We start from the raw sequence: 72,089 nt of genomic DNA on the forward strand, positions 1-72,089 counted from the left end.
CCTCAATTTTGGATAGTATTTTCTCAAATGTTCCTTTGTTCATTCTGAAATAGCTGTGGAATTTACTCTCATCATCAATAAGACGAGGATATAGAGTATGAAATTCTCCTTCAGTCTTCCTATCTTGCAACATAGGATGAACCCACAATCTCTTTCTTTTCCTATTTTTTTTCCCCTTCTTCTTCGTCATCAAGTGCAATAGCGATTATTGCCAACTCGGCGTCAGAAAAGTCACACATCCTTCGTAACTGATGGTAAGACTTCTACTGGTGTCGAGGGAGGGGGGATGACGGGAACGAGAGCGGACCGATAGTGTGAATACCTCAGAACCGAGAGCGGAGCGCGACCGGACCGATAGTGTGAATCAACCCTGAATACCTCAGAACCGGAGCGGAGCGAGAGTGGAGCGCGACCGGACCGATAGTGTGAATCAACCCTTAAGGTTCCGTTAACCGATAAGCTATACCATAACACTCAGCAGCAGCAGCAAGCGGTAAGCGCGTCTCGGCTTGGTGGTACTGACGGTAGGCCTACCTGTGTCCCGCTAATTTACCGGCAAACGTTCACCATTAAGCGAGTATGTAACGCTAAGGTTTCGGTAAATTTTTACCATTAAGCGTTGCCAGTAAAATATTTACCGTTAAGACTAGTAGCCGGAGGCTTTCACCATTAACTGTACCGGCAAATACTTCACCGCTCTCGCTGTCCCGACACCGACAGTCACATATACGCAGCTTACACTTGGATTTTTTTTTTATATATCTTTTTGTCTTACCTATGGCGCCAGGAAGCACCAGTTATTGTTCAGTTTTAAATATGTGAAGCCATGCGCCATGTTAACTAGTTCCCATTCAAAACAGTTGTTTCGGCATTTTCTTTTATTTCTCAAAAAAAAAAAAAAAAATCTGTAATTAGCATACAAAACTATATTGTGACAGTTTCATCGAAAAATTCCTCGTATCGACAAACTGAAAAGACCCACCCACACACAATATATATATATATATATATATATATATATTTTTTTTTTTCTTTTTTTTTTTTTTTTTTACATTTTGCCTACAGCACCAGTAGGCATATGAGGTAGGTTGGTGCTTCCCTCGCCCGTTCGTGGTGCAGGCAGGACTTTTAGTGACAACGTTACAAAACTTGAGTTGTGATTTCACACCATAGTAGGATGAAATTTCTTTAAAGATTTAAGTCATAAAGGGACTCGAACTTGGGACGTCACTACTGCCTCACGAGTCTTTTACCGGTAATCCCGGTAACGGCATTGTTTTTTACCGGTAAATCCGGTACTGAAATTAAAGGTATTTGTTCAGCACTATTGGCAACACTGGGTGAGATTGTTATACGTTTGACAGTACTGTGAAGTGTTAGTGTGAGGTTGTGTAGTGCATACGTGTGGCAATAAGTTTGAGACATTGTACAGTAGCGTACCCGCCGTTCAACTTCACAATGCCAAGAAACTGTATAAACCACCCAGACATTTTTTGCTTTCTTCGCAGTGTATTGACATTCAAGTCACAAAGACGGTGTTTTAGCCCATTAATTACAGTGTTATGAACATTATTTTGACTGCAAAGTGTGGGACCAGGATAAAAGCTGGAGCCCCTCATGTGTGTTGTGTAACTTGTGTCATACTTCTCACTACATGGGCGAAAGATTCACGCCATATGCTTTTTGCCATCCCTATGGTTTGGAGAGAACCAAAAGACCATACTTCAGATTGCTACTTCTGCATTATATATAAAAAAGGTATAACATCAACATCCAAGAATACTGCAAAATATCCTAAATTATCATCTGCTATGAGACCTCACAGTCAAGACTTTCCTGTACCTGTCCCTTCAAAACATATGGAACTAAGTGATGATGAGTTAATTGAGGTTATGGAAAAAGAAACCGAAGACATGGACATTCAACCAATCTGTTCTTCAAGTAAACAGCATTTATTGAGTCAGGGAGATCTGAAAGATCTTGTGCGGTATTTAAGCTATTCAAAAAAGCAATCTGAACTTCTTGCTTCCAGGTTAAAGGGCTGGAATCTTCTCCTGGAATAATCCAAAGTTGGTTGTTATTGTAAGTGGCATTATGATTCTGAACAGTTTTTCTCACTAGAGGATGGTGTGGTGTTTAGCAATGATGTATATTCTGTTATGGAGGAACTTAACCATAAATATGGCAGGAATGAGTGAAGTTTGTTTATTGACTCTTTCAAGCCTGAAAGCTGTTTTGCTCCACAATGGAAATAAGTTTCCTTCTGTTCCTTTGGTCCATGCAGCTAACCTGAAGGAAATATATGAGAGTATGAAGCTTCCATTGCAAAAAATTAAGCACGAAGAACATGAATAAAATATCTGTGGTGACCTAAAGTTGTGTCACTTTTACTTGGAATGCAACTGGATTACACAGAGTTTTGTTGTTTTCTCTGTGAGTGGAACATTTGGGATAAGAAAAATCATTATGAAAAGAATGTGTGGCCAATACAATCTCTGACCCCAAGAGAGAAGAATGTTGTCAATCCTCCTCTTGTTAATTCAGAGAAAATTTATCTACCTCCTTTGTATATTAAGCCAGGGTTGATGAAAATTTTTGATAAAGGTATGGATAGAACTGGAAAGGGATTCACATATTTGAAAAATAAGTTTCCAAGAGTAAGTGATGCAAAAATCAAAAATATTTTTTTTTTTTTTTTTTTTTTGCCCACAGATTAGGGAGCTGTTGAGAGACCAGACTTTTGATGGAAGAGCTGAATGATCTTAAAAAAGCTACATGGCTGTCACTTAAGATAGTTTGCGCAGAGTTTTTGGGGAATCACAAAGCAAATAACTACCGTATTCCGAAATCATAAAAGAGCTCCCGACATCCTACAAGGCCTTGGGATGTAATATGAGCCTAAAAATCCACTTCCTAGAATCTCACTTGGAAATCTTGGCACCATCAGTGACGAGCATGGTGAGAGGTTTCACTAGGACATTCTGAAGATGGAAACCCAGTATCAAGGAAAGTGCAGTTCTTCAGTGTTGGTTGATTTGTGATGGACACTAAAAAGGGATCTCCCAGAAGCAAAATACACTCAAAAATCATACATTTCTACATTTTAAAGATAAGTTTAATTGAAATATCAGCCTCATTTATTAGTTATAATTGTTCAAATTTTAATACATCACAGAAAAACTATGCCTGATAGAAAAAATCTGAAAACATAATTGAAATCAGCAGAAAAGATTCTATCAAGTTCACCAGATTTTGTTTGTGAGACAGGTATTTTAATAAATTTTGTTGACCACTAATTTTCCTTATAAAGTACCTGTATTGTTTCTGAGTATGTATTTGAAGATGCTTGAATGTGTAAAATGGATGACATATGTTTCAGTGTAGTTAGACTCATCAGTAAATGCCTGGTGCATGGTTGGGCAACTTTTTCAAGTGCATGTGCCAAAACCACCTAATCTTTTATGCTAAAAGTTTCTTGTGTATCAACCGAATTTGCTGGGAACATATTATTATCTAATATATTATAAGTATTGGGGGAATCTTTCTAAGTGTAGAAAAAAAAAAAAAATGGAAAGGCTAGTGCAGTGGTAGCGCACTGGCCTTGTAGTCACGGAGTCAGCAGATCAAGACCCATCCAGGCCGGTGAGCTTAAGCTGTTTACTGGGAACGTTACTGCTGAGGCTGGACAATACAGTGGGGGGTTGAGGCTTGCCTTGGGTGATGTTCTGAGGAGAGTCTTTGAGACTGATATCGGAACTGAAATCCAGCAACTTTAACTTTAAAATCAAAGAATATTGTAAGTGTGATTTGTACGTCATGGCAGACTGAATGATGTAAAATTTAGTAATTTTTACTTATATGCAATTCTAGCTGTTATATAGTCACTCAATTCAGACTCCTTTTCAACCTCAGCAAATACAGTCAATAATTCTTAATTTCCCAAAATTTTAACAAACTTATGTTTATTGTGAATATGCTAAACAGTAACATTCAATTTGTTTATATATATATATATATATATATTAAATAAAACTTAAACCCACTCTCGGAGAAAGATAAGTTGAGATACAGAGTAAAACCGTATATTTCGACCACTGACTGTGGTCCTCTCTAGCAGTTACAATTATAGGGTACATAGACAAGAGGTTATATACAGAGGAGGAAGGAGCATCGGGGGACTCAGTAAGCCTCAGGTCACTTACCCCGAGTGAGGTTGGACGTTACGTCCTGTAGAGATGAACTTGTCAACCGCCATACTAGTTATAGCATCAGGTGACCATTGACCTTTGGATGTATTATAATTAGGAAACTTTTTTATTAGTGAGGACTCAATAATTTTTCTTTTGAAACTACAATTTGAATTGTACACTGTAGCTGCATTCCTCCAATCTATTCTGTGATCTAAAAGGCTAGAATGGAGGAATACAGCTGAGTTTTCTTGGCCGTATCGTATAGAATTTTTATGTTCTTTGATCCTAGTGGATAGATCACGTCCCGTTTGTCCCCAGTACACTTTATCACAGTCGAGACATGGTATCTTGTATACTCCAGATATGTCCTTATTGGATGTTCTATGATGGACATTTACTACTTTTTTAAAAATATTATTTGGGTAACTAAAAGTGACCTTGATTTGGTTCCTAGGTAATAATTTAGATGCGTCATGCATGGATTCGTTATAAGGGAGTTTGATATTTGATTTTTCCCAGACAAATTTTGTGTTGGAATTGTTTGTTCTAAAATAACTGGTTTTGGCTTTGCTGAGGGCTTTTGTCAGAAACCAGTCTGGGTAGCCTATTTTTAATAATTGAGTGCGCACTGATTCAATTTCTGAGTTGAGAAATTCCGGGCTGCAAATCCGAAGAGCTCTTAAGTAAAGGCCCGAGGCAACACTATATTTTATATTATCCGGATGATTACTGAAAAAATGTAAATAACTGCCCGTATGAGTAGGCTTCCTATATACTGTAAAGGACAAATTATCTGGACATCTGATCACTAAAATATCAAGAAAAGGTATTCTTCCTTCAATTTCCCATTCTACTTTAAATCTAATATTATGTGCTAAATTGTTAAGACTATCAAGAAAAACATTGAAAGAGCCCCATTTGTCATCCCAGATAGTGAAAACATCATCTACATATCTGAACCAGAACATGTCGGCTGGTTTGATACTAGGTAAAAGTAGGCACTCGAAGTATTCCATGTAGGTTTTCCAACACCGGGGAAAGGTTAGAACCCATGCTAAAGTGTACAATGCAATTTGTAGTTTCAAAAGAAATATTATTGAGTCCGCACTAATAAAAAAGTTTCCTAATTATAATACATCCAAAGGTCAATGGTCACCTGATGCTATAACTAGTATGGTGGTTGACAAGTTCATCTCTACAGGACGTAACGTCCGACCTCACTCGGGGCAAGTGACCTGAGGCTTACTGAGTCCCCCAATGCTCCTTCCTCCTCTGTATATAACCTCTTGTCTATGTACCCTATAATTGTAACTGCTGAAGAGGACCACAGTCAGTGGTCGAAATATACGGTTTTACTCTGTATCTCAGCTTATCTTTCTCCGAGAGTGGGTTTAAGTTTTATTTTATTCGTGTGTTACGACACCTACGTTACTTGATATATATATATATTTCTAATGCAGATAATTATTTCAAATAACTAGAGTTTTTTGTGCTGTGGTGTGACAATTATATTCTATTTAGCATAAGTTTGAACATTTGTGTAGCTGAATGTGGATTTTAATTACCAATTATTCTATTATGAGACACAAAATATATGAAATTATGATATAGAAGTCACCCAACATCTAGCCACCTGGCAAATGATGCAACAACTAATCAGGAAAACACTAATGTTCCCATGAGCTTTTAACAAAACTGTTGTAAGCCGGGCTTCAAAGTTTTTGTGAATATTTATATACATGTGTAATTGATCAAATATTCTGTTGAAATACAAATCTCAGTAAACAAGTTGGCAGTTTATCTATTTCATTGTTTTCCCAAGTGAGCTTTGGTTTCGCATGCTGGTGAGAAGCCATTGGCATGTCACATTTGGCACAGGTTTAAGAGGTTGCCCACCCATGGCCAAGGGTGTGGTTGGAGACCCCTTCAGAACCAAACCATATTGTGTTGCATTCATAAACAAATCTAACAACAATTTTGATCAATGGAGACAGAAAAAGGACCCCACAAGTATATCTCTTTTCTTTAATTTTACAATTAGGTAAATACATACACACACATCCTCCCCTTGAGCAACTGGACCATGTCCCCAAACTATTGCTCACTTCAGCTCTAAAGAAACTGAGGTATGAATTTATCCCATATCTCCTTCCACTAATACAAAATTAAATATACCTGAGTTCTGGCAGAGTTAGAATATATACAGTGTTAACAGGGAAGGCCTTATGAAAATGTATAAATCTCATCCTTCCATTATACACATTAGATAATTGAACAAAATGTGAAATGCTTAGCTAAAGCCAAAAATATTACCCTGTCTTATGTGCATATATTAGGTGAAATATCATACATAATTATCCATTAAAAAGTAAACCCTAGCCTATGGAGTAACAAGATAGAGAGTTGTTTTAATGGCATAATCAAATAAGAGCAAGATCTATGGAAACCTGCACAACATCCATGAAGATTAATGGCCTATGTAAGAATAATGCACATAGGAATACCTCATATGAGATATGAAGATGTACTGTGCCAACCTCACCTGTGAAGCTGATGATAAGGGTGTGCGAACAATTATTCTGTCAGCCTACCATGGGGATCATGAGCACAAGGATTGTATGAAAATAATGACAGTTATGCGGTTATAGCCTCCTACACCTATGCTAACCATCTTGATTCAGCTATCATCTAACCCAATCTAGTTCCAACGATAAGGCACCGGATTCAATATCATGATAAAAATTCCATACAATACAGGTAAAGTCCTACTTTTGCCTTTTAAACAATGCTTGATCCTGAAGAATTTTCTTCTAGTGATAATTCACAAGCTAATACCACCTAACTATTGGTAACCTATTTCTTATCTGCCTCCCAGATACCAATTAAGATTGGAATTTACTCATCCCTCTCAGAGATAAAACCAGTGACATAGAACAAATTTCTGGGTCTCCTCCCACTATATAATCATGGCATATCAAGAAATCATTCTGACAAGCCTTGGTAAGTCTGATTTCAAAGTATAGTACACATGTTGAATTCATTACATTAATTGGAGCGATGTTCTCCCCTTTTGTCCGTTAAGTTGAGGGATGGATGTATTCGCATATGCTTTTTCAGAGAACTAGATTGGGTAAAGGAAGCTACACAAAGGCTACATTCGTAAGGCCTCTTGCCAGTGTGGGTCCGAATGTGTTTTTTCAGAGAATCAGTCACTGGAAATGAAGCTTCACAAAGAAAACATTGAAAGGGTTTATCCTTAGTGTGAGTATAAATATGGCTCTTAAGAAGGCCACTTTGATTAAATGAAGCTTCACAAAGGATGCATTTGTAAGGCTGCTCCATTTTATGAGTTAGCATATGCAGTGCTAGATGATGAGGAGCAGAGAATGAAGCGACACATAACGTACATTTATACGGTTTTTGACCTGTGTGTCTCCGTATATGCTTTGCCAGACCACTTGACTGTGAAAATGAAGCTTGACATAGAGTGCATTGATACGGCTTCTTGCCAGTGTGAGTGCGTACGTGACATTTAAGAAGACCCGCTCGAGAAAATGAAGCTTCACAGAGGCTACACTCATACGGCTTTTCCCCTGTGTGAGTCAGCATATGTTGTGTCAGATGGTGAGAATCGGAAAATGTCGCAACGCACAATATGCATTTATGAGGCCTCTCTCCGGTGTGTATCCGCATGTGTCTTTTTAGATTACCCGATTGGGAAAATGATGCCTCGCAATGACCACACTTATGCGGTTTCTCTCCTGTGTGGGTTAACATATGCCGCTTAAAGTGATAGAAATGACTAAATGAAGCAGTACATATAGTGCATTTGTAACCCTTCTCTCCTGTGTGAATTTGCATATGTTTTTTTAAGTCAATAGCTTCAGAAAAGGATGAATCACAACCATTACATTTATGAGGCTCACCATTGTGAATGAAAATATGCTGACTCATATTTCCAGCATAAAAAATGGAGATCCTACAAATTCACGTGATTTTTCATGAGTACTAATCTGAATGTGTGAAATTAAGTAAGAGGGTCAGAAAAAGGCACATAAAATTGAGATTTGTCATCTAGATGAATCAAACTACATTGTAGCAAACTATGGCTGAGAAAATGATACCTCAAACTGGATGTATTATATGAGTTTTTTTCACCTATACTTGTATATGAGCATTCACCTATTGAGTAGGGAAAAACAAGTTTTACAATTAGGTGCTTCTTTTTACATTTTTTCTTGCATATAATGCCTGGAGACAAGATTTTGAATCAGAACTTAAGATTCATACATCGAACTCTTCTATTTTGCTTCCCTTCAAGAACAGTTTATTCCTACTGAATGGCATTGCTGTGCAACTCTTGTAGCCTGAGGAAGACAATAAAATTTATAAGTCCAATTCACTCTTGCTTTAGCCTGACAGTGAAACAAAGTTCTACAATCCATAAAGTTTCCACATCTTAAACAGATTATATAACCTAGCTTCTTAAAGAAACTGTTGTCAGTTATGAAGAACTGAACACCAGTTTCTAATAATTTTCCTCTATGAACTTCATTATCTAAAGAAACTTCTATATATATTTGTCTCTAATTTCAAATTTGGAATCTTAATTAGGCTGTAGGTGCATGGTATGAGCTGGTTGTATATTAAGCTGAAATGTTCTTCCTGACACCCAAAATGTGTGTCTGCAGTCATCCCTGCTTCCTTTATTAAAATGTTCCTCATGTGAATTGTGAACATTATATGTGTGTTGATTATTTGCCTAATATGTATGTTGACTAATAGCCTGACATTTTCATTTAATGGCAGGTTTTTATTATTAAAAATGCCCAGTGGCTCCTGTGTGCTCTGAGGATTTATGGTTATCTTTAATGAGAAACAAGAAACAATATAAAGAAGTGTATGGAGAGAAAAGGGGATTGAAAAAAAAAGTGGCCAGATCAGGAAGTGAAAATTTCTCCTTTGGATGTAAGAAAAATGGTCTCATTCTTCCCTTCTGACAGTTTCAAAAATATGTATCCAGCGAAGTACAATTAACTTGCTATATATGAGAATTATGCTATTTCAACTGTATTTCGGGAAGCATGTTGTTGTAATCTTGTTGCTTGTAGCAATATCACTACACCAGACATAAACCACACCTTACAACAACTCAACAAACATCCCAAAATACAATTCACCATATAGCTGGGACAAAACAATTCTCTTCTTTTCCCAAACACCATGTGACTTAAAATTCCTACAATAATTCAACCACATCAGGGAAACCATGCAGATTGGAATACCCAAGTGAACTCCTGCTCTATCTACAGAACAAAGCTCATGAAATCAGATGGACACCACATATGTCATTCTATCCCAGGACATTCCCATCAATAATGACATATTAAGAGAGTCCAATACAAGACAGACTGGCACTTGTGGTATGAAAATGCACACTTTGCTTAAACTGAACAGGCCAACACTCACCAACCCAGCTGGTATGGTGTACTATGTCCCATGTGAAACATGCTACAAGGTCTATGTGGATGAAACAGGCAGAGAGCAAGACATTACCTGAGGGAACATAGGGTAGACTTAAGACACCACTGAATGTCTAATGTGATGGTGGCTCATGTGGACCACATGGGACACATACCAGACTGGAAATGGTCCAGTACACTGGCATAAAATAAGGACAAAAGAACAAAGAGACTCTTACAGGTGGGTTGAAAAAAAAAAGCATCACAGGTTATGGAATTAATCACCAATGGAGTCTACCAACTACAGCCACACCACAGGAACAGGCTACAACATGACAGAGGAACCAACCAATCATAGCCTGATGATCCCTCCAACTTGAAGAAATACTACAACCAACCAATGGTGTGACACCAACTCACAAGTAATGGCAGTGGCTTCCAATAAGATGACAAACTTAGCAAAGAGGGAGAGGGGCCAGATACCACACACTGTCACAATGCAAAATTGACAACTAGTGAACTTGAGGGCCAGTCAAACCGACAGAAACTCATGGCACTAACTCTTATGAAATACATAAATCAAAACCAATTGAAAAGCTCTCCCAGAGGTCTATATTTACCTTTCCCCATATTCCCACACTTGTCAATTCAAAATATATATATAATTTACATTATGAATTATGTAATTTTAATTTATATCCCCATCCTATTAATATTCTTTGCTTATTCTTCTCTTGAAAGGTGGAATAGGATATAAAGTGATGGATTTCTGGCAATAGGTGTAATAAAGGTTAGTTTAATATATATAAGTGGATACTTCACTTTGGCTGAATAAAACTGCCCTAAAGCAAACATTTTCTTAGAACAATTATCCCATTCTATAGATTAATTAAAACAACATTTAACTCTCAAGTAGTGGATAGTCTAATAAATTCACTTGTGGTAGCCAGAAAAATATCTAAGAATGATATTTGCCATCATCTACTGGTTAAATATCATGCACCACACATGCAGTGCTCTGCCCAGCCTCAAGAAATATCTGTTTGGTAAGTGAAACATTATGCTGTGGATTTACAGGGCTAGGATAAGAATTCCTGGCATCAGTAAGATTATGTCTAAAGAACATACCACAGGGTATAGAAATTATGGATTAGGATAAGATATACAAGAGATCTATCACCTGTGACTAATAATGCATGTTAGGTTAGCCAGAGATTTCAGATAGGCCGGGGTGGGTTTAGGGGGCAAAGCTTTCTCTGTAAGACTTGGTCAGGTAGGTCTTGTTAGGATAGGTTAACTATCTGAATTAGTTGGGATGTATAAGGAGTTTAGTTTTAATGCTCTACAGGCTACACCAAGGCTACACCAGACCTGCCATCATTACAGGACTGAAATGAGAGAGACGATCTGTTTGCAGTGTACAGATTTTTGACTGGGGTGGACAAAACTGGCACAGATGGGAAGGCATCATGGAAACATATTGAATCAGACCACAAGTTTGAAGGATGTGAAATGGTTTCTCCATTCAGATTCATCAATTCCTGGTATAACTTTGGAGATAAGATAGCTAAAACTAAAACTGTACATGAATCTATAGTAAAGGAAAGTACAATAGATGGAAAAAAGACTTATGGGAGTACCTCTTTCCTGTGCATGAAAAGAACTAATAGATGGTTAAAAAACATTTAAAAAAATATTTTTTTGATAAAAATGCATAATTCTACATTTAATTCATGTTCAGCTATCACATGCTTGACTAAAATACTTTAAATTGCTATTACAATATTAGCAGGTACTATTCCAAAATTACTGTGGTTACCATATAGTGAATTCATTACACTCATTCAAGTATCTTTCTACATTAAATTCAGAAAAGGTGCATATGGTATATTCTATGACTAGCCTAACATTTCACTTATCTCTACAAAGAAATCAGAAAATCCATGAATGTCCTGAATATTCAAATTTTAATCAATGTAGAAATAATTCTGTGGCATACAAATATCTAACACCTTCACTTACCTTTGTTCTTCTTCTTTGATTCTAAGGGTTTTGTGGAAATTTATCCAATTAATCCTGCCATTGAAAACGCATTGGGAGATAGGTTTCAAAGTCGTTTGGGTTGGCTTGTCCGATGAACTGGTAATAGTATGCCTTAGTACTCTTTTCCGTCTTGTTGTTTTCTCCTCGTCAAGTGATAAGAATGAGGCATCGGATGCCAAGGTACATAAGGCTAGATCGTAATTTGGCTCGATAAGGATGGAATTTGGAGGATCAGAGGACGAATTGATCTATGGTTTCTTGTACGGCGCCACGTCACAAGAGCTCAGGGCTCGATGAGAAGGAAGTGTAAGTTTTGAACAAATGTAAGACCAGGCATCTATGGCCTATATGGAGACAGGTTATGGCACTGTCCAGGGTCCTATTGGAAAGGGTGGGACCGGGGCCATGGGCGTGTGTGTGTCGGAGGTGGGGGGGGTCTGTTCTAGATAGACTTAGGGTACTGTGGAAAATATATCTTTATAGAGGTGAGTTCCATTTAATTTTGCAATGTGAAAATATATTTGGGTGCCTGGGTGGATGAGGGAGGGACGGTGATTTCTTCCCGAAGAGTGTGCTGTGAATATAACTACACTGGGATTTTTTCATGCCTATCTATGAAGAAATCCATTGAAACTTAATGGAGTGGCTGTGTATGTGAATAGGGTGTTCGTGTGCTTGGACCATAAGAAGACAGAAGGATGCAGAGGTGAAAGAACTGAGTACAGTAGTGGTAAGATTTTGTAGTCGGAAGTTTGCTTTTTGATTGTGAGGGTACGCATTATTAGACAAATAGTAAGGATTATTAGATTGTGAATAATTCTGGTGTTCTCACGGTATGTATTTTGTATATTTAGCAACTTCGGTATTGGGAGTATGAGTCTATGTAAATGGCGACGGAAGAGGGAAGGGTGTGTATTTTGATATAGATGCAATAGTCAATAATTGGAGGGATGCAGTGGTTGTTATTGGGTTCATTAAATGAAATATGTGGTGTAAGGTGGGTAGATGGAGCCTGATATTAAACCTAGATGGTAGAAGGGATAAATAGGGGAGCAGAGGAAAAGAGACCCTTTTAGTCCATAACTAGGTCAGATACGAAAAATTATAACAATGATAAACAAATCAATAGAAAAGTAATAATATAAATAATAATAAAAGTAAATAGGTAAATTTGAATAATAAACAGGTTAGTAGTAAATGATAATAAATGGACAAGTAACTAACAACAGATAATAATCAAATAACTAATAATAATAAACAACCAGACAAATAATAATAAACAAATAAACAATATAAATTAAATGGAAGACAATACAGCATCTTGCTTAGGTGTTTATCTAAACGAATCTTAAAGCTTCGAACTGAAACACATTGCACTGCCTAGACAGAAAGTTTATTCCAATTAACTACACGGTTGGCGAAGTTGTTTCTACCCACTCCCAAATTTAATATAGTTCCTGATAGTTTGAGACCATTATTTCTTGTCGGATTCTCATTCAGTGTGAATTTTTTGTCACTTATGATGTAAATTCCCCTTAGAATCTTAAAGACCTGTATCGAATTACCTCTGAGTCTACGCTCTTTTAGGGAAAATGGATTCATATGTTTTAGTCAATTTTCGTATGATTTATTGTTTATATTTGAAGTCAGTTTTATGGTTTGCCGTTGTACTTTTTCCAATATGTCAATTCCTTTAATGAAATTCGGTGACCATGCGGAAACAGCATATTCTAAATATGGACGAACTAACGATTTATATAGCGTCTTGATAATAAATGGGCTTTTGAAGTCAAAAGATCGCGCAATCAGTCCTAGAATTTTGTGTGCCCCGTTGCTTGTAGTTCGCAAGATCTAAGAATATAAGGTCTAACCACTTCCGACCGAATTTCGAGGGAGTTAGCGCAGCGGGCCCGTGAACGTCACCTGGCTGTTCAAAGTGGGGTTAGCGGGTCCTATAGCTGTCAGTTGAAGCTGGTCCGCCGTTCGAAAATGACGTTGCCTTCGCTCGCACCGCTCCACGCAATTAGTTATATTCTGACAAATATTATATAAAATATATATATAAATATATATAAAATATTATAGTTCCTGTCTATATATATGAATATATAATATATATATATATATAATATATAAAATATTATAGTTCCTGTCTTCCTTGGCGTTTCACAGTTTTCTTCAGTGTATCACAAAGAGAAAATGGACTCAGCCAAATGACGTCAGAAGCTGCGCAGTAGAATTCAAACGGTCTGACCTGTATATTTAGACCTTGGTAGTTCGTACCCTCATTCAGCATGAACAGCATAACTAGGATGTGCACTACGTAGTTCTGTAATTCGATGCACCAGTCTTGTAACCGTATCTTGCAGTAAGTCCTTTAGATGAAGTATCTTGCACTAATTACAAAGGCGGAGCATACCGACAGGAGACCTTTTGGTCCATATCTAGGTCGGATGCAAAAAAAAAAAATAATAATAATAATTATAATAAATGAATAGATTCAAACTATAATAATGTAATTAATAAATAATTCTAATCACCAGTCTCTTCGTTAGTAACGTTGCTTTTCGTACCTAGCTTGCCACTGTCTATGTGCCTTGTCTGTCGCACATAATTTCAGTCCTCAGGCCCCATGCCTCCGAAGAGATAACTTTGCATATTGCAGTCAAACTTCTACTTCTTACGACAATTTATTTTGCTTCAGTTATGATTTTCTTTCTATGTGAATAGAATATCTCTCTCTTTTCTTCTATATCTGTCGTCTGTTAATCTTAGTACACAGCACTGTACAAAGCTCTTACAAGGAATCGCGTCGAGTCCCGCTCAAGGCTGCAAAGGTTTCAGCATCGCTGCACTGCGAACCGGCACTCAAACTCTGGTGGGCAAGGAGTTGCATATCTGTGTGTGTGTGTGTGTGTGTGTGTGTGTGTGTGTGTGTGTGTGATTCAGAATTATCTTGGATCATGTGTTGGACTCGTGATCGACAGTTATTAACCTCCCGGATGAGAGCTCAGAGCTCGTAGGACCGATCTATGGGTAATACTGTGGCATTACACGCACACACACACACACCCAGCTCCCCGCCCACGAGAGTTGGAGTAACACCCCGCAGTGCAGCGATACTGAAATTATTTCAGCCCTGGGCGGGAGACGAACCCGGACCGCCCTAGTGGCAGGCGAGATCTCTAACCACAGCACCACGAGGTGTGTGTATTCACTTGGTCTTTGGATCACGTGTTGGACTCGTGATCGACAGCTATTTCCCTCCTGGAAGAGAGCTCAGAGCTCGTAGGTCCGATCTATGGGTAATGCTATGACCTTGCACACACACACACACCCAACTCCCCGCCCACGAGTCAGAGTAACGACCCGAAGCGCAACGGTACCGAAATAATTTCGGCCCTGGGCAGGATTCGAACCAAGAACTGCGGGCCACTATGGTGGCAGTTCAGCGCTCTACCAACTACGCCACCGAGTGTGTGTGTGTGTGTGTGTGTGTGTGTGTGTGTGTAAGGTGACATCAGTATCCATAGATCGGGACATACATGGGCTTTGAGCTCTTATCCAGGAAAGTAATAGTAGTTGTTCTTCGAGTCGTTACTCTGACTCTCGTGGGCGGGGAGTTGGGTGTGTGTGTGTGTGTGAAAGGTCAGCATTACCCATAGATCGGACCTACGAGCTCTGAGCTCTCTTCCAGGAGGGAAATAGCTGTCGATCACGAGTACAACACGTGATCCAAAGACCAAGTGAATACGCACACACATGTGACGTAACGTCATGTGACCAAACGTCCTACCTGATTTTATATATATACATATATATATATACATATATATGTATGAATATATATATATATATATATATAGATAGATAGATAGATAGATAGATAGATAGATATTGTGCATGGGTTCCTTGAGACATGCAATTTATTTCAAACGTTACGCAATAAACACTCACAGACACTACCCATATTACTGTTATGTTTATGTGTCATTACCAGACAAATTTCGCAATGCCTAATCAAAACGTCGAGGAATTTCTCCTCTCTTTCGTGCCTTTGAACTAGTTGCTTGTGGTACTGAAAGAACTCTACTAGAAATATATTTATTTTCTTAGTGTAAGCATAATCAGGGGTGCTTGCAAGATTTTTTATTTCATTTTTCATTTATTTATTTATTTATTTATTTATTGTCGGGGGGACGGTGGCGGCAAAATTAAAGATATTATACCTATGGCTAAAAGTATAGGGTTATATCAATATACACATTTCAAATAGGCCGCAAAAGCATATATTTATATTATCTACACGAATTACATTTTGATTTTCATCAATTATGCAATGATAAACTATTAAACGATAATCTAACGAAATTATACATGTCGACCGGCAAATTCTCAAGCATACTCTAGATTTCTAGGGAAGGGGGACTACCCACCCACCCACACCCCCGACGTCCATGAAAATAGGGCCTCACGGATTAGTCTATTTACTGGTCTTGGAATCAAATTATCTAATATGCCAAATTGATCAGAAAAGGGTCACTATAATATAATCGAAATAATTTCTGCACAGACAAATGCTTCTGAACTGCGAATGAAACATTTTGGAATTAAATGTAGTCTATAATTCATAACCGTGAGCCATCCGTTACGATATGCCAGTCGCTAGAATTATGTTTGGTATAAAGTACGATACTGTGAGTAATTAGGACAATATCGCTTAATCCATTTGTTACGATAATAAACACTGAAATAATATCTCAGCTTATACCAGACAAGTTTATTCGGCTAAAGGAATGTCACAAGCAGATAGGTTGAAAAAAGTAAGACTCGTGGTAGGAATAACACGATTTTAGAACATTCGTCAAAACCGGTAACTCTGCCATTTGTAGGACAGTACTGTTGGACACAGTCCTTGTATACGCGCTTAATCTGTTTTCCCTATATGTCCTATTGTATACTAGTTATTATAGTTATAAGTGGAATTGATAGTATCCGTATAAAACCCTAGATGGCATAATATTAAGAGAATCGTAAGATTGAACAATTTAAGTGTTCAATTATGACCTTTACCAGAAAGGCATAGACTAAAATTCAATGGATGGAATACACGTCCAATATTCTTACTGTGATGTATTCCTAGGAGAGTTAATTGTTTCCTAACACCTGATCAGTATATCAGGTTCAGAGGACGCTAAAATACAAGGAGACCATGTAAATATTGTCGAGTTTGGCATGATCTGACTGGGATACTGGAGGCAGAGAATGACAGTGCACGCATATTTTGAGACCATGTGAACACAATTCGTCCAGAATTATTCACATAGGCTATCTACGGAAAAATTACAACGTGTGAACACACTGCAATCATTGTGCTGGTGTCAATAGATAAAGTATGCCCTGGTAAAAATCGATATTAATTTGAAACTAAGAATTAACAAAATATTAAATCAGATACGACACAGCAGATGAAAATGTAACCAAACTGAAACAGTGCAAGGTAACCTGTCATTGGATGGTGGTCATGATTTTCACTACAGTATTTCCTGTTTCCATCGTTTTAATTGGTTATTGGTATTGGATGGTAAGTATTGTGGTTCATTTCAATGCCGTTTGTTAGGCAGGGAATAATGTACTGGGACCTGGGTACCATATTTCAATAAAGACTTTATAGAATATCAAATACTAGGCATTAGTAAGGGCCTGGGTGACCCAATGGAATTAGATATTGTACCACATGTGGAGGTTTGGTGCTGTGTACCATTATAATCTATGAGTTGGAGTGGGTGAAAGTATGGGTGAAAAATATAAAATAGCATGTTAAAATTATTTTGGTTTGTAATAAATTCATCCATCTGTTTCTGTTCATAAACCCAAAGAAGCAAATAGAATGTCAGGAAACCATGGTTGTTATGTATGAGTGTACTCTTGTGAATTGAATAGATGATTCATGAAAGGTGAAGAGGAAAAGACTGCACTAAGAGACGGATAAACATATTAAGATGAATGTCGTCAGAGTATCAGTGAATTAGTAGCCCCCCTTCATATTTTTGTCAAGTTAGGAACCCAGATTTTTTTTTTATCGAGTCCACTCATATACCCTGTGCATATGCTTCCAAGGTGAAAACATAGACAAATGAGATTATGTCAAGTTGGCATTTATAAGATAGGGTATTTTCTAAGGAGGTGGGTATTAATTATATCAAACTACAGTTTCCTGAAATAAAAAATTGTTGCTAGAATTCTAACCCACAGCTCCACATTGCTTGACACTGGTCTTTGCCCTTACATTAATCTTTAGGTATGCATATGCTTTAATGGGGAGGTTTTGGCGCATCCTGCTATAATTCTTTACTCTGTATAGTTTGTAGGGTATTGACATATCTATATTCAGTGTTTGATACTGACCTTAGATCTCCATTTCACATCCAACATCATTCTTAGGAGCATGTGCTTTCAGTAATGAGTAGATTCTAAGTTCTAGAAATTTATGAGATCTATCAACTGATTGTCCCAGATCTCCCTTTCAAGAGATGTAACTGCCAGGAGATTAAAGTATATATTCTTGTACTATACTACTGAATGAAAGACCCGCAATAATAACAGCCTTTTGCATTAGTTCTCAGATTAGTGAATAGTACTTAAATGTTGATACTAGATTGTTAATGTTCATTTACCTTATGGTAATTTACAGGAAAAATGCTACACTCATCTCTCCATCTATCAGACTTAGATTCAGATTTTTTTTCAGTATATACTATTCTTGTACATTATTTCAAGAGATGATGTGTCCACATGAAAATGAATGTTTTGATATCCATGATGTATCTTTTTATCTAATTTTTTAATCTACTTTTATTATTTTCATCTTTTGTTGCTTTCCCATCCCAAATATGCATAAACACAGCAAAGGAAACATGGACTGGAAGTGAAGCGTTTATTCCTGATATTTCGTCTATTGAGTTTCTCAAAGGAAATAGACGAAACATCAGGAATAAATGCTTCTCTTCCAGTCCATGTTTCCTTTGCTGTCTTTTCCAACTTGTTCACATGGATTTTCATCTCAAATATCTTCCATCTTTTCATTATGAACCAGTGTTATCTTTCAATGAAGGGAGATCCAGTTTTTCTAACCTTTCTTCGTACAGTTTGTCTACTAGGCTGTGGGAACTCTTTGGTTGCTGTTCTTTGTATTCCCTTGATCTTGCCCTTTTTGTGTGGGGATCCACAAAATTGCTTTATATTCTAATCCGAGTTGGATCAGGTTCTCTTTAAAAAATTTCAGTCATCTTTGTTCATGATGTGAAAAGACTCTCTTATGTGTGTCAGCAGTTTATATAATTGACCAAACTTCATGATAACTTGCTTATTAGGAGATAAATTTGTGTGAAGATATTGAAGAATGTGACGACATCTTGACAGGTTGTGAGAGAGGCAGAGGGGAAAACACACAAATAGAACGAGAGTCTATTCTTTAACTAGTTTCGCACTATGGTCCTTCTTCAGAAAGAATGTTACACTACAGAAAATACATACAGACATATACCAAGGCTTTTTCCCCCTTACAAGGAAGGTAGCCAAAAAGGAAAAGGCATAAAATCATTCCCACCCATTCCATCCCTGAATACACTCCACACCCCTCCACCCTCCCTCTCATCTTAGCACCTCCTGGATGATGGGTCATCCCTGCACCTTGTCCACTGCCCTGGACAATAAATACAGAAAATGTGTGGGTAATGAACTAGGATAGGTCTGAGTTGAAGAATGGTAATAATAATTTCATTAACCTATTTATCCATTACTTTCTTATTTTGTTGTTTGGCACCTGTCAAAGATATGAAATAGAGCCATGAGACAGCGAGCATTGCCTTTTTGTCACTACACCTAGAACAGCAAGACAATTACCATGTATATTCATATATTTTTTTGTTTTTTTAACACCCAAAGGTTCAGAGTATATTGCAGAATTGGAATTATCTGTAGTTTGGTTGGGATAGCAAGCAGTATAAAGGAGTTGAAACATCTTGAGAAGATTTATCAATAGTATTAGACCTAACTACATTTTGCCCCAAGGCCTAATAAGGTAGTAGATCTTCAAAAGCAGTGATAAATTACTACATCTTACGTGAACAACCATATTTTGAATTTGGTAAGCCACAAATTATTCCCAGTGAGATTTCTGTGTCATTTAGCTTGAAATATTACACAAAGACTTGCTCTTATGAATGAGACCTCATGTTGTGAGCCTAGCAATATTATTAGGGATTAATGTACAGTGAGAAAATAATGCTTTTTCTTTTTACAGTGTTGTTCAGATGACCACATGGAGGCTGTTGCAAGTAGGAGTAATCTTTCATATTTAGGGTGTAACAGTATGGATAATAAGTGCAGTTTGCATGAAAAATTACTTGCTCTACCATTTAGTCCAAATGCTTCTGTGGGATCTGTCAAAGAAATAAGTAAAGCATGTTCAGATGAGGATAAATATACTCTGCAAGAAAAAATATTTGTAGTACCATTTAGCGTAGATGCTCATATGAATACTACCACAAGCACGAATGAGGCATTGCGTTCAGAGTCTGAAAGTGTCAGTGAAAATAAATGTACTCTTCGCAAAAATGTATATGAAGTACCATTTAGATTAGATGCCCATATGGAGACTCTAACTGGTATGAGCAAAGATTCATGTGCCGACTTTAGTAGTATGAATAACGATAAATACGCTCTTCCTGATTCCTTTTCAGTGCCATTTACTTTAGATACCCATACAGAAACTGTCGCAGCTATGAATAAGGCTCCATATTCTGAGAGTAGTCATATAAATGAGATGAAGAGGATGCAGAGGGTAGAGAAGTCTCATAGATGCGGCCTTTGCCAGGCTTCGTTTTCTCAGTCCACAACTCTAAAAAGGCATATTTTGACACACACAGGCGAAAAACCTCACCAATGTTCTCTTTGTAAAGTTTCATATTCTCAGTCTGGTCACTTGAAGAGACACCTCAGGACCCACACAGGCGAGAAGCCGTACGGGTGCACTTTTTGTAAAGCTTCGTTTTACGACTCTGATAGTCTGAAAAAACATACGAGAACACATACAGGCGAGAGGCCTCACAGATGTACTATTTGCGAGGCTTCGTTTTCTTCTTTAAGTAATATGAAAATGCACATTCGTACTCACACAGGCGTAAAGCCTCACAAGTGCACTCATTGTGATGCCTCGTTTTCTTTGTTATTTAATTTGAAGATGCATATTAGGACTCACACAGGAGAGAAGCCGTACGAGTGTTCTCTGTGTCGGGCTACGTTCTCCCGGTCCGATGGCTTGACTTCTCATCTCAGGGTCCATACAGGCAAGAAGCCCTACAAATGCCATTTTTGTCAAGTTTCATTCTCAGACTCGGGGGGTCTCAACAAGCACATTCGTATCCATACAGGCGAAAGACCATATCAATGCAGTCAGTGTGTAGCTTCATTTCCCCATTTAAGTAGCTTGAATGGGCATATGATGACTCATAAAAATGAACAAGCACATAACTCTCAAGTGTGAAAGTCTTCATATGTAGATTCAGTGAGTCTCTCAATCGTCTTTCCAGACTCATGTCAAAACACAAAGTGAAAGATGTAGTGTGAGCCATTAAATGTGATACTGAAGTTTTTGAAAACCTTATATTGGAAATACTCTAAAATTTCATCCTCATTATCAGTAGTCAGTGCATCATTTTGAGTTCATGTGTTTAGACATTACCCTTAAGCAGTAGATTATTTACCCAAATGTAAAGGAACAGATAAACTAGTGAGACTAAATAAAAGTTAACTTAATCTACAGTGTCTCACGAAAAGATAATGAAAAAAAGGAGCCAAAAATGTCATGTTTTTGCAGAATTAGTCATAGTTACGTGGTTGTGCTTTTAAATGTACGAGGGTATTTGTTATGGAAGCTCATGTTTTTGAGAACAAATGTATACTATAGCATTTGTAGTGCTATGGCAGTTCATCACAAAAAAGAATATTTCTATTGAGTGCAAGGGACAGGAGGCAATATATAATTTAAGTTTCATGGTTGGGAATATCCATTAGTTAAACAAACAGATGGAACTTGTTACCAATTGATAATGATGGCGATAAGATGGTAAGACTGTGCTTACACCATGCCATGAATTTTGAAGAATTGCATAGAATGATTCCCAAGATCACTGATGAAATGTGTTTTTCCAGAGTACTCATTCTTAAATGTATAGAGAATATTTATGTGAGCCTGAATAAACTCTAAGATATCTGGGGATTTTCTTTTAATTGCCTAGGAACTATAGAAATTTATTCCTTTTGATAGTGATTTTATATTTTGGAGACAAATCTTGAAGAATTGCATAGAATGATTTCCAAGATCACTGATGAAATGTGAGTTTTTCCAGAGTACTCATTCTTAAATGTATAGAGAATATTTATGTGAGCCTGAATAAACTCTAAGATATCTGGGGATTTTCTTTTAATTGCCTAGGAACTATAGAAATTTATTCCTTTTGATAGTGATTTTATATTTTGGAGACAAATTTAAATCTTGTAATAGAATGATGGAAGAGGCCATATTTTGTTGTGTTACTGAATTATGAGGAATATGTAGCATATGAAACTTTTTAGAAAGAAAGCAGTCATTTCTGAGAGCTTGTAGGTAAGAGGATAAGGGATACCTATACTCTATACTGTTGTTTAAGGTCATTCACTTCAAAAACAACCATCTCCAACTTGGGTGGCACCAAGACTGAATTCAGAAAAGACTGATGAACTATGCCAATGCCACATGACCAGTGCAAAATTTGAGTTTGCATTTTGCCACTTTATCACACTTAACTTCAATATCTCAAACTATCCTTTCATATTAACTTCTAGCATTCTTCTTCTTCATCTGCATTCCAGTTTTTTGTTTCATCAGTTGGTTCCTCATCATCCCCTATCCATCTCTCATATCACATAAATCCTGTACCATTTCATTGTCACTGATTTCTCCCAATCATCTTCAAACTCTCCCATTCCCATGCCTTTCCATTCATTTCTCATATTAGAATTTTATTTCTTCCTTGGTTTCCCAATACATTGTTTCTCCTAATACCTGAAGGACTAATGATAGGTAATGGCATCCAAACTTTGTAGCTGCCAGAATATGCAGATTGTTCCAGGACCAGAACAACCATCAGGACTTACCAGGATGAGGGAGACCCAAACATGCAATCATGCTACAGTGTGTTAGGTGATTTATGAGAGGATAAATACAAAACATATTGTGAAAAGTGTGTTTTAAGCATTTGGCACATTGCCAATGGTGTATGAATATTCATAATGTCACCCAAGTGTATAACCTTTTAAATCTGGAAAGAGTCATGTCAACACAATCAAAGATGGTAAGGTTATAGGTTTTTCAAATGTAAATGACTGATTGAAGGAGAGAGAAAAGATAAAAAACAGTATGAATACAGGAATGAACTATTTTGAGAATGTGTCCCTGTATCCTAGCATCCAACACTGACAGATAGATGATTGACCACTGAATATTTTCCATATCTTGATCAGGTTGGATCTGAGTAATCTACACACATAATGAATACAACTCTATGCCAGGAAGCCACTCATGTTGTAAAATCTAGAGATTTGCTTAGTTCAACAATGTTGAACCCCTTTCAACAATGTGATGTCTCCTTTATATCTGGTATGCTAAATAACTGAAGTGAACTTAATTATCAGATAGATGTGTGTGATGGAAAGAGGATAGGTGAGGAGCCTCAGTTGAATACTCTTCAACTGGTTCAAAGTAATGTTTGAAGCCTTGTTGGCAGCTCTATGTATATGTAGGTGAAGTTTCAAAGTGCTGTCAACTAATGGTCCCATGTCTGATGCTAAATCTATAGAAATAATAGAGCACCTATTCACACGATGATATGGTCCTTCAGGGTGCAATACTATTGTTATTCATCCTTTTCATAAATTACCCCTCTACTCACAATAGCTCATCAAGCCATTCATATATAAGGACAACTTAACAATTGTTCATTACTACTACAAAACAACATTCAAAGACATGCAAACATATTAGCCTTCCTTCAAAAGCTCAGTGACACTGCGTATTGTAGACCTTCATGAATCCAATAAAAATCCAAGTCTGACTTTGAGAAAACCCTTCCATTGTCCAAAAATCTGAAAATACTGTGCATTAAATTTGACATCCACATGACCTTCACTTCACACATAAGCTGAAACTCACAATGAAGGCAAACATGAAACTGAATATACTCGCATTTTTCACAGGCACAAAATTTGGACAATAAAAAGAAACTAACAACAACATTTAGACAACTCATATGAACAACATTTAACATACATCCACAGCATGAATAAATAACAGTTTACATACACTACAAAATATGGCCTTAAGTAATAACAAGCTACATCACAACACCACTAGAACATATTCAAAAACCAAAATCTCTCCTATAAAGAAGGGCATGAGAATGATAGGTATTCAGTTTTACATAAGAGCTCTCCAACACATAAGACATAGCCCACCACATGCAACAAAATCCCTTCAGCAGTATTCTCCTCATATACAACCTACCTTCACACTCCACAATACATCTTTGTGCATGATCCCACAAAGGCCATAGAACACCTGTCCCTCAGCCCCTAAAGACAACTTCAAAGGATCTTTTCACTGAGTGACTTCTGAGCTGAACCAGTGGCCACAGCTACCCGAGGTCCTGCAGGTGTCTGGATGAAAAAAGCCCAACAGATTCACTTTGTTTTTTCCATTTATGACTAAACTTCTCTACTTTCATATTTGGCTGTAAAAGATCATTTTCCATTATATTCTCTTTTGCCTCTCTCAACACTCACATACATTGCCTTTCTCATCATCTTGCAATCCATGACCAAATTATCAATCGCATATTCAACCGCATGTCTCTACTACTGTTTCCATGTATTGAGAATAAATTTCTTAAAAAAATGAATGAAAAAATAAAATATAGATAAATGAATGAAGACACTGCATTTAGTATGCAAATCAGATACCCCATTCACATTCATCCTAAATATATACATATATATAGATATGAGTAGGAAACACAGGAGTCTTAGTCTTGAGTTTATTCTTGACTAATTTCATAGGTATGCTTTGAAAAAGCATATCTGCAAAACTAGTCAGGAATAAACTCAAGACTTAGACTCCTGTGTTGCCTACTCCACCTACGTCAACCTGTCAGAATGTCTCATCAATATATATAATTTATATATACACATATACAATAACTGAAAATTCTAATAATCCACTGCACCTTGCTTAGATTATGTCACTGTAGTATGAAGTCCCACACTAAACAATATTGATACAACAAAAAACCATGAGACAAATTCTGAATCATAACAACTGTTCTTCCCACTAGTGATACAGATGTAAATACTACTGGTACCTGTTATCATAGAGCTAATATTTCTAAAAAGTCTCCATTCAACATTAACTATAAGTCACAGTTGCCATTCCAAATCAATTCTAATCTGGATGTACAAATTTCATAATCTTACCAGAGAAATATGGTGTATTCTATGCAGTCACGGATGTTGGATACATTTTATAGCAAAAACCATCACTCATTCTGTGCACAGAACAAGTCTTCTGGAATGTTTTTACAGTAGAAAACAAAGCCCCCACTGATCTATGTACTAAATATGACTGCTATTACAGTAATCATATGATCTTGATTACCATTACAATAATTGGAGACTATTTGTGTATCTAACAACCTATGGACCTGAAACTCCTTATTTTATAAACAACTTATATAATCTTGACATTATTGGAATAGCTAAATGAGTAAGTGACTGCAAACTTCAGTAACCAAGTTATACTTGTGAATGAATTCACAGTGACAAAAAGGTAATGGAGGATACTTAAACTATTCAAGTTTTACTCAAGTATTTACTAAATCACATATGTATACAGAGAGTTGAAATTAGATGAAAAAAGTCCATTCAGAATTCTTAGGATTTAATAGTTTCTCCAAAGCTACCCAAATTTAAGAACCTAAAAGCAAATCCTATCAGCTCTCCTATCATTCCAAGCAAAATGAGAATTTTGGTCATCTTTAAAACTTCAATTGTACAAAGTTATTAGTCTGCCTAAGAAATAATGCAATGATTAGGAATTTCCTCATTATGCTGCACTCCTAAGCTCTGTAGTTAACAAAATACTGCCTGGACCTTCAAAGATAAGCAAATATTCATCATGAAAGAATAAACAACTAATAGTCTAAGACTTGGTCCTTCTCCACTTTAACCTTAATATGACTGTAGTCTTTAGAATCTAAAATTCTATTTGTGGAAGAAATGTCCTTCTCTAAGACCCCACCTTTTTCTTCTTTAATTATTACTTCTTCTATCTTTGGCCTTTTGTTTTTCTGGTCATGTGTGTTCAGGTGGTGCTCGAGAGTTACTGCTTGAGGGAAGGCAGCACCACAGTGTGTACACCTATGCAGTTCTTCATCAGCATGTCTCTTCATATGAGACTTTAGGTGTCCAATGCGGGAAAAGCTAGCAGTACACTCTTGACATTTGTGGGGATTTTCCTCTGTGTGACATTTCAAGTGAGATTTCAAGTGATCCGAACGTGTGAAAGCAGCACTGCAATGTGAACATTGATGGGGTTTTTCCCCTGAGTGTACCCTCATCAGGTGGGTCTTGAGCGATTGAGGTCGAGCATAATTTAAACCACACTCTTGACACTTGTAAGGTAACTCGCCTGTATGGTTGCTGAGATGGTACCTCAGATAATCGGAGCGGGAGAAGTCAACTCCGCAGAAGGAACATTTGTAAGGCTTCTCTCCTGTGTGGGTCCTTAAATGGGACTTGAGACTTCCTGAGGTGGTGAATGCAGCATCACAATGATCACATTTGTACGGTCTTTCACCTGAGTGAGACATGATGTGAGTCTTGAGGTGACCTACTTGGCTGAATGACCTCAAGCAAAGCTGACATTTAAATGGTTTCTCCCCTGTGTGGATTCTGATGTGCTTCTTGAGGTCACTGAGGCGAGAAAAGGCTGCCTCACAACGCAAGCAACTGTGAGGCTTGTCTCCTGTGTGAATCCTCGTGTGATATCGAAGCTGCTCCACTTCATAAAATGCTGCTTCACACTCGGAGCATTTATGTGGTTTCAGGCCTTCATGCCTCTTGATATGCTTGTTCAAGGATGCTCTATTGCCAAATGCTGCATCGCAAAGTTTACATTCATACGGCTTCTCCCCTGTATGTGTTCTCATGTGGTCCTTCAAACTACTTAACAAAGTGAAATTTCCATCACAAAGGGTACATGAGTGAGGTTTTTCTTTTGTGTGTGTTCTTTGATGTGACCTAAGCTCTGCAGCAGTGTAAAATTCACTTTCACATATAAAACACTTATGAAGCTTGTCTCCCTTGTGTCTCAGCATGTGGCCTCTCAGACCTGAGGAATAAGGGAAGGAAGACCCACAAATGTTGCAATTGTATGGTTTTTCCCCAGTGTGAGATCTCATGTGAGTTTTTAGATCTTGGTTTGTCAAAAATGCAGAGCTGCACACTGTGCATTGATGTGACTTTTCTCCCGTGTGTATTAACAAATGACGCTTCAGATTAGATGGATGGGCAAAGGCAGCACAGCATAGTAAACACTTGTGCCGTTTCTCTGAGGTATGTGTCCTTATATGCCTGGTTAGATGACCCTTCCAAACAAATGAAGCACCACAGTGGGAACATTTGTGTGGCTTGTTATCTTCATGTATCTTCATGTGCAGTATGAGGCTACTTGTATCATCAAAATTTATGTCACACAGTGAACAGTACCGAGTTTTCTCATTCAAGTGTGTGTTCATGTGTTCCTCAAGATCCTTTGCATGTGAAAATGAAGTTGTGCAGATCAAACACTTTTCAGTTTGATCCCTTATGTTGGTCTCTACCAGAAGCTTCTCATGAATTGTTTTAGACAAAGGCACCTCTCCCGGAATGTTTTCATCTTTCCTTTCCTCAGGAAAGGCATTACTGCACTTATCGATGGTCTTGGCAGGATTTGACCACATGGTGGAATAAGAAACTTGGAATAATAACTCAATAATTACTGATATCATGAATCACTCCATTTGATGGACCTTTACCTTATCTAATGAATCAGGCAGAACAAAGGACATTCATGGAGATGGCCTCATCACTCAAGATTTGCACGAAAGTATAAACTTTTTTTTTTAGGATCACCATCTTATTTCCGAATATTTCTTCATACAGTAGCTGTTAATGACATCCTCTACTATATTTTCAGTAATGTGGACCTCTTCCATCTGCAACAGAGGAAGAAAGTATTAGAAATATCTAATGGACACTGCACAAGAATTATTTTTGCTTGTTTTCATTCCCTACATCTGTGGCTACCTCCCTTGTAAGGGGGAAAAAGCCTTGGTATATGTACCAGTATGTACATCTGTGGGGCAGTCTTACAGTAAGACATAATCATCTGGGGCATGTGATGTTCAGAATCATACAAATTTTATGTTGCCAGTAATAATATTTTGGCACTGAAAGGTGACTCAAATTGTGGTTGGCAACAATGACTCATATTTCTTGATATGATTTCTTCTGGATTTATATCTATGGGTGCAAGGTTTAGCTTTGGATATTTGATTTTGTAGTATTTGTCTAATGATCTGTTTCTGTATGTGCTTTTGTTAGCCCATGTGCAGGCCTAGGGATATGTGTGAGAAGAATGATGCACAATTCTTTTTTATAATTCTGCTGGGTGATGCTGAATTATGAAGTGTGATGTATGCAAAGACTGGCATAAATTAGTGTACATATAATTGTAAAGCGTTGTTTTATGAGTATTTCAGTTTCTGCATAAAAATAGCTGATGGGTTTAGCTAGGTAAACACTTAAATTTCTACTCTGCTGCCATACATTTTGATCAGCTGTATGTAGTATCTTTCATTGTGAAAAGTTTAAACTTATTTCATGTATATATTTTCATATTGGGGGCACCTATCATTTTACTCTAGCTGCTGGCATCCTATTTTCATTTCTGTCAAAAACATTTATTACAATATCTTTGACAAATGATGGTTACCTTCGTGTAGTGGTCCTTCAAGATGGATATAAGAATCTATTTGTCTGTATGTGATTTATGGTGGAATACCCATGTCCTGTCTGTTCTCTTGGTTCAATTTCAAACAAATCTTTCCCTAGTCTATATTTGAATCTTCAAAAGTTAAGAGTAAACACATGATAACTGTTACTTCAACTTTTTACTGAGCTACACAGAAGCTGGTACTGGTTCTTGGGACCTCATATAGAACTCTTTGGGAGGAAAATTTGGACTTATCTGTATTGTATTAGTGTTTTTTCTTCTATATCATTGGCTTAGATTAATAGGAAGAGGGGACAAATATTCAGTTGTTATCTCTCCTCATGTGAAAAAGAAAAAGTACAGAGAAATGTTCTGCATCCAGTTGGGAGGGTGGTGAAATTAACAGGTTTTGAAGACAGGTAGCAAGATGATTTTTCTGACATTTTTTTTTAGAGGTACCTACCTTTGGTTCCTATACATAGGTCTAATATTGATTGATAATTACTAAAGCCTTTCTGGTATCCATGTGAAGTAGAATCAGTAGAGCATAGCACTATGAGAGACAAATCCTTTCTGTTAAATATACACGGAGTATATAGAGATCAATGCTAAGCAAGCAATGAAGGGCAAGATGGTGAGTTGGATAAGTGAGCAGATTTGAGTGAAAGGTATTGTGGAGTGATACAGGAGCGGAAAAAGCTTGACAGGATAGCAGATGAAACAAGTGTTACTGATTAGGTGTCACAAGATGGCAGGCATGGAAAAAGACCAGATAGGTGGAGATTTGAGATTGAAAACTTTGCAGGACTAATAAAGGTGAGGTTAGCACATTACTTGGAAGAGGATGGGCGAGGCCTTTGTTCGGCAATGGATTCATAATGACTAAATAAACCTTCTTTTTTTTTCTGCCAGATAAACTGTCTGAAATATTGAAGCCATCCCCAAACTGAAAATATTAGGCTATCTGGTGGTTTGTGGTGGAAATGATTACATAAATCATTGCAAAGTGTACAGCATCAGTTTTATGTTCACATGGTAAAAATTTAATTGACTATTATCATGCATAAACACAAACATTTCAGAAGTTTGATATAACCCAAAGTTTTATGAACATAAGACCCTCTACTAAATAAATCCAACAGATATTGTACAAAATATAATGTATGGGGACACAAGAATAAACAGGTTATTTTGATTCTTTCCAACCACTATTCCTGGGGTTCCTTTGCTCAATAAACCATTTTGACGTTATTCAAAAAAGTATGTAAATGGACACTGGCATAGGTGTAGATTATGAGGGATAAAGTGGGTATATTGCTCTAACATTTCAGTTGGATAGAGACTTATTTAGATAGATAGATAGAAAGACTTTATTTGGCAAAGAATCAATATACATGAAGTGCAGATGATGATGAGAACACATAGTTCGAAATAATAATTGCAAATTGCCGAGGATAACACAAAAAGCATTTAATCAACCCCACTCCCACCCATCTTAAGAATGAGTACCTCAGTCATGACCACAGTCCTCCCACACACAAATCTATCATTTAGTACAATCAAACTTCCTTGCATATCTTATTAACAACGAAAAATAAAAAAATAAAAAAATAAAATCAGAACGACACACTAATTACACTGCACTGACCTAGGTGGGAAGGAAACCCCTTTTGCCAAAGACAAAACTCTTCCATGGTTCTCTCCAGTCTGATTGAAACCAGTTCATACACGAAGTCGCTAGTTTGTTTCAGTTACTTCAGTGGTTCTTTTATTTGTCATTACTATTTATTTATGATAACATCCAACCACATCAGGACGCATTTCTATATTATTTACAAGGTAAATAATCGGTAGGGGTTTCTACGAGCATAATCAAGACAAAGATATTGTTTACGGGATCACACAATCAAGTTTTCGATTAAACTTTTGAACATTATGCCGATGTTTTGATTTTACGGTGCAAATATGTTTTAATACCTTTCCTTGATTGTCTACGTGTGATAGAATCGAACCAAACTTAAACGTAAAACTGCGATTCAAATTTATATTTGGATAGCTTTGGTGATTCTCTTTTGTTTTTATATGTGGTGGAAGCAATGTTTGTTAGACCGGTTTCTTTAAAAGTCGTCCATCATCAATTTTTCTGTTGATAAACAAATCTTTTCATAAAGCATGTGAATGTATAGATTTTTGAAGAATTCTCTAGCTCGTCTCTTCCACTCCTACAATCACATTTCATTACATTTACTTATTTCCATCGAAACATTTTAATTTCTTACTGTACAATGTTTTCAACAATATACCCAGGAACCCGCTTTTGACAATGAGGCAGTCATGCTATAATTTATTATTTTAAGTTTGGGTTGGTGGTACACGGAGACCTTTGTAACTCAGTTCCTCATATATATATATATATATATATATATATATATATATATATATATATATATATATATATATATATATATATATATATATATATATATATATATATATATTCTCGGCAATTGTAATTGTTATTTCGAACTATGGGTTCTTTTCATTATCTGCACTTCATGTATATTGATTCAATGCCAAATAAAATTATTATTATTATTATTATTATTATTATTATTATTATTATTATTATTATTATTATTATTATTATTATTATTATTATTATTATTATTTCCTCTTGCATCAAATGTAGATAGAATCAGTGACCTCACACACACGTAAAGCCTACCGAGATTTGGGCTAATCAGAATGCTCCGTTCCAATAATGAAAACACTACTGCAAACTCAAAGTCTTGATGTACCAAGGGAATTCTACTGATACAAATATATTCTATTATGAGACGACCAGTACAAAGGAAAATATAATGAACAAAGTTGTATTTGTATATTAAATTTTAAGAGAGGATTAAAGTTTTTGAGTAGTGTCTGGTTTAGATCATACGAAACCCTTAAGTTATATATATATATATATAATTTGGATGCCCTTTGTTAAACTAAACACGTAGAAAACGTAGGCTTAACATATTACTTTGATTAGTTTCAATTCAATCCTACGCATAATTAGTTCATTTTCAAAACCATCTGTTCTTTTCTCATTTTTTTTCTTAGCTTCTAGTTTTTTTGTTTTCTCATCCTCTCTTTCCACTTTATTTCTCTTTTTATCCATATCTGTTTATATTGATCACTGTCTGCGAGTTAACCTGTTTTTGCTAAGATATTCTCTGCTGTCGTTTGTGACCTAATTTTGATCTTAATTAGTCTGATCTTATCTGTATTGCATTTCCCTATTCTATTTATTTCTTCAATTTCTTTCCCTGTTTCTTGTCCATCCTCTTGAACTACTTCTAATATCTTGTTTACCTTTTCCTTCTCTTTTAGTCTTGTGGTCCTATTTGGATTATGCTTCTCTTCCATCCCTAATATAATTATACATTTATTTTTGTCTGCTAAGTCTCCTACTATATTCTCCTTTTCTCTCATCACTTTAATAACTGTGTCCTTAGTTTCTTTCACCTGTTGTGTCACTATATCTCTAAATACAAATTTGTTGTTCTGTTGGACTTTTCTCCAACCCTGTGCTTCTTCTGCTATGAACTTTATTATATTTATTATTATTCTTCAATTCCTCATTCTCATCTTTTACTTCTTTTAACTGTCTTTTTAATTCTTCTGTTTCTTTAATTAGGTTTTGATTCTCCTTCTTTAGTTCTTCCAGTTTATCAACTCTTTGGGTAACTAGTGTTGATTAGTCAAACCTAACCTCCCATGCTTCGTTCATATTTTTAGTTTCTCTAGATTTATTAGTCGGGGGAGGTTGTCACCTCCTCCCTCATTAAATCCATAAAAGCAGTTATCATATCTTTCCATTGAGCTGCTACTATCTATATTTCTGCTTTTGAAACTTCTGCTTCCTCGTTCTTCCTCGTCTGTGTTCTGCGCCACTTTTGTTTACGCCCCTTCTAACATCCGGGGCCCGTTCGTCCCTTTCCTCATTTCCTTCCATTTTCCTCAGTAATCCCTCTCTTTCTCTTTTATCTTTACCTTCCCCCTACACCACGAGCTTTCCCCTTCCCTATTAATACAACAAAGTTACTCCCTCGTTGTTGAGATCGATGTAACTTGAAGTTTTCCTGGAGTTCCAAACTTCGCTGTCACTTCGACCGACGTGTGTGTGTGCATGTGTATTATTTACCTAGTTGTATTTTGCGAGAAGGGGAGCTACGCTCGTGGTGTCCCGCCTTTGTATCTCGCAGTGTCTATTCTGCTCTTAAACTAATAAATGGCTTTTGTGCACACTATTTCATCGTCCAGTTTGTTCCAAGTGTCCACCACTCTATGTGGAAAACTGTTTTTCTTCATATTTCTTCTATAGCCGTGTGTGTGTGTGTGTGTGTGTGTGTGTGTGTGTGTGTGTGTGTGTGTGTGTGTGTGTGTGTGTGTGTGTGTGTGTGTGTGTGTGTGTGTGCGCACGCGCGTTTACCTAGTTGTATTTTACGAGACGAGAGCTATGCTCGTAGTGACCCGTTTTCGTATCTCTCTGCATCTAGTTTGTTCTTAAAATCTTGTATAGTTTTGGCACTCACCCCATTTAGTTTGTTCCAGACATCAATCACTCTGTGTGGGAAGCTATTCTTTTTCAAATCTCTCCTGTGACTGTCTTTCTTTAGCTTCTTCTCATGTCCTCTTGTTCCTCTTCTGTCCCATTTTAATAAGTTGTCTCTATCAAGAACTTCCATCCCTTTCATAATTCTGGAAATGGTCAACAAATCACCTCTTTCTCTTCTCTGTAATTTATCCAGTATTTGTTTGTATGTCCAACTTGACAGTGTAGGTGCCATTTTGTTACTGCTCTTCGAATTCTTTCTAATTTCTTTATTTTATTTTATTTTATTTTGTACTATGTGCCCATAGTGTCATAGCACACTATAATTTAGGTCTTATCACTGCAACCACTATTTTCTTTACCATTTCTTCATCCATGTAGTCGAAGGCCACTTCCATTGATCTTAATAAGTTAAAAGTCTCTCCAACTAATTTATTGACATATTTATCAGGTGTCAAGTCACTTGAGATAATCACTCCCAGATCCCTTTTTGAGTCAACTCTTTTTTACTTCTTTGGTACCAATTTCTTAGGACCCGATATTCTATTTTTGCTTTTTCCAAATTCCATTATACTACATTTCTTAATGTTAAAGTTCACTTCACACCTCTGACTCCATTCCCATATTTTGTCTACGTCTTCTTGTAGAGATCTGCAGTCTTCTTCTCTGCTTACTCTCTTGAGTAATTTGGTATCATCAGCAAAGAAGTTCATGTAACACTTCACTCCCTCATCCATATCATTTATGTATATGGCAAACATTAAAGGAGCCAAATTGGAGCCTTGCGGGACATCACTTATCACATCTTCCCAGTTTGAGTTTTTGTCTTTAAGTACCACTCTCATTTTTCTCTCACTTAAGAAATCTTTCATCCATTCCAGTAGCTTACCTTGTATTACTCCTATTATTTCAATTTTTCTTATTAGCTTTTTAATGTGGTGCTTTGTCAAAAACCTTCTGCAAGTCCAAGAAGGCGCAATCTGCTCAGCCATCTCTTTCTTGTATTATCTCTATTAATCTTGAGTAAAAACATATTGAGTTTGTGGTACATGATCTTCCACTTCTAAAGCCAAATTGTTTAGGGTTTAATATTTTATTCTCTACCAAGTGTTTGATCTGTTTGCTTCTGATAACCTTCTCGCACATTTTTGCTACTGTGCTTGTAAGGGATACTGGTCTGAAGTTTGTAGGATCTTCTTTGTTTCCTCCTTTATATATTGGTACAATGTTTGCATCTTTCCAATCTTGTGGTACCTTTCCTTCTTTGAGTGAAAAGTCTATCATCTTGTATAGTTTATCTGTTAGTTCATCTATACACTCTTTCAATATCCAATTTGCAATTTCATCCGGTCCATGTGATTTCCTTACATATAGGTTTTTTATTTGGTCTCTTGTTCATTTCTGCATTATCTTTATTTCTTTCATTTTAGGGGATCTTTCTCATTGTCAATTTTCCCAAATTTGTGAGCTCTCAATTATAAAAACAGTCCTGAAATGTCTGATCATAGCTTCAGCCATTTCTTTGTCATCTTTATATTCTTTATCTCCTTCACGCAGTTTTACAATTTCATGTTTGTCTTTTGATTTATCATTTACATATCTGTAAAAGAGTTTAGGTTGATCCTTACATTTGTCTATAATATCTTTTTCATAGTTTCTTTTTTCTTTCCTGCGTATATTCATATATTCGTTCCTATGTTTTATATATATTTGCCATTTGGATGTTTTTGTGTGTGTGTATTTACCTAGTTGTATTTTATGGGAAGGGGAGTTATGCTCATGGTGTCCCGTCTTCATATCTCATTTTACCTAAACTATTCTTAAATTCATGTATTGTTTTTACACACACCACTTTCTCATCTAACTTGTTCCAACTGTCTATTACTCTGTGAGGAAAGCTGTTCTTTTTCAGATCTTTTCTGTAGCTGTCTTTCTTGATTTTTTTTCCGTGTCCTCTTGTATTTCTATCATCCCATTTTATCAGATTCTCTATATCAATAATTTCTATGCCTTTCATGATTCTGTAAATAGCTATCAAATCTCCTCTCTCTCTTCTTTGCTCTAGTGTCTGTAGTTCAAGTTTTGCTAGTCTCTCTTCATATGATAGTTTTGAGGCTGTTGGTGCCAATTTTGTAATTGCTCTTTGTATTCTTTCAAGTTTTTTTATACATTTTTTTTTGTACTTGGTGACTACATCGTTGCAGCATATTCCAATCTTGGTCTTATCAGAGTGATTAGAATTTTCTTCACCATTTCTTCATCCAGGTATGTAAATGCCACTTTAATTGTTCTTATTAAATTGTAAGTTTCTCCAAAAATCTTATTTACCGGGTATATGTTTCTCAGGTGACATATTCATAACTATGACTCCCAGGTCCTTCTCATTTTCTACTTTTTTTTTTATTCCTTCTTCTCCCAATTTATATGATCCTGTTATTCTGTTTTTGCTTTCTCCAAATTCCATTATACTACACTTTTTAGTGTTGAACTCCATCTCCCACTTCCTACTCCATTCCCATACTTTATTTAGATCACTCTGTAGTGACTCACAATCTTCTTCCGTGTTCACTTTTTTTTAATAGTTTTGCATCATCTGCAAAGAAGCTCATATAACTTTCAATTTCTTCATCCATATCATTAATATATATAGCAAACATTATTGGGGCCAGAACTGTTCCTTGTGGAACACCGCTTATTACGTCATCCCATTTTGAGTGTTTCTCTTATCACTACTCTCATTTTTCTTTCTTGCAAAAAGTCTTCCATCCATTTAAGCAGTTTGCCCTGTATTCCTCCTTCAGTTTCTAATTTCTTAAGCAACTTCTTATGTGGTACTTTGTCAAAAGCTTTTTTTAGGTCTAGAAATGCACAATCAGCCCATCCATCTCTTTCTTGTATTATATCTATTAGCCTTGAATAGAAACATATTAAATTAGTGACGCATGATTGTCCTTGTCTGAATCCAAATTGCCTTGGATTTAGCACGCTGTTTTTTTTTTTTGTTTTTTTTTTTCTAAACATTTTACCCATTTACTTTTGATAATTCTTTCACAAATTTTTGCTATTGTACTTGTTAGAGAGACTGGTCTATAGTTGGTAGGGTCTTCTTTATTACCTCCTTTATATATAGGTACTATATTTGCTTTTTTCCAATCTTCTGGAGCTTTTCCTTTCTTTCAAGGAACTGTTTATTATGCTATGTATTTTGTCTGCCGGTTCATTTCTGCATTCTTTCAAAATCCAGTTTACTATTTCATCTGGTCCATGCGATTTTCTGACATCAAGATTACTCAAGTGTTTCATTATTTCATTCTTTGTTACTTCTATTTCTTTCATAGGGGGGACTTTCTACTTCCATTCGATCTCTTCCGGTTGTATATTCTCCCTTGTAAACACTGATTTAAAATGCTTGTTCATAATTTCCGCCATTTCTATTTCCTCTGTGTATTCAACTCCTTGTCTTAATTTCTCCAAGTCTTGTTTGTTTTTCAGTTTGTTGTTTACAAATCTGTAGAATAGTTTTGGTTGATCTTTACATTTTTCTATGACATCTTTTCCTCTCTGCACGCTTGTACATATTCATTTCTATAACAAGTATATATTTTCCATTTTTCAGGTCTTTTGTTTTCTTCCATTTGGTCCAAACTTTGTCCCTTTTGTCTTATAACACTCTACAACTTTTGTTGTACCAGCACTTTACATATTCTTTTTCTTGTTTTTGTCTTGGGACATACTTTTCCACTCCTGTGTGTGTGTGTGTGTTCACCATGGTTTTTGAATCACGTGTTGAACTCGTGATCGAGGGCTATTTCCCTCCCAGAAGAGAGCTCAGAGCTCATATGACTGATATATGGGCAATGCTTTGACCTTACATGCACACACACCCTCAACTCCCCGCATAACGAGAGTTGGAGTAATGACTCGAAACATTACTCCAACTTTTGTGGGCTGGGAGTCGGGTGTGTGTGTGGTGTGTGTGTGTGTATTCAAGAAACTAATTCTAGTAAAAAAGGAGTATTTGTAAAAGTTACTTTAAAATTACACAAAAAAACATAACTTTCCTCACTCACCCACCTGCTCACTACAGTACATTTCACTTTATTTTCAGTGCTGACTGGCTCTTCCATCTGTAACTGAAAAACAATGTACATACAATTCTCAAATGATAACCTGACAAAGCTTGATAGCCCTTCATCAATAAATGAGACATCCCTATTGATTTGTTCTATTTCTAATCTGTATTCCCCTTACAATGGTTCACTTTACACAGCCAGTTACTATCTATATATCAATAGGCTTCTCCCTTATGAGGGAGGTTGCCAGTTAAAGCATGCACCCACCCTCACCCATCCATCATTCATTTCCATTCTATTTTAGCTCCTTCTACATGAGAGATCATCCTTGTCCCTTGCCCAGGTCAGCAAGACACAGCACATGCACAGCAGGGCCAGCCACTTCATTTGAAAGGCGACCATCCCTCCTCCTACTCACCAAACTCCTGTTAGAGCCAATGCCTCAGTGATCCAGCTGCACAGAATGGCACCAATTTTGTCTGCTCTAGTGAAGTTGTTCCTCTACTGTATGTATAGCACAGTTTATGTGTTGCAAAAGATGGATAGATTGTATATATCTAGACCTGGAAAAGGCTTTTGACAAGATACCACACAAAAGATTAATTTGGAAACTGGAAAATGTAGGAGTTAAAGGTTAAAAGGCTTTCCTGAATGATAGGATTATGCAAACAGTTAAGATGAAGTGTTGGATTGGAGATCAGAAAAACTGAGATTGCTCACACTAGAGATGAGAATAGTTACAATAATATTTGATATAAAAATTATGAAACCAGATGTAGGGAAGATTTGAGACTTGTACTTGTACTGTTTATCTACAATCTTTATTGATCTCATAAAGGTAACATATTTTTCTGTGGGTTTTGTAACACATAAATTACATGTTCAATAAAACAGAACAATAAAAGTGAAATTTCATATTCCTTCATCATTCGTGGAGTAATGAGGTAATCTTCATGAAGAATTGGTGAATTTTCTATCATATTACTTTATACATAGTCCTCTCAGCAACTATCATTTGCATTCTCTTTAATCTAACTTAAGTTACAAGGTGTTTCTGAGCATTCTTTTCATTTTGTATATTCAGGGGATCCTTTGATACGAGATTACATAGGATATAGTCATTTTACATTTGTATGAATTGTTGGTGTTTTCTTTTCACAGGGATTAGTGTTTATTATCAGATTGTTTGCAATGTTAAACATGACAAAAAAAAAAATTGGTGTATATTTACGAAATGGTCGAGTAAACTTTACTTCTAAGAAAACTCTAATTGACTGAAAACTGAATTTACAAATAACACCATCCTTTATATGACTTGTCTTTTTATATAGCTTCCATAATTAAATTTTGTTAATGAACAATTAACTTTTTGTCTGTAAATTATGTTTATATTTCACTTCATGTGATACTTGCTGATGACTGCTGGCAATGATATTACTATTATATGTGGGTATTCCAGATAAACTTACACATGTCATCTTTGATCCTTAATTTTTAATTATACTTAGTTTTCAGTGGTGCTTTACTCACATTAATAAGTGGTGGTCAAAGGTAACACCACTTTCATAGCTCCTCCATGAGAAATCAGGAACTCATGAAATCATTGAGACCAGGTTTCTGGTGGCAATGTACTTGATCAAGTCTTTATGGCACCATCAGATGATTTGTCAATGAGCACTCTTATCATTTTGACTGAGACTTCTGGGAGCTTCATCTCCATATTTTCAATGAAGGGATTGTCCACTGGTAAGAAGCAGCCCACTCCTCAGTTAAGTCAGGGAGATATGTGTTGAATTTTCCCAACATTGACAGGTGTAATGTTACCAGTGTTTAGACTACATTTAAGCTGATGCCTCTATCTTGAATGAATGCATGGATATATTAATGGGAAAATGAAATAATAAAAAGTGACAGCATCAACTGTAACTTGCTGAATCCCCAATCCTGCAGACCCCATGCTAGGTTTCTGCAGTCCCCAAGGAGTCTGCAGTCTCCTGGTTCACTGTTTTAGAGGACCACCTATCACAATATATATACCAGCCTTCATCAAATTCCTTATGCCATATGTACCTTTTGATAACCTATTCTAGCATTTAGGATGTAAAAAAGTAACTATATTACTGTTTAGTAATTTATTGTCATCATGATAATATTTATATTCTCTCTGAGTACAGCCAGTCATATAAGCAACTTGTTTTCCATTCTCCAATGTTTGAAACACTTAGGACCAACAGTACAGTAATTTGTTGTCTATATGTCAGGGGCTTCCTCGTAAGGGAAGTAGCTAGTCAAGGCACATCCAACCCCTATCCATCCACCACCCTCTCATCTTATCTCATGAATGAATGATCATACCTGTCTCCTGCCTAGGTCAGAAGCAATGCAGCAAGACATAGTACATCCACACCAGGGTTGCTTCACTTACACAGTAACCCTCACTCCTTGTCTCCTTAAGCAGAATATAGAAAAGTCAGGGAGAAATCCATTCAGGCAGCATCAAAATATCATTCATACACAACTACTCTCCACTCACCCCTATTCCTTGCCTTCTCCTTTTCCTACTCAACATTACCCTCTTTCTCAAAGCTCCTTTCTATCCATCTCATCCTCAGTCATCCCCTTAGGTTTGCTCCACCCATCTCTGCTTTCCACACTCTTTTTGCTTAACTTTCTTCACTCACTTTTTCCATGAGCCCAAACCATACCAATAATTGTTCATCAGCACAATCTGCCAATTCTTTCTATCTCTAATTTTCTCCTCACCTCAGTTCTCACTCTAACATTGTAACCTCTAACAAATTTCTCAAACACTTCACCTCAAATTTAAACTTTTTCTGCCTCTCTTATATTCCAAGTCTCTTCTCCCCTTCCATCACCTTCATGAAAAAGTTTATAAATACTTTCTGAATACAGCCAATCACAGAAGCAACTTGTTTTCCATTCTCCAATGTTTGAAAGACATGGGACCCAATATCTATTCCTTCTCAATTTTAATGCAATCACTTTGAAAATAAGATATTTCATTGTTGGGAACTGAATCTTCCTTTTCTACTTTGATTAGAACTTCCTCCATTTTAAATCTCTGCTCACTGATATTCACTGTTTTTGGACTTCCAATTGAAACTGAATCTTCCGAGGTATCATGACCATCATCACTTTTGATTACTTCTTCAAATTGAGTCCTCTTCTTCTTCATGCTGGCAGACTTTCTGTGTCTCTAAATGATGCTTCAGTGCCAGTTTTTGATTAGACACAGGATCACGAAACTTGCACTTGTTTGATTAGTTTCCCTGGTCTGTCTCCTTATGTGAATCAAAGGTGCTACTGTTAGAAGAGGTGGCATCACTTGTATGGGGATCTTCATCTGAATGAGTTTTGAGGTGAGATTTGTAATGAATCATCAGAGTAAAACTGGCACTGCAGTATGAGCATTTGTAGCGTCTGTCCCCAGTATGTACCTTCATGTGTAACCTCAGGCCCTCCCGCCGAGCAAAGGCTGCATTGCAATCCTTGCATTTGTGAGGCATTTCACCTGTATGTTTATAGACGTGGTACTTGAGGTGATCTAAGCGGGAGAATGTGGCACTGCAGTAGGAACATTGGTGGGGTTTCTCTCCAGTGTGAGTCCTTAAGTGGGTCTTTAGGGAAGAGGAGCAGGTGAAGGCAGCGACACAACGGCTACACTTATACGGCTTTTCCCCCGAGTGGGTCATGATGTGAGTCTTGAGGTGACCACTTTGACTGAACGAGGTCATGCACAGCTGGCACTTGTACGGTTTCTCTCCTGTATGGATCCTGGTGTGCACCCTCAGTTCTCTTCGGGTACTGAAGGCAGAATCACAAATTGAGCACTTATGAGATCTTTCCCAAGGTTGGGTCTTTGTGTGGTTTTCTCCAACATGAGTTTCTGTGTGTCTTTTCAGGAATGTCCTGCTAGAGAAGGCCATGTCACAGTGAGAGCAACTGTATGGATTTTCACTATGAGTTACCATATGTTTTTCCAGTTTGTCTACTTCATAAAATGCCTTGTCACATACTGAACATATATGGGACATGCCCATGTGCCTTTTCATGTGAATGGTTAATGCATTCTTTCTAGAAAAAGCTGTATTACAGACATTACAGGGATAAGGCATCTCCCCAGTGTGTCCAAACATGTGCTCCTTCAGATTTCCATAGCGAATAAATACCTTACTACAAATTGAACAAACATGAGTTTTATTATCTTTGTTATCCAATTTTTTATGTTGGCTAGGGTGTTTGCCTACATCTTTCGAAGTGAAGTTTTTCTCATTAACTTCCTGAGTTAAAGTTGAATTATCATTTATATTCTTATTGAGAATTTCTTCAGCCAGAATACTGGTTTCTTCATTATCACTGGACGATGCAGGAGATTCCATGCTGAAAAAAATGTATAAATAATAATCATGAAATATTAAATCCAAGAAAACTACTGAAAAGGGTCTATTTACAAAAATTACTCATCAATGAACATATCTCTAAAATTACATAAAAAGCCATAGTTTTCCTCACTCACCTGCTCACTACAGTACATTTCACTTTATTTTCAGTGCTGACTGGCTCTTCCATCTGTAATTGAAAAACAATGTACATATAATTCTCAAATGATAACCTGACAGTTTGAAAGCCCTTCATCAAGAAATGAGACATCCCTATTGATTTGTTCTATTTCTAATCTGTATTCCCCTTACAATGGTTCATATTGTAGGATTACATGAAAAAATACTACTGTTCATATCCTTCTACACAGCAGTCAAGTAATACAACAATGCATACAAATATATCAGGACATGCAATGAAACTCAAAAAGGATAACTACAGAAGAGACCTGAAAAAGAACAGCTTCCCACACAGAGTGATAGATGTATGGAACAAAGTGGATGAAGAAATAGTGTGCACAAACACAATACAGCAATTTATGAACAAACTTGATCTTGCGAGATACAAAAACGGGTCACCACGAGCATAGCTCCCCTTCCCGTATAATACAACTAGGTAAAACTAGGTACATTTATATCCTTAAATGAAGATTGTTTTGTTTATCCCCCTATTTAGAAATTAATTTTTCTCATACTACCCTGTCTTTTAGCTATGGCAAAGGGTACCTAGGGTACATGGGGAATGTCTGTTGACCAAGAGAGACAACAAGAGATAGGTGTGACTAAAGTGATTGTGAATGGATGATGAACTGATGCAACCTTATGGGATTTCTTCCTATCTACTCTGTATTTTCATGAGTGGATGAGGGGTGAGGGTTACCATGTAATGAAGCAGTGGGGATAAACCAACTTTGGCTGTTGGACCTGCCCACTGTATAGATGGTGTGTCTTGCTGCATTGCCTCGAACCTGAACAGTGGGTAGGGGACAGGGATAGCCCTTCATCCACAAGATTGGGTAAAAATAAAAACAAATGGGTGTTGGATAGGAGTGGCAGGAGTGAAAGGTGTGTGTGCATTGGCTGGCTGCCTCTCTTGTAAGGGAGAAAGGGCCTGTTGATATATCTGTGTAAATACTATCTCTTCCAATTTGACTTTCAGACATTGAATTCTTGTAATAATAGGTTCTTTGTATGATGATTTCTATATATTGCAGTGATATTGGAAACTTCAGAACTTGTCAGGTTTCACATTCATTTCATTTCATTCATTTATATATTCAATCTATATTATTTTTCAAGATCTATTTTCCCAGGAAATAAATTCACTTCCAAATTATCAGGGAGAAATAATACCAATGTTATTCAATTTCTATATTAGTGACACTTATATGCACTCATCATCCCATGAACGGAGCAGCACATATTTTCGGAGCGCTGGCTTACGAGCGAAAATATAAACAAGAAATTGGAAACGAACAGCGTCGGCCTTGTTGTTTTGTATATGGTGTGGCAGGGGCTGTGTATTCGTGGTAAAATGATGTAGGTCTAATTGTATCTCCGCTTAACTTTTTTTTTTTTTTTTTTTCAAAATGGAAACCCCTAAAGCTAAAGACTCCACTAAAAGAAGCCTGGAAGAAACAAAAATCGAAACACCATTAGGGGTAGTAAGAAAAAATTCATGCTTCGCATCAACACCTAGAGAACACCAAAGGTTGGACGTAAGTAGATTTTCCAGTTTTGAAAGAGAAGGCAATGGATTACTTAGAGTAGAGATGGATAGAGAACCCAGATACAGGAATATAATGAGGAATAGAGATTTAAATGACATCGTAGATGAATTATTAGAGCTCAAAAGTGAATACAAGATAATGTACCAGGAAGTATCAAACCTAAGAAAAGCTGACGAAGAGAACAATAGGGAGATAGACGAGTTGAAAAAGAAATTAAAACAGCTTAAGGGTGATAATGAGAGGCTGAAAAGTGAGGATAATAGTAGGAACGAGGCTCTGAAACGAGAAATTAAAAGTCAAATGAAGGAAGTGACTGAAAAGGTGGAAGAAAGAATCAAGGAGAATGACCTACAGGAAATAAAAAACAGTGGAAAATTGAACATGAAAGTCAAGAAATATCCCTAAAGAAAATAATGGAACAAGTAAAAGATAATACCAAAGAAACTGTAATTCAGATTATTAAAGAGAAAAGTAACCTAGTTAGAGACACAGTGGATAGAAAAAGGTGTATAGTAATCTATGGCATTAAAGAAAAGCACAATGTACCAAGATATCAGAGGGAAAAGGAAGAAAAAGAGATTGCCAAAGAAATACTAAAAGAATTACAAACAGATGAGTTAGGCTGGGACCAAGAAATCGAGGAAACCCATAGAATGGGCAGGTACTCTAAAGATAAACAGTATAGACCACTAAAAGTTAAACTTAGATCGCAATCAAGCGCAGAAGAAATATTATCTAGAACAATAAGATTAGCAAATAGCGAACAGTACAAAAATATATGGATAAAAAAAGAAATGAGTGAGGAAGAAAAAGAGAAAGAAAAAGAACTTAGGAATGAGGCGAATGAAAAGAATGAGAATAGAACTGAAAAAGAAAAGGAGGAGTTTTTTTGGAGAGTGATAGACATGAAGCTGAGAAAAAGATATATAGGGAAAATAGAAACAAAGAAGACAGAAGGGGAGGAGGAGAAAAGAAACTAAAAATAGCGTATACAAATATAGATGGAATAATCTCAGGAATAAACGAATTAAACGATTATCTAGTCTTAGAAGAACCAGACATAATGGGAATTGTAGAAACCAAATTAAAGTACACCCTAACACCCCACACTGTGGGACAAGGTGTATACAACTGTTGGACAAAGAATAGAAAGAACAAACAGGGCGGAGGAGTTCTAATATTGACCAAGAAAGATTTGATTGTAACTAAAATAACTGAAGGAAAAAACAATGTAGAATCAATTATAGTACAAGTCGAAGGTAAACAAATGAAGAAAAGAAAATTTGCAGTGGTATATGTACCTCCTAAAACACAAGCCTGGACAGAAAGGGATCATTCCGAGTTACTAGAAGATACAAAAGATGAATTAATTGAAACACTGAAAGATGGAGGAAATACAGTAATTATGGGTGACTTTAATTCAAAAGAAATATGCTGGGAAGAAATGACAGTGAAAGGGGGAGAGGAACACTGGGGCAATGTACTCCTTGACCTGACCACTGAATACACAATGACCTAATTGATTAAAGAAAATACTAGATACAGAGGAATTGAAGAACCCTCAAAATTGGACTTAATACTTACGACAGAACCTGAGATTATTGAAAAAAATTATTATAAAACTCCGATAGGAAAAAGTGACCACGTACTAATAGAAATGGAATTGAAAGAACAAATGGACCAAAGCAAAAATGATAAACATAGAATAGGAAGACCTATGTATAACAAAACAAACTTTGAGAAACTTAAAACATTCTTTCGCAATGCAAACTGGGAAAAATTCCAAAACGAAGATACTGGGATAGAAGAAATGGAACATATTAAAAGAAATTTATAATGAAGGAGTGAACACATATGTACCACAACAAAAAATGGAAAATGCATACATAAAGAGTTGGTACAACAAAAGATGTAGTGAAACTATGGAAAAAAGAGACAAAGCTTGGAAAAAGTGGAAAAGAGATAAGAAACAAAGCAAATGGCAAACGTACATCACACTAAGAAACGAATATGTAAAAATACGCAGAGATGTAAAGAGGAATTATGAAAAAAAGATAACAGACAAATGTAAGGAAGAACCCAAACTATTTTACAAATGTGTAAATGGAAAACTGAAAAACAAACAAGAAATAGAAAAACTGCGCCAAGATAGAAAGGAATATACAGAAGAACTGGAAATGGCTGAAATTATGAACAACCACTTCAGATCAGTATTCACAATAGAAAATTCGCCTAACAGTGTAGATAGAGAGAGAGAATTATCCCCAGCAATGAAAGAAATAAACGTAACACAAAAAGAAATCAGTGATCAAATTAAAATCCTTGATGTCAGAAAATCACATGGCCCAGACGGAATTGCAAACTGGATACTGAAGGAATGTATGGAAGAATTAACTGACAAAATATATAATATAATTAAATCCTCACTTAAAGAAGGAAAAGTACCATTGGACTGGAAAAAGGCAAACATTGTACCAATTTATAAGGGAGGTGATAAAGAAGATCCATCTAACTACAGACCGGTCTCACTAACAAGCACAATAACAAAAATTTGTGAAAGAGTTGTCAAAAACAGATGGGTTAAATACCTGGAAGAAAAATCTATACTGAACCCAAATCAATTTGGATTCAGACAAGGGAGATCATGTACAACAAATCTGATCTGCTTTTACTCAAGATTAGTAGACATAATACAAGAAAGAGATGGATGGGCGGACTGTGCTTTTCTGGACCTGCAAAAGGCATTCGATAAGGTACCTCATAGGAAATTAACCCCTTCCATACGGTGCTGCACACGTAGGCGTCATGGACTTAGATCTCGGTGGCAGCAGCCAATGCCAGCCGTACGACGTGTCGTAATAATACTCGCATCATAAAATATAGTCACCGCTTATATCGATCGTTCTCTCTTCACCCGTGAATTTTGATAACCATAGAAAATGCGATCACAAAAGAATTAGAAAGAATGTCATTATGGAGGGGCGACTACAATAAATATAATCAAGACCCTGATATGGCAGCCTCGCGAATACACTCGCTCCCCATGACACCTACGTGTGCGGTACTGTATGGAAGGGGTTAATAAATAAGATAGAATCAAAGGGTGGCATCAGAGGAAAATTATTGGAATGGATGAAAGACTTCCTGATTGGGAAGAAAATGAGAGTTGTCATTAGAGAAAAATTCTCCAACTGGGAAGAAGTAAAAAGCGGTGTCCCGCAAGGATCAATACTGGCCCCGATCATGTTCGCCATATACATTAATGACATGAATGAAGGTGTGGAATGCTATATAAATTTTTTTGCAGATGATGCAAAATTACTTAAGAAGGTAAAAACGGAAGAGGACTGCAACTCATTGCAACAAGATCTGGACACGATATGGAATTGGACTCAAAAGTGGGAAGTGAAATTTAATATAAAGAAATGCAGTATAATGTAATTTGGAAAGAGCAAAAACATAATATCAAAAGATTACAGAATTGGAGAAGAAAATATAAAAAAAAAAAAAAAACTCTGAAGAAGATCTTGGAGTGATGATTGGAAAGGACATGAAACCTGATAGGCATATAAATAAAATATTCGGAGAAACCTACAATTTATTGAGGTCAATCAAAGTGGCATTTACTTATATGGATGAAGAAATGATAAAGAAAATACTAACTACACTAATAAGACCAAAACTTGAGTACGCAGCATCACTTTGGACACCCAGTTCCATAAAGAATATTAAGAAACTAGAAAGATTACAAAGAGCAACAACCAAACTAGCACCGACTCTCGCCGAACTAACATATGAGCAAAGACTATCCAAACTGAACCTACCAACTCTGGAACAAAGAAGAGAAAGAGGAAATTTGCTGACTATCTACAGAATAATGAAAGGAATGGAAGTTTTAGACAGGAATGACCTGTTAGTGTGGGACAACGGTAAAACGAGGACACGGAAAAAAACTGAAAAAAGATAGTTATAGAAAAAACTTGAAAAGGAACAGTTTCCCACACAGAGCAATTAATACATGGAACAAATTAGACAACAAAACAGTATGTGCAAACACTATACAAGATTTTAAGATAAAACTTGATGCGGAGAGATACAAAGACGGGTCACCATGAGCATAGCTCCCCTCCCGTATATTACAACTAGGTAAATACTGTATATTTTCATATGGTAAACCATTTCAACTTTTTTGTTCATGCTTAAAAATCTACTTGCATCACAGGTTCTGTGGTCTCATAATTTTGTGCTGGTGCCATACTGCATATGCATATTAAGACATGTATGGTTAGGCTACATTAGGTTAGATTAACTTAGGTAAGTTAAGAAATTATATGAAGATACATCATATACATACACAATATGCAAAGAAATCACAAAACATATGTGATGAACTATTTTTGCAGAAACCCCCGGGAAATTGAAAAAACAGATACCAAATGTTTTCGTCTATTAAGACATTTTCAAAGGTACAGAAAAGCAATACAGAAACATACACAGTATGTGGAAATTGTATCATGTTGGAGGATTGAGAGACAAATTACTTGAAAGTATTTTTTGAAGTGAAGATACATGAGGACAGTAGTATTGGATAAGATGTCAAGATGGAGAGCAATAATGAGTGGAGTTCCACAAGGTTTGTTGTCTATTGTATGTCAGTGACATAACGGAAGGTACAAGCTAAGCCAACATATTTGCAGGTCACATAAAATTATGAAAAAAGTGAAAAACAAGGACTGTATATTTTTGTAAGAGGATCTAGTCATTATTTTTGCATGGAACCAACAATAAGAAATAAAGTTCAACACCAAAAAAATGCTAAGTAATGGAAATTGAAAATAGTGGTAGAAGACTATCATTAAATTATTACTTGGCAAAGTGAACTAATTATAAAAGCAAAAGAGGAGAGAGATTTGGGAGTGTTGATAAAAGACTTGTTACCTGACAGGAATATCAACAGTATTGTAGAAGAGATGTATGGACTACTGCAGAAGATTATAGTGGCTTTTCTCTATATGGATGGCGAGATGATGAAAAAACTCATCAAAACCCTGATCTGTCCAAGACTAGAATATGTATCAGTGGTATGGTCCTACAAAGACTGAAGGATATATGCAAGACTGAGAGAGTACAAAGGGTACCAACCAAACTGGTCCCCAGCTTGGCCGATAAACCATAAGAGGACAGTCTTAAATCACTGAACCTGCCAACTTTGAAATATTGACGAGAATTAGATGATATGGTTTCATTATTACATTGAAAAAAAGGTCCCTTAATTTAAGATGGGAGGGCTTTAGGAGGTTATGGGAACAAATTAAGAAAGACCACATGTCTCTAGGATATGAAGAACTTCAGTTTTCCATATAGATGCAATATCTTAGAGGGTGATATAGCCCCAGATAGAACAATACATCAATTCAAATCAAAATATGATCATTGGGAATGAAGAATATAGATTAAGTTGAAACTGAACAATGAATTTGAGGCCAGGTATGACAAATTGGAGAGTAGGAAATAGGAGCTAACAAGCATTGCTCCATTCCTGTATACTACAATTAGGTAAATACAAAGGACGGCACTGAAACTCGCAGATAAACCATACAAGGAGAGACTAAAAGCAGGGTAAGTTTTTAGGAGTGCACACCTATGTGATATAGCAATAGAAAATTATTACTTTTGTAAATTATAATACATCATACATACATATACCAAGGCTTTTTCCCCCTTACAAGGGAGGTAGCCAAAAAGGAAAAGGCATAAAATCATTCCCACCCATTCCATCCCTGAATACACTCCACACCCCTCCACCCTCCCTCTTATCTTAGCACCTCCTGGATGACGGGTCATCCCTGCACCTTGTCCACTGCCCTGGGTCAGAAGCAGTATCGCAAGACACAGCACGGCTGCTTCATTAAATCGGCGACCCCCCCTCTCTGTCCCCCCATTGCATACAAGGAGAAGACGGGGAGAAATCCCTTCGGGCTGCGTCAAATTTTGCTCACACATACTACCTCACCCCCATCCCCCCACCCATTCCACCTCATGCAATCACAACATCATCCATATACAACCATTCTCCATTCACCCGTCTTCTGTCCTCTCCCGTCCTTCCTCAACAGACATTCCCCTCTTCCCCAAAGCCCCCTTCACCCCATCCATCCACCTCATCCTAGGACGTCTCCTCATATTCACTCCTTCCACACCTCTTTTACTAGTCTTTCTTTACTCATTCTTTCCATGTGTCAAAACCATCCTAATATTCTTTCATCAACCCCATCTCCCAGCTCCTTTTCCACCCCTGTTCTCCTCCTCACCTCCTCATTTCTCACTCTACCCCATCATACTTCTCAGACACCTCATCTCAAACACATTCAAACTCCTTCTCTCTTCTTCTCTTATGTTCTATGTTTCTGCCCCATACAGTGCTGTTGGCACAATCACTCCTTCATACAGTCTCCTCTTAGCATCAATTCCCAAATGTCTATTCCTCATTGCACTCTTTAATCCACCAAGGCATTTACTCGCTTCTCTCAATCTACATCAACATAATATGCAATTTTCTTGGCAGAAATCAATAACAAAAAAGATCCTGAAACTTATTTACTAATGAACAAAGTCATGGCAGTTGAATGATATGCCATGTTTGTTTTGATAGATATCAAGGTCGAAGAAATAAAAGGATGACAAATTTGTCTATTCTAAACTACCTAACATAACTAATCTATGTAACCTAACCTATATTTAGTAATTCAGTACCTCAAATTCTAAAGATCATCTGGGTCGTTGTCGCTGTCACTGATGCTGATGGCCTGATTATTATTGCATCTCAGGCAATTAACAGATGATGGCAGAGTCCAGTGTTTTCTCATAAAGTCCATGGAAGTGCTTATTATCGTCCCCTGGAGTTCGAGAATACCTTGTCCGAAACATGAATGCCATCATTAAACTGAATGTGACTAAACTGAACAGACTAAATAGGCGTTTGGGCCATATCCTAATAGCTTCGTTCATTTGTAGATTTGTTTGTAGCAAGGTTTTTTGTTTTTTATTTCCAAGAAAATTGCATATTACGTTCATGAATTATAATTTACAAATATTTAGTTTTCTAATGCTATATCATGTAGGTGTGCACAACTAAAATAATACCAAAAGCATTGGAACTGCCAACTTTGCAGGATCAAAGAGAAAGGACATAATTACAGTATTCAGGTAATTAAATTAGACTACAATGAGAAGAAAAGAGCTCTTGATTAGGGATAACAGGGCTTTATGATGTCATGAATATAGGGGGACTATGTCATGCCACATAGGTAAGATGAAAAAATCCCACTGTGGGAGAAAGTAAATGGATGAAGAATAGAATCAACTGTATATTTCCACCACTCTCTGTGGTCCTCTTCACAGAGAGTGGTCAATATATACAGTTATTTTTATTCTTTGTCTGTTTACTTTCTCCAATGGTGGGATTTTTTCATTATAAGAATAAATTAAAGGATGTGAAGATACAAATTTGTCTATCTATATATATATATATATATATATATATATGTGTGTGTGTGTGTGTGTATATGTATATAAATATACTTGGACTTTCTTAGAAAGTGATAAAGTCTAAGCTGGAATAGTATATGACTAACTTGTGACCATACATGAATTTGAGGTTAGGTATGATAGATTGGTGAGTTGGAGATAGGACCCATTGTATTTTGCTACTTTCCTATATACTAAAACTAGGTAAATACAATTAGGTAAGTTTGATGTAGATAATGGTGCATGCTCACAGTTGTGACATAATAGCCTTGTTGATATATTGAAAAACATTGTTTCTGACTACTGTTACTAAAAGTAATTCCCTTACTGGAACTATATCTCCTCAGACGTAAATAGATAAATGGTGAGGCTGATTACTGTGTGAAGTTCTACATTTAAGAATGTATGAGATTAATCTTCATCTGGTCTACAGCTCATGAGTTTACAAATCAGAAGCACTAGAGGCAAGTATGACACACATGGCTAATAGCAAACTTTTTTAGGTTACGAACATAGTAACGTTACTACAGGACACGTCTGTTTTCATTCTCACAGAGTAGCAAAAATTAATTACATATATACATATTCTCAAGTTTCTATGAAAAAAATCGACTTTAATGTGGCATGACACTTCACTTTGAAGATTTGATGAACAGTCAGGACTGCTACCTATGGACAAACCTTTGTTTACATACACTGCCATAGACTCGACCCATGTCTTTTCCTTTTTCATATTATTTTTTTTCTAATACTGTTGCTTTTTTTGTATATGTAATGAATAAAACTCACCTTAAATCTGGATTAGATATGAATGAGCTTGAGTATCAATAAAATGTAAGACAAAATATTATGCAATGGCATTTGCACACCCGTTCTGCTACCGGCCCCAGAGAACGACCACAAGGTTCGTGAACACTTAACAGTGATATAGAGTGACTACTCCAAAAAATATTGGCTTGCCAGCCCACTAATATATAAACTGTTGGGTCCTTGTTTTTTGTTTGTTTGTTTTTTGTTTCGTTCACATGAACCAATTACAATGCACACGATTACAACAGGGCTGATATTCTTGACATATGAAATATGACGACTTCTTAAACGCTGCGGAATATCGTAAGTGAAGACATTATAACAAGTCAACCAATATGATTAAAAGTACAAGTTTGCTTTTAAACAGCTTATTGTTTTGCCTAGAGTACAAAATAAAGCTTTAGCTAGAACGTGTTTTCGTAGCCATTGGTGTTGTTTCAATGGTAAGTAAACGAGTATTTTGGTTATGAGATGTCCATGGATAAGTTCTTAGCATATCTATACTATCTCAAGGCGTCGAATAAGCTAGTGAGAGGTGGGCCACGGGCGGATACAACGTGCTTGTCTTCAAATGGTTTGTTGGTTGTTACTGCCAGCATTTATGTCAGAAGTTTAATCGACCGAAGAAAAAAGAAAACGACTACTGCAGGTATCCATCGGGATGGAAACATTAAACAGGAGCTCTACTGCATCTCGAGATGCCTTGTCAATTCATTCGATGCTGGGTATACTAACATGACAGGGATATATTTGATGTTGGAAGATCTGTGAGTAGATTTTGTGGGTAAGTGGTTATCAGGAATGTAAGGTGGAAAGAGCTTCTATAGCACTTCATATTAGGTTGTGTATAAGATGGCGAGAATAGCGTTATGAATCCAGTCTGTCTATAGGAGATAGTACTGCATAACCCACTTTTCAGTGGCAGAAAGTCTGTAAGAAGGACTAGCACTCACTACCCACTCGACTAGTTCAAATTTAGTGTCTTGAATAAGTATGGGCACGAAATTAACAATAATATATATATATATATATATATATATATATATATATATATATATATATATATATATATATATATATATATATATATATATATATATATATATATATATATATCCTATTTTCATCTTATCCAAAAACTTTTAAGAGTGATTGTGCATAAAAATGAGATTGAAATCACTTATGGATCCGTATTTGGCTCTGTCCCGTTTTGAAGCTAGGATTATTTAGTCTTTTTGGAAAACTATATGTCTTACAATCTTCCCTACACCCCTATCTTTCTTAGATTTATTAGTGTCAGTCGACTATGCGCCTTCGTAAACTGCCTTCATACCTCTATATGTAATAAGTTTTGTATGTATGTATATATATATATATATATATATATATATATATTCCTGAACTTCCCCACCCGTGAAGGTTTATTTTGCTTGCAACTAACCTCTTATGCCCCCTCACATCTATGTTTGCCCTGAACTGACCCTCCTACTTTCATAGTCCTAGAATCGCCACTGGCTAATAGACCTGGCCGTTGCTCCATCCAGGTCTTTAGGGAATGTTAAACTGGGGGTAGTCGATGTGTCAATGGCCACGTTCTCTATTATTCCTAATTGAACCAGCTGTTCTACCACTATTTTCTTTATTATGCTTTTGGGCTTTGAGGACTGAATGTCCATGTTATAGTATCTTGCTATGTCCTTCCAATCATCCTTTGTAACTTGTTCCTGTAAGGTTACATACGAGGGATTGGCCACAAAATCTTCCAAATTGAACATTTTACTGAGACTTGAGAACTAGTCGTAACTAGTTGTTGATAGACTAAGACGTGTGGGTTTAAACAAGACTAGCCCTTCGATAACGCAAACAGTCCCTCTGATTCCTGTTATCAATCTAGCCCATGATTTTATTCGTGTGAAAAGATGCTCGTCTATACAGAAATTGATTTGATAGTGAGCCATACTTCATATAGAGGTTTGAATGGATACTTGAATACTTGGATGGAGTATTCGATTGAGACAGGCATCCAACTAAAGATACTTGAACGAAATGAAATAAAACTTGGGTAAGGACGAATACTCCGATAATTGAGCGAGAGTTGCTACGATACACGAACAAAATGAGTCTGGAGGAGTGGAAAGAAACGCAATCAAATCCTAACCACTGATAGAATCCATTATTGTGGGCTAAACACTTAGATTGAATGAATTCTATATGGCTGCTAGTCCCGCTTATTCCCGCAAGACTTTAAACAACACTCTCACAAAATTAGATATTGTTGGTAAATTTTCGACTCTTAGAATTATGACTGCATTTAATATTTGATACTGAAAATTAAATGTTAAGGCACTGTATCGGAATAAGATGATTAATGAAAAGGAGGGGGAGGAGGTAACAACTTACTCAGCAGTTACGTGAAGCAGTTACGGAGATCCTAGGCATTAGTTATCACTTGTTATGACTCAGGCTGGAAAGATACTTGTTAACCCATAACCATAGGGGCATATCGAATGCCCAAGCCACAACAAAGTCAGAATGGGGACATAGAAACGCATCAGACAATTGGTATGTAGTTGAGCAGTAGTCGTCACTCAGGTCAGGTCATCCGGGTAGCTGCTTCAAATAGTGATATGGCGAGTGGTTGTGTTACCGTGTTCAGCGCCGATGAGACACAATCTCTACTTAGTAGAATTGAAGTCTTGGAGGATGCTGTAAAGTGCCTTAAAGAGGAGAATCGTGTTCTCCACTCGAAGGCCCAAAATACGGAAGACAAAACTAGCTATGAGCTTGGATGGATAACGATGAAAAACAAGATGCGAAATAGTGAAAAAAAAAACGTCCTCACCAGCCCCGCTCGCTTGCAAGAACTCGTTTCAAGCACTAGCGAATCTGCAGGAAGAAGCAAATAAAACTCAAGAGAAGAAGGGAAGGGCAGACGCTAGATCCCTGCCCAAAGGTAAGATTTTGGTTGTAGGAGACAGTCAAGTGAAGTACTTAGACAGGGCTTTCTGCTATAAAGATAGGAAACATAGGACGCAGGTGTGTTTCCCCGGCGCGGGGATAGGAGATGTTAGAGATAGGATTGAAGAGTGTTTAGTAGGGGAAGGTAAGGACCCTGTAGTTTGCTTAAGTGCCGGGGGCAATGATATAGGTAAGTTAGGGAGTGAGGAATTGCTTGCGCGGTTCCGGGATGCTCTAGACAAGACAAGAAATAGAGGAGGTGTTCCTGTTGTATGTGGAATCCTTCTGAGGCGTAAAGTTGGAGACATGCGGCATTCCAGGGCTATTGCAATGAATTGCAGGCTGGCAAACCATTGTAAGGCCAATGGATGGGCATTTGTCGACAACCGGGACAGCGGCGGCGCCAGGAATTTTTAGTTGGGGAGGCTAAGGGGGGCTGAGCAAAATTTTGGGGCGGCTTGTAGTACTATAATTTCCGCATTAGCGGCAATCCGAAAGGCGTAGTCCAAGGTCCGGCATTGGGTCAAAGGGGCCGGCCTAGGGAGGGTCCTTGCTGGGGTCCACGGGAACCGCCCTGACGGGAGCTCTGCTAGGATTTTTTGTTGGGGGCTGAGGAGGGACTAGACATGTTGACGAGGGGGGGGGTCTCAGAAAATAAACTCAGATTATGATCATTCACGTACATCTGAACATGGGAGGCATACCATGCTGTTTCGATCCCGGTAAAGAAGTTGATTTTCTAACCTCACTTATCTATTGTTCGAGTGAGGTATATCGAGTTTCCAAACCCACTGCTGGAGGTCTATTATTATCACTTCACCGAGCTGCTATTCCACTTAGGTTGCAAAAAAGTACACGGTACTTTGGGCAGGATTGTAATCAAAACCCCTTTACATGCTCTGCATGCTGTGACTGGGGTTTCTTGAGCTGGATTAAATGTCTATGAATGGGGTATTATTGTCTGTCAATCACCAAATTGTGTAATTGGGCAAGAAAGGAAATCAAGTGTATATTTTTACCGTGACCAGTTCATTATGCAGTACATGCCATAGGAAATTCAGGGCCAATGTGGAAATTCAAAAACTTCTTATATAGTATTGTGGGCCCTGGCATCTAATCACCCTTACCAATGTAGCATATACGTCTGTGTAAATTGCTTCATGAAACATTACTTGAAGTAGGCTATATTTCTTCAATTGTCGAATAAACAAAAATTGAAATAAAAACAAAAACAAAAAGGTTTTGTAAAACATTTATATGAATGAAAATGAAATTCATATATAGCTGAACAAACACTTTTGAAACATAAGCACTTCCCTAGAAACTATTTATATATTTCAATAACAAAAATCCTCTTGCTAAACTTAGTTGCAAGTTGTTCCTGAAGAATAGCTTTAAAAACAGATAGAAATACATGTTTTCTTTATTCAGTGTCCTTCATATGAAAAAGCCAGTAAATCCTTGATGTTTTGACATTTCATGGATTTCAACCATAAACAGATAAAGTTAAAAAAAGAAGATAAATTCACGATGGTATATCTCAAGAAATACATCGTTCCACCTACTTTAAAATGATACGCCTATTCCTATGGTTGGCAGCAAATGTATCGATAGTCATATCCCTGTCTAACATCTTTGCTCTTTGGGAATTGATGTTTAACACTCCAAGATTACTGGTACGTTTGTCACCGCTACTGTTACACAAGTAGGTTTTCAGTTGCTTTAGGCACGACAATCTTCTTTCACATGATGCTGAGTTAACTGGAAGAGTAACACTAGTACGCACTAGCTTATACAAATCTATGAATGCATCTTTGTACGGTTGGAGCATGATGGCAAGTTGAATAGGTGTGTCCACAGTTTTTTGTATAATTATGCACAAAATGCCCATATATCAGTAGCAGCACCACAATATAAAAACAGATACAAAGAGTGAAATCATCTCCATGTGGGGAAAACGATTTACAAGATTGAAATAGTTGAAAAACCTCAGCATGTACAAAACCACAAACAAACCCACAACCAACCGAATTGAAACTACATGAATAACAATCACGAAATTTCTCAAAGTGTTTCCAATCAAACTGATTGAAGTTTATAGTTGCCAAGAACGCAATTTCGCCTAAAATATGCATCTTGCTTATGAACACTACATACCAAATTTGCACGGACAACGAAGGCTGTAAAATTGAAACTTCAATTTATCTTATTTTATAGTTTGAATTGATTTCATCATCTATTGCATCTTTAAGAAATTACTCAGTCTCATCAGTCATTAATATCAGTTATATCTGGTTTTACATATAAATACGATCCAATCAGTTTGGCACCATCTCAAATATGACAGAGAAAAAATCAACGTGGGTAGAGGATAAGAATGAATGCGAAGAAAAGTTTAAGAAGAGTTAAGAAGTATGATGAAGTTTGGAGTGTGACAAAGGTCAAATGTGATATAACTTGGGTGCGTGGGAGGAGGGGTGGTGGGAAGAGGGGTAACAGTCAGTGTTGTAAGGGGTCGGGTAACGGTTGGTAAGGTGGCAGCAGGGGTAATGGCTGGAGTGACTGGTGGAATTGTGCGTTTCATGAACATAGTAAGCTTCGTTTGGATTGATTGCTTTTTTTTTTTTCTTCTTCTTTCTCTCTCTTCATAAATTTCACAATATGGACACACTGCATCGTATATCATCCTTTCAATCCTTGTAAAGCGTTTGAAGTTGGGGTCCATTTCTTCCAACTGTTTCAGGAATTTATTCATTGTAGCGAAGCTTTCTGATAGTCCCTTGGTGGTGAATTTCCTTACTGGCAACTATTCTCCTTCTTCCTCTGTCTTCAGCCACTTGTCCCTCTTCCAATTCAACGAGTTTGTTCACCATAAAAGCACAAATTCTTAACAATGGGAGTAAGCACGCATTACCTCACCAGATGGCAGCACTGTGTGCATACCGACCCCCGCGTTTGGAGTTTCCCTGCGACCAGCTGCATGGTTGTGTGCATCTGAGCGCCTTGGCTCCGAAGCGGGTATGGTACCAGCAGGAGGTAGTATCCTGTCGTGGAGCGGGGCTACGTGGTGGTTGATGGCTTCCCTTCTCGGCTAAAAACTGGTTGAGCAAAGTCTTCATGTCCTCGACTTCCTGTCGTAGCTGCTGCACACTTTGGTCACTGGCACTTTATGACACGGGAATGTTTTCACTCACAGCACTATCGTCACTAACACCTGGGTTGTCACTACACTGAACACTATGCACTGGTTCGTCGCTGCGCTGTAAGCTGGTGGCTGACCGGACGTTGTACGGAGATAGTTGTAACGAGATATGACGCTGGTACAATCTATCTGCTATTTCGCAGTATTGCTCGTCGTCCTTATCGCCGGCTAGAGCTTCCAGGTGTAAGTGGAGGGCGTCCGGCATCTTGGAGAGGTGAATGGAGCGGAGGAGTTCCTTGGGCAATGACACCTTTGCCCGGGTGTTGAGGGCGGCCATACGGGTGTATAATTGTGACGGGGTGATGTCGTCGAGTTCACTATGCTGGATATCTCGGTAGAGCTGGTCGTCGGGCCTGGTGTATAGCTTCCGTAAGGCAGTCTTGAGGGCGGAACACTTGCCCTCTTGCGGAGGGGAGGAAACGACGTTACGGACAAGGGCGATGACGTCCGTTGGTAGAGCGGCGAAGGCTTGGAGGTCCGACACGTTACCTTCAGTGGCTAAATAGGCTTCTGTGTGAACTAGCCAGCTCTCCAAGTCACGGGAGAAACTGGGAAGTTTCACTTGTGTGTTTTCCATAATTCTGGTTGTCCTTCACAGGGGTCACCACTTTGTAGTAGTATTTGGTTCGGAACAACGGAACGACAAATAAAAATCAACACAAAAGAATATATAATCTCTCTCTCTCTCTCTCTCTCTCTCTCTCTCTCTCTCTCTCTTTTTTTTTTTTCTTTTTTTTTTAGCCACAAGGTGCGACACTAGAAGTGTCACATGAGAAATATAGGTGTAGCTTGGACTAAGGCCACAGCTTAGTGGAGCTGGACGGGGAGCCAAACATCAGAGAGGAGGTGGCAGCTGATGACAGCGAGGCTCGATGGGACGGCTACAAGACTGGAGGAGGATATGTTTGTGCGATGGTCGGTACTGTTCTGCGACTTGCGACTTGCAAGAAAAGACCACCCGCTCGCGCGGGATTTTTTTTTTTTTTTTTTTTTTTTTTTTTTTTTTGTGGAAGGGGAAGAATGTAAGAAAATGAAAAGATAGTAGTGTATAAAAGAGGGCTATTGCCACCGGGCGATTAAGCAAGCGATGAGGGGCTGCTGGTGGTCGTGGCTCGGGAGAAGTGGACTGGGAACTCGGACGGCGGCGCCGACGCCGGGATTACAATCAGATTACAATCACCAAAAGTTCAGAAAATGGTAGGAGGCGTAGTAGGAGAGAAAGGTGGAAAAACGAAAAAATCTTTAATGGGAGCTAAACTGAAATGAGAAGATGTAGTATAAGAGAAAGTTAGAAAGGAAGCGAGTTTTAGTCGAAGAAAAAGTAAGTGTAGATGTTTGTGCGTGGGTCGTGGCTATGTTCGTGAGAGGTGTGTGTGTGTATCTTACGGGAAGTGAGTAAAGTTCACTTCCCGCGTGTAGAGCGCGTTCCTGTTTAGCCCCAGGTAAGGCATGAGCTTTTCCTGCTTTTCCCCAGGTTGGGTTTGAGTTGTTTGTGTATGCTTGTAATCTGTCAATTAATGGCCTACATGCAATATTATTATCATTATCATTATTATTGTTATTATTATTACTATTGTTATTATTATTATTATTATTATTATTATTATTATTATTATTATTATTATTATTATTATTATTATTATTATTATTATTATTATTATTATTATTATTATTATTATTATTATTATTATTATTATTATTATTATTATTATTATTATTATTATTATTATTATTATTATTATTATTATTATTATTGTCATTATTATTATTATTGCTATCACCAGTCAAAGCTGGTGAAGGGGTGAATTATTGATAGGTACGGTTATACACGTCTTATTGTGTACACCGCACGTGGGACGGGCGCAGCTGACAGATAGTCTGTACGGTGTGGTCTAGGTGTAATGTGTTGTATCAGGTGTTTGTGCCTGTCGTGCAGTTTTTCTAGGTGTCTTGTGTGAAGTTTGTGTTTGAGTTGGTTGAGTGAATGGATGTTGGAAATTCGGTGTAGAGACTCAGTAGTTCTGAAGTCGCTCCATCGCGAACCCGTGATGAACTTGACAGCGGCATTCTGAACCATCTGATGGTCGTAGTTATTAGTGGGACATGTCAGCTGGCTTAGTCCCGGGGACTGGCACAGAATCGGTCTGACGAGGGCTAGGTACAATCGACATTTGGTGGTCAATGTTGCAGTTTTGAAGCGTCTTAGCCTTCCCAGCACAGCCCTAGCCTTCGCTCCCTGCTTGGGGAAGAAGTGTGGGGTCCAGGTAAGGCCACTATCAAGTGTGCTACCCAGCACACAGGTATGGTCCTTCACTGGGATGTTTGTGTTGTTTATTTGAAGAGGAGTGTTTGTGATTGTTCTGTTGGTTCGCTTGCAGCAGAAGTATACAGCATTGCATTTCGACGCGTTGGTCTTAATGCGCCACTGTTGCTCCCACGCGTGTGCCCCGTCTAGGATGTTTTGCATTACGTGTAACGCTCCCTGCAGCGTTTTGTGTCTGCTGATGTGGTTAATGTCGTCCGCATACGAAAGAGTTAGAGCTCGGTTGCGTGGATAAGCTGGCTCTGGCAGATCATTCGTATATAGATTGTACAGAGTGGGGGCAAGGACTGACCCTTGCGGTACTCCAGCCTTCGGCACAAAAGGTTGGGACAGACAGCCCCGCCACTTTATTCTTATTGTCCTGTCGTCCAGGTAGTTGCAGAGCAACCTTGTGAACGGCAGGGCAAAGTCGAAATTGTGATACAATTTGTACTTAAGGCCTTCATGGCAGACAGTATCGAATGCCTTCTCCACATCCTTACAAACCAAAATGGCCTTGTCTGGCGGTCTTTGAACCCATTAAGTGATTATGGATATTACGTCGTCTGCACCGCGCCCCGGCCGAAAACCAAATTGGCAATCCCTCGGCACATTCTCCGTCTCTAGGTACACGGTCAGGCGGCGGCGGCAGAGGACGTGCTCAAACACCTTACCAAAGTACTCCAGAAGGGAGATGGGCCGGTATGAAAGGGGGGCGGAGGCGGGTTTCTGGGGTTTAGGAATGAGGATGGTGAGGGAGGCCTTGAATAGTGGGAAGTACCAGAGGCTAGTGAGCTATTGTATAGTGTCGTCATGTGTGAGATTATGTTGTCTGGCATATGTTTGAGTATGTGTGCATCGATGCCTGAATGGCCAGGGGATTTTAGTTTTAAAGCCGAGATAACCCCCTTTACCTCCTCCAAAACGATGGGGGCAGATAAGGGGATCATCTTCATCTAACTGAGAGAGATCAACAGTTTCGTCGGGAATGAGGTCACTACATCTGTTTATGAAAGAGTTAACACTGTGCAATGTGCTAAAGCAATGTGGTCCTTGCACATGATGGGGTTTAAAGACCTCACTCCATGCTGACTCCAGAAGGTCACCTTGGTGTTAGGGGGAGTGTGCAGAGTGAGTAAGATGATTGATGATCTTGGGTGGAGGCACAGAGCGCCGTGACGTCATGGGTAGAGATTGGTAGATAAATAAATAACGGAGAAATACATTAATAGATCAAAAAGATAAAACAAAAACAAAATAATAAAGAAAAGAGAGAAAGGAGAAATAATTAATTTTGAAAGAACTAATTGTTGGTCGTCTTGGGGTTTGTTGTCTTTTGCGCATGCGTCATGACGTCATGGGCAGAGACTGGTAGATAAAAAATAAATAATAAAGGAATACATTAATAGTTCAAAAAGATAAAACACAAAATTGAATAACAAAGGAAAGAAAGAAAGGACAAAGGATTAATTTTGAAAGAATTAATCATTGGTCGTCTTTTGCGCATGCGCCGTGACGTCATGGGCAGACACTGGTAGATAAAAAAATAAATAACGAATAAATACATTAATAGAGCAAAAAGATAAAACATAGAATTAAATAACAAAGAAAAGAGAGAAAGGTGAAAGAATTAATTTTGAATTCTTGGTTAATCATTGGTCGTCTTCGGGTTTGTTGTCTTTTGCGCATGCGTCGTGACGTCATGGGCAGAGACTGGTAGATAAAAAAAAATAATGAAGAAATATATTAACAGAACAAAAGGATAAAACATAAAATTAGATAACAAAGGAAAGAGAGAGAGGGGAACAATTAATTTTGAAAGAATTAATTGTTGGTCGTCTTCGGATTTGTTCTCTTTTGCGCATGCGTCGTGACGTCATGGGCAGAGACTGGTAGATAAAAAATAAATAACGAAGAAATACATTAATAGATCAAAAAGATAAAATACAGAATTAAACAACAAAGAAAAGACAGAAAGGAGAAATAGTTAATTTTGAATTTTAGGTAAATCGTTGGTCGTCTTCGGGTTTATTGTCTTTTGTGCATGCGTCGTGACGTCATGGGCAGAGACTGGTAGATAGAAAAAATAAATAACGAAGAAATACATTAATAGATGAAAAAGATGAGACACAGAATTAAACAATAAAGAAAAGCGAGAAAGGAGAAAGAAAGAAATTTTAAAGAATTAATTGTTGGTCGTCTTTGAGTTTGTTGTCTTTTGCGCATGCGTCGTGACGTCATGGGCAGAGACTGGTAGATAAAAAATATATATAATAAAGAAATACATTAATAGATCAAAAAGATAAAACATAGAATTAAATAACAAAGAAAAGAGAGAAAGGACAAATAATTAATTTGGATTTATGTTAATCGTTGGTCGTCCTCGGGTTTGTTGTCTTTTGTGCATGCGTCGTGACGTCATGGGGAGAGACTGGTAGATAAAAAAAAATAACAAAGAAATACATTAATAGACCAAAAACATAAAACATAGAATTAGATAGTAAAGAAAAGAGAGAAAGGAGAAATAATTAATTTTGAAAGAATTAATTGTTGGTCGTCTTCGGGTTTGTTGTCTTTTGCGCATGCGTCGTGACGTCATGGGCAGAGACTGGTAGATAAAAAAAATAATAAAGAAATACATTAATAGATCAAAAAGATAAAACATAGAATTAAATAACAAAGAAAACAAAGGAAGAAGAAAGAATTAATTTTGAATTTTAGGTTAATCGTTGGTCTTCGGCGGGTTTGTTGTCTTTTGCGCATGCGCCGTGACGTCATGGGCAGAGACTGGTAGAGAAAAAAAAATAGATAATAAAGAAATACATTAATAGATCAAAAAGATAAAATATATAATTAAACAACAACAAAAAAGAAAGAAAGAAAAATTTATTAATTTTGAAAGAATTAATCGTTAGTCGTCTTCGAGTTTATTGTCTTTTGTGCATGCGTCGTGACGTCATGGGCAGAGACTGGTAGATAAAATAAATAGATAATAAAGAAATACATTAATAGATAAAAAAGATAAAACATAGAATTAAATAATAAAGAAAATAGAGAAAAGAAAAAGAATTATTTTTAATTTTAGGTTAATCGTTGGTCATCGTCTGGTTTGTTGTCTTTTGCGCATGCGCCGTGACGTCATGGGCAGAGACTGGTAGATAAAATAAATAAATAACGAAGAAATACATTAATAGAGCAAAAAGATAAAACATAGAATTAAATAACAAAGGAAAGAGAGAAAGGAGAAAGAATTAATTTTGAAAGAATTAATTGTTGGTCGTCTTCGGGTTTGCTGTCTTTTGCGCATGCGTCGTGACGTCATGGGCAGAGACTGGTAGATAAAAAAAAACGAAGAAGTACATTAATATATCAAAAGATAAAACATAGAATTAAATAACAAAGAAAAGAGAGAAAGGTGAAAGAATTAATTTTGAAATCTAGGTTAATCGTTGGTCGTCGTCGGGTTTGTTGTCTTTTGCGCATGTGCCGTGACGTCATGGGCAGAGACTGGTAGATAAAAAAATAAATAATAAAGAAATACATTAATAGATCAAAAAGATAAAACATAGAATTAAATAACAAAGGAAAGAGAGAAAGGAGAAAGAATTAATTTTGAAAGAATTAATTGTTGGTCGTCTTCGGGTTTGTTGTCTTTTGCGCATGCGTCGTGACGTCATGAGCAGACTGGTAGATAAAAAAATAAATAATAAAGAAATACATTAATAGATCAAAAAGAAAAAACAAAATTAAATAACAAAGAAAAGAGAGACAGGAGAAAGAATTAATTTGGATTTATGTTAATCGTTGGTCGTCCTCGGGTTTGTTGTCTTTTGTGCATGCGTCGTGACGTCATGGGCAGAGACTGGTAGATAAAAACAATAAATAATAAAGAAATACATTAATAGATAAAAAAATAAAACATAAAATTAAATAACAAAGAAAAGAAAGAAAGGAGAAAGAATTGTTTTTGAATTTTAGGTTAATCGTTGGTCGTCTTCGGGTTTGTTGTCTTTTGCGCATGCGCCGTGACGTCATGGGCAGAGACTGGTAGATAAAAAATAATAAAGAAATACATTAATAGATCAAAAAGATAAAACAGAAAATTAAATAACAAAGGGAAAAGATGGATTGCTTCATTCTGCATTTATTTTCAGGATTGTGGATTGCACTTAGACGGCTCATATTTATTCATTTATAATTATTATAATTTTTTTCGCATCTGACCTTGATATGGACCAAAAAGTCTCCTGTCTGCATGCTCCGCCTTTGTAATTCTTTGTAATCAGAAAAAAAGAATGCTCAACTGTGGCTGGTCGCCACGCACTTGCACTTTGGTCCAGGATCATCACGTCTATCAGTGCATAGAGTACGACAGGCAGAGGGGGTTGGTGGGGGGTGAGCACCTGCCCCTTTGCCCTGTGCCCTTCTCAAAAATATATAAAAATGAATTAAAAATTATGTCTCACATTTTCTTACCATTCAGAAATTATAATGTGGAAAATTGTGTTGCACCCTACCGGATAGTCGCCAAATACGAATGATGCCAAAAGAGTGAAGTTATAAGAGGCGAGGAGACGACGGACGCGGGGGTGACAAAGTGGTCAATTTCCAGCCCAAAGCACCTGCCCCCCCCCCCTTGCAATGTCTGTGCACCATTACTGGAGTGCGACTCTCTCCCTCTAGAGCAGTGGTTCCCAACCCCAGGGTCGCGAGGGTGTTTTTGAGGGTCGCCAGAGGGTCTTTTTTAATTTCTTTTTTTTTCATTCAAGTTTCAAATCTATGAACATGATTTTTGCCAAAATCCGTGGACCTCTTTGCTTTTTATTAATTGATATTATTATTATTGTTATTATTATTATATATATATATATATATTTTTTTTTTTTTTTTTTTTTTTTGGGGGGGGGGGGGGATAATGGAGGTCACTTCATCCGACCGGACTACCATCTCTCCCACAGACCGAGGTCCGTGAAGCCTCCTGCGGATTGCACTTGGATACCAATCAGGCCAAAGGTGCGGAAGCCAGAGGCGATGTAAAAAAAAAAAAAAAAAAAAAAAAAAAATCGGAAAAAGGCTCATATTTGGCTGATCACAATGCACACATCCTTGGGTCCAGGATCATCACGTCTATCTCTCAGTGCAACGTGCAAGGTCTCTCTACCTCTGAAGTAAGTTTGGGGCAAATCGGTGAACCGATTATACATGTATACCAAAATTCCTTTTTTTTTGGGGGGGGGAGGGGGGTTATTCTGGTCACTTGTTCCAAACGGGCTACCATCTCACCCACAGGTCGAGAGCCACCAGCCCTCCTGTGGATTGCACTTGGACACCACTCAGGCCAAAGGTACGGGCGCCATATGCAGAAATGTAAACAATTAGAAGAAAAAGGCTCAAATTTGGCTGGTCGCCACGTGTACGTCCTGAGTCCAGGATCATCATGTTTACTTTGCAGTCCTCTGTGAACGACTCTCTCTGGGATACGTTTGGTGACCAGACAATTTCTTTTTTTCCATAATCCGTGGGGTTTTGGCGTACATATACCCCACAGGTATGCGATCGGGACTTGGGTAGTGCTAGGACCTGACGCTGGCATTGACGATGGTCAGTAAGCCCAGAAAGGGTCACCGCAATTAGGTCAAGTCTGGTCATGGCGTCGGGTCAGTCCTGCATATATATATATATATACACATATATCTGCCCATAGAAGGCAGGCTAGTTAGCTATTCTCCGTACTCAACTTGTTACGCGTCACTAAGCCTACGCGGCCTGTAGCACCCCCCCACCCCTCCGTTGATCATACACGTCAATCCTTAGGCCTACGCAAGTACCTTCACTAGAATAAAGTATACAAACCAAACGCCCCATCACTTTCTCCTAATGTCACCTAGCCCAAGTAACACACTCGTTTGTTACATTGGTTACCCTGGGAGTTTTTGACACGAGCGCAACTGGCCAACCCTGGCTCATCGACAAGCTTCGACGGACGCTGTTCCGGACGTGGATTTTGTTACTCCGGAACTACTTGCCGCTGTAGTCACCGCTACAACCAACACAGCCACCGCTGCTGCGGCACGTCACTCATGACCGCCTCCCCGCCCGACGTTATGATCAACGCAGATCGACGTCGCTACGACTTATTAGTTATATGTCAATTTATTATTATTTACTATTTACCTGTTTGTTTTTTATTTAACTATACCTATGCATTTATTTATGTATTTTATTTGTTATTTACATTGTTATAGTTTTTATTTATTGTTTTATTATAAATATGATTTTTTTTCGCATCCGACCTAGATATGGATCAAAAGGTCTCCTGTCGGCATGCTCCGCCTTTGTAATCCTTTGAATGTCACAACTGATGTCGCCGTCGCAGACAGCGCCACCTCCACCTTCTTTCTCCCACTTGCGCCCCCCCCCCCCTTCGGGAGATCTAACGCCTCCCCGCGCCTCGCAAGGGGGGAGGAGGGTAAGGTGGTGTACTTGTATCCCACAGGTAGATCGGGACTTGGGTAGTACTAGGACCTGACGTTGGTATTGACAATGATCAGTAAGGACCACCGCGTTAGGTCAAGTCGGGTTATGGCGTCGGGTCAGTCCCGCGTATATATACTGCCTGCCCAGAGCAGGCAGGCCCGTTAACAAGAACAAAAAGCATAAGCCAATCAGATTCATTTTCTCCCTACGTCACCTAGTCCGAACAACATACACCATATGTTACAGGTTCCCCTTCGAGTTGTTTTGGGGTCACTTTGATCATCTGCTCCGATTGGGTCACCATCTGGCCCACAGCTCAAGGACCACCATGCCTCCTGACGGAAATGTGTAAAAATCTGAAAAAGGCTCAAATTTGGCTGCTTGCCGGCACGCACAAGCCCTTGGGTCAAGTAGTAGTAGCTCGTAATGCTTCGTTCACGACTCTCTCCCTCTGGGGGTAAATTTGGGCCAAATATGTGACCTGACGATTTTTGGCAAAATCTCTGTGTTATTTTGGTCCCCTGATCCAATTGGGACACCATCTCACCCTCATGTCAAGGGCCACCAGGCCAAAGGTACGGGCGCCGGTGGTGAACCGTGACAAATCAGAAAAAAAAAGTTGAAATATGGCTGGTCGCCACGCACACGCCCTTGGCTCCAGAATCTTCACGCCTACCTCGCAATACTCTGTGCACGACTCCCTCTGTAGTGAGCTTGGGCCAAGTCGGTGACCTGATGATTTTCGACAAAATCTGTAGGTAAAAAATCGAAAAAAAAAGACAACTTGGCTGGTCGCCACGCACACGCCCTTAGGTCGTATTCCTCTGTGCACGTTTCTCTCCTTCTGGGGTAAGTGTAGACTAGACTGGTTACCTGATGATTCGAGTTATTTCGGAGCTAAGTCATCTACTCTGATTGTGACACCATCTCACCTATAGGTCGAGGGCCGCCAGGGCTCTCGTGGATTGCACTTGGACACCACTCAGGCCAAATGTACGGGCGCCAGAAGGGGAAATGTGGAAAATCAGAAAAAAAAAGGCTCAAATTTGGCGCCTTTCGGCCCAGGACCCTCATGTCTACCTCATAGTGCTCTGTGCACGACTGTCTCTATCTGGAGTACGTTTGGGCCAAATCGGTTACCTGAGAGTTTTTTGGCAAAATCCATAAAAAAAAGGCTCAATTTTGGCTTGTCGCCACGCATATGCAAGTGCTCTAATGGATATTGTAGGTGGGAATGGGGGAGATTTACTTCACTTGTTTAGAGATGGAATGGCTTGTTGGCGCTTTGGGGGATTCCAATGGTGTGTTTAACCCATTCAACTCCCATGACAAGATGTCTTGTCATTTGGTCAAATAAAACAAAAAATCATAATAAAACAACAAAATGTTTGATGATCAAACAGCACCAGAAAAATATGACGTCGTCAGTCCTCCTCCTCGAGGAGGAGGACTGACGACGTCATATTTTTCTGGTGCTGTTTGATCATCAAACATTTTGTTGTTTTATTATGATTTTTTGTTTTATTTGACCAAATGACAAGACATCTTGTCATCGGAGTTGAATGGGTTAATGTATTCCATGGTTTTAAGAGAGCCGAGTCTTTACAGGTATTGGAATGAGTCAAAGGAGGGGGTGAATTGGTTTATGGGTGAAGGTATTGGTGGACTGGATGGGACTGGGGAATGTAGAGGAGGTTCTTGCACTCCCAATAGGGAGAGGGTGTGAAGGGTAAGAGTTAGGGTTTCTAGTGACACAGGCGAGGAAGGTGGAGGGAGTTCTCGTATCATCTGAATGTTCTCCTTTTAGTGTGATTATTTGGGTAGAACTACTGGGGATTCCATCTGATCGAAGGTTTTTTACATACTATTCCATGTCTACTCATCCTGGATCATATTAGGTCTTTCCAGACTGATGTGTTCAATGTCTTTGAGACAGAGAAATCTTCCAAATTGGTATACTCTGTAGTTTGAGGATGATGCAGGATGGTCTTGGTTGTAGTTAATACATTTGGTAGGGTTTGAACATGGGGTACTGTGTATGAATCCTCAACTCTACTCGCCCATCTCATTACATTGCACATGCACGACCAAGTGAACACAAAAAGCTACTGCCACAGGATACTACTCAAGCATTTACAACAATGTACCACCTACACCAAACAATATATCCACACAAAAATGCATTCACACTCAGATCTCAAAACAAGCATTTCAAGACCAAGCCGCAAACTCTCTACTACATCAAATTCAACCACACCGAGTCCCACGGAAAAATTCCTTCCTAGAGAAGAACCACACAAGCATGACTATGTTCAGGTCTCCATCAAGCAGTGAAATAATACAAACATAGACAGGCCCCAGAAGCAAACCATCACAAAGAAGACAGTGAACATCATTTTACACTGCCCCATCCTAGCCATACTAACAACACAACACTTCTTGAGTAACTTAATGGCTGTTATCAGTTAGCTGGGAGACATGGGGGTTCTAAAGAAAGATCTGGGGTAATGGATTGATCACTAGGTTTGTAGAAGACATGGGAGGGCAGGTGGTAGTGTGCCACTCTAAGAAAATAGCATGAAGTGAATAAGGATTGGGCCTATTTTAGGAAATCAGATATTGGTACTTATGGCTGGACCTCCATGTATAGGTGAGGGTTTTTAATCCAATCTGGAAGCTAATTGGATGCTTTGCTCTGGTCTCGAGGCATTATACCTTTGGGGGTTAATCCTTTTCTTTTCATCAGTGTTGGCTCTTGAAGGAGTGGGGTTTGATAATAAAATCAACATGATAATATAAGCTTTACTATGCATTCTTTTTCCCTTTTATTTTTTGCAACACTATTTCATACCAACATAGTCTTAATTCTATTGTAATAATTATCATTAAAACTTACACACTATTTAACTCCCATTTTGAAGTATCGTTTCAGTCCCCATCTCAACCTCTATGAACACAATTGTATAGGGACATTTTGCTAACCCACTAACTGATGTCATTAAGTATACGTTCTCGTTCCTCAAGTTTTACTTCTACCATTTCCCCCGGAATAACTGCAAAATTATGTGAAATACTAGTTAAACTTTCAGTGTTTGCTGACGTTTCCTCTTTAATTTCTCTTTGAAATATTAATGAATCATTAAAGAGGTTATTTGGAGCAAAACATCCCATAGTCATCTCATCTTTACCTTCACGGATTTTAGTACCGTAATCCTCAGGAAAAACACATTCTTTAGAAGACTGTGGAATGATTTTTGAATGCGAGTGGGTTTGTCTTGATGTACGACTTCTATTGGACTCCAAGGCAACTTCAACAGAATTATTGTCGACAGACATTTGACCAGCATGAGTTTTTAGATGCCTCTTTAATTGACTAGGATAAAAGGAAGCAAAGCCACAATGAATACAATGATGAGGCTCTTGACCTCTGTGGATTCTCATATGAAGTTTCAATTCTGACTTATCAGAAAATGAAGTTTCGCAAAGAGTGCATTCATGAGACCTCACTTTCATGTGCGTTTGCATATGTCTCTTAAGATTGAACGATTGATGAAATGCTACGTCACAAAGTTGACACTTGAACGGCCTCTCTCCTGTGTGAATTCTCATGTGAACCTTCAAGGCATTTGATTCAGAGAATGAGGCATCACAACAAGAACATTTATGAGGTCGTTCACCTGTGTGAGTGAGTATGTGCCTCCTTAAGTTCCCTGCTTGAGTGAATGACGCCAAGCAAAAGGTACACTGGTGAGGTTTCTTACGTGTATGCACCAGGTCGTGTTTTTTCATGCTGGACAACTGAGAAAACGAAGCCTCGCAGACATGACACTTGTACGGCCTTTCGCCTGTATGAGCTCTCATATGCACCTGCAGTCCAGAGGAGTGAGTGAACGAAGCGTCACAAACTGAACATTTGTACGGCTTATCGCCTGTATGAATTCTCATATGCCTCGTGTAACCAGAAGACCTGGCGAACACTGCACCGCAAATAGAACAACGATACGGCTTTTCACCTGTGTGAACCCTAATATGAGCATTTAGGGTAGATGACTGAGTAAACGATGCCTCGCATATGTTACATTGGTACGGTCTCTCGCCTGTGTGGGTCAGAATATGCATCTTTAGATTGGAGACACGAGCAAACGTCGCCTCACACATGCTACATGAATGGGGTTTTTCCCCGGTGTGAACTTTAATGTGTTCATTAAGGTTATTCGAAGTATAAAATGAAGCTTTGCAAAATTTGCACGGATAAAGTCTTTCCCTTGCAATGGGCTTATCTGCCGTATTTACAGAAGATGATCTTGAAGAGGATTCATTTCCTGATGCAGTTGTTACTGGTCTTCTATTTATATCTTCTAACTTCACTGTTCCTTCCTTAGTAGTGTTTCTATTTGCTGGTGCTTCATTTCCATACGAAGGGTCGAACATTGTTGATTCTTCTTGTACCTTTGAAGAATATGAAAATAAACAATTTCATTAATGTTTTCTCCTTAGACTTTCATATATACATAATACAAGAGATAATACGATTTCTTAAGAGTGTCATCAACCTTCAGAAGAAAAAAATTCAATCCATTTATTTCTTGACAGTGAAGAAGCAGTCATAATAATATGTAATGGTTACTGTAGAGTTCCGATGACTGGATACTCATGGCCCCACAGTAGGTAGCAATGATTCCAGGCACTTCCCATTAATATCTTGAAACAATGGACTGTGTGTTATATTAATGTCACTGGCTTATAGTGATAGAAAGGGAGCAGTTACTAGTTCTCATCACTTCTTATGTGAAAAGGTGGAGGAATTGAAGTTGACAAACTGTTTAATGTGCATCTAGAGGAAAGAAGTGTACCAGTCGATTGGAGGATGTGCAAGGCTCCAGATGTAGGTGAGGGTATTGACAGGTTTTGAGAATGGCAAGAAGGATTATGTTCCAATGTCTATCTTTCAGGACTAAAACTTGCAGGTGCTTACAGTTTGTCACTGACATGGAGTAATTCATACTGCATGTTTTGAAAAAGGGAATATCTAAAGCACAATAGTACTTCTCTTAGAAAAACTAATATTAAATTCTGTGTATGCAGTCTTGCCTTCCTTGACAATTACATATGTCAGACAATCAAATTTTACATGTAAATCTGAACTGAGGAAGTTTCATAGTTACCCTCTCCAAGCATCATTTTACC

The 72,089-nt window shown here is 37.7% G+C and overlaps 5 protein-coding genes across 10 annotated transcripts in view; 1 reads left to right on the top strand and 4 right to left on the bottom strand.

Annotated features, from left to right (window-relative positions):
- Positions 1-5,680: 5,680 nt before the first annotated feature.
- On the bottom strand, positions 5,681-12,099 carry LOC143031560 (uncharacterized). The gene is made up of 2 exons (XM_076195575.1): positions 11,675-12,099; positions 5,681-8,557 (listed from the first exon to the last, which is right to left on the bottom strand). Exon 2 carries the CDS (start codon positions 8,142-8,144, stop codon positions 7,236-7,238), a length of 909 nt encoding a protein of 302 aa, XP_076051690.1. The 5' UTR covers positions 8,145-8,557; positions 11,675-12,099; the 3' UTR covers positions 5,681-7,235.
- Positions 12,100-12,120: 21 nt separating this feature from the next.
- Positions 12,121-21,968, top strand: LOC143031559 (uncharacterized). Of its 3 annotated transcripts, XM_076195574.1 has the most exons (4): positions 12,124-12,180; positions 13,868-13,942; positions 19,643-19,844; positions 20,001-21,968. In XM_076195574.1, the coding sequence occupies exon 4, from the start codon at positions 20,019-20,021 to the stop codon at positions 21,240-21,242; it is 1,224 nt and encodes a 407-aa protein (XP_076051689.1). In that variant the 5' UTR covers positions 12,124-12,180; positions 13,868-13,942; positions 19,643-19,844; positions 20,001-20,018; the 3' UTR covers positions 21,243-21,968. The 3 variants fall into 3 exon arrangements, with proteins under 3 accessions (XP_076051686.1, XP_076051689.1, XP_076051688.1); XM_076195571.1 differs by lacking the exon at positions 13,868-13,942 and having other exon boundaries at positions 12,121-12,180; XM_076195573.1 differs by lacking the exon at positions 12,124-12,180 and having other exon boundaries at positions 13,934-14,063.
- Positions 21,969-25,650: 3,682 nt separating this feature from the next.
- LOC143031558 (uncharacterized) lies at positions 25,651-30,756 on the bottom strand. 2 transcript variants are annotated; one of them, XM_076195569.1, is made up of 2 exons: positions 30,472-30,756; positions 25,651-28,044 (listed from the first exon to the last, which is right to left on the bottom strand). In XM_076195569.1, exon 2 carries the CDS (start codon positions 27,835-27,837, stop codon positions 25,981-25,983), a length of 1,857 nt encoding a protein of 618 aa, XP_076051684.1. In that variant the 5' UTR covers positions 27,838-28,044; positions 30,472-30,756; the 3' UTR covers positions 25,651-25,980. The 2 variants fall into 2 exon arrangements, with proteins under 2 accessions (XP_076051684.1, XP_076051685.1); XM_076195570.1 differs by lacking the exon at positions 30,472-30,756 and adding an exon at positions 29,287-29,418.
- An 8,852-nt stretch (positions 30,757-39,608) lies between these two features.
- LOC143031561 (uncharacterized) lies at positions 39,609-52,078 on the bottom strand. Of its 3 annotated transcripts, none has more exons than XM_076195577.1 (3): positions 51,943-52,078; positions 42,034-42,086; positions 39,609-41,897 (listed from the first exon to the last, which is right to left on the bottom strand). In XM_076195577.1, the coding sequence occupies exons 2-3, from the start codon at positions 42,084-42,086 to the stop codon at positions 40,778-40,780; spliced, it is 1,173 nt and encodes a 390-aa protein (XP_076051692.1). In that variant the 5' UTR covers positions 51,943-52,078; the 3' UTR covers positions 39,609-40,777. The 3 variants fall into 3 exon arrangements, with proteins under 3 accessions (XP_076051692.1, XP_076051691.1, XP_076051693.1); XM_076195576.1 differs by lacking the exon at positions 51,943-52,078 and adding an exon at positions 51,790-51,867; XM_076195578.1 differs by lacking the exon at positions 51,943-52,078 and adding an exon at positions 51,482-51,709.
- Positions 52,079-69,685: 17,607 nt separating this feature from the next.
- Positions 69,686-72,089, bottom strand: part of LOC143031563 (uncharacterized) — an 8,058-nt gene continuing 5,654 nt past the window's right edge. The window contains exon 3 of the mRNA XM_076195580.1: positions 69,686-71,351. Within this exon, the coding sequence (XP_076051695.1) occupies positions 69,888-71,333 (1,446 nt within the window). The 5' untranslated portion in view covers positions 71,334-71,351 and the 3' untranslated portion in view covers positions 69,686-69,887. The remainder of the gene's footprint in view (positions 71,352-72,089) is intronic.

The sequence above is a fragment of the Oratosquilla oratoria genome, chromosome 12 (genome assembly GCF_046742065.1).
Source record: "Oratosquilla oratoria isolate Oo_2021 chromosome 12, ASM4674206v1, whole genome shotgun sequence".
NCBI lineage: Eukaryota > Metazoa > Arthropoda > Malacostraca > Stomatopoda > Squillidae > Oratosquilla > Oratosquilla oratoria.

Coding starts and splice junctions, on each gene's coding strand:
- LOC143031561 (XM_076195577.1), bottom strand. CDS start 42,086: ATGGAAGAGCCAGTCAGCACTGAAAATAAAGTGAAATGTACTGTAGTG. Junction 41,898..42,033: donor AAATGTACTGTAGTGAGCAG/GTGAGTGAGGAA, acceptor CATTTTTTTCAG/CATGGAATCTCCTGCATCGT.
- LOC143031559 (XM_076195571.1), top strand. CDS start 20,019: ATGGAGGCTGTTGCAAGTAGGAGTAATCTTTCATATTTAGGGTGTAAC.
- LOC143031560 (XM_076195575.1), bottom strand. CDS start 8,144: ATGAGTCAGCATATTTTCATTCACAATGGTGAGCCTCATAAATGTAAT.
- LOC143031558 (XM_076195569.1), bottom strand. CDS start 27,837: ATGATATCAGTAATTATTGAGTTATTATTCCAAGTTTCTTATTCCACC.